The sequence below is a fragment of the Tachypleus tridentatus genome, chromosome 1 (genome assembly GCF_004210375.1).
Source record: "Tachypleus tridentatus isolate NWPU-2018 chromosome 1, ASM421037v1, whole genome shotgun sequence".
In the NCBI taxonomy this organism is placed as follows: Eukaryota; Metazoa; Arthropoda; class Merostomata; order Xiphosura; family Limulidae; genus Tachypleus; species Tachypleus tridentatus.
Genome location: NC_134825.1, coordinates 183888679 through 183939369, shown reverse-complemented (window position 1 = coordinate 183939369; position 50691 = coordinate 183888679). Strand labels below are relative to the sequence as shown.

At 35.4% G+C, this 50691-nt stretch overlaps 1 protein-coding gene across 1 annotated transcript; it reads right to left on the bottom strand.

Annotated features, from left to right (window-relative positions):
• Nucleotides 1–15678: 15678 nt before the first annotated feature.
• On the bottom strand, nucleotides 15679–32975 carry LOC143232045 (clotting factor G alpha subunit-like). Its single transcript, XM_076467060.1, is given in 5 exon segments — nucleotides 15679–16243; nucleotides 16245–17573; nucleotides 17575–17748; nucleotides 17750–17962; nucleotides 32860–32975. Coding segments are annotated over 5 exon segments (2022 nt in total). The 5' UTR covers nucleotides 32920–32975; the 3' UTR covers nucleotides 15679–15997.
• Between the last annotated feature and the right edge of the window lie 17716 nt (nucleotides 32976–50691).

Genomic DNA, 50691 nt, shown 5'->3' with positions numbered 1-50691 from the left:
TTTGAATTCTTTGAGTGGTTCTTTTTTGTTTTTGAATTTTGCACAAAGCTACACGCAGACTATCTGTGCAAGCTGTCCCTAATTTTGCAGTGTAAGACTAGAGGGAAGGCAGTTAGTTATCACCACTAACTGCCAACTTTTGGGCTACTCTTTTACCAACAAATAGTAGATTGACTATCACATTATAACGCCCCACAGCTGAAAAGGCAAGCATTTTTTGGTGCGACAGGAATTCAAACCCGCGACCCTCAGATTACGAGTCAAACTCCTTAAATCACCTGGCCATACCAGGCCCTGTTGTGAGAAAGAAACCACAATATGTTCAAATACTAAAATGTAACAATAAAGTTCGTTTTTCATCTTTTATCAACAAACTTCTTATCTCTAGTAACTCAGAAATATTAAATTAAATAATTGTACAAATCTTTCAGAAAACGAAAACTTAAAAATAATCTTTGCATAATTCTAATATAAGAGATTAATGTAGTTTGTAATATTTCAATGAATAACCTTCATACATTTACAGATGTGTACACAAAAAAATACAAACAGTCAAAAATATGTAAATATACAAGCTATAAAAGTTTATAGTTTATAAAGATTAGTTGTCAATAAATTAATAAAGCATGACACTAAAGTAATACCATTACATTTAGAATGTCAGAAAAAACACATTGGTTCAAAAAATCTTGATACAAAACTATAAAACCCAAAGACACTTTTAATGTAGATCTTTGGGCTATAGGGTTTTTTATCATTTTGTAATGTCATCACAAAAATTTTGTTGCCATTTCAATGCCACATATATATAAGAACAGTACCAGCCAAACACCTTTCCCATCTAATTTTTCATTCAGATACGTTTAACTGGTCTGTCGTTTGTTTTATTCAAAAGGTACAATTTATCTCATCAGTTTTGTGTCAGTTGTATTAGGCCTAATACAGCTGTAAGTGTTTTTATTATCTATATTAATAAGTTATTTTTAATTTTGTCAGATTTCAGTTATGCATTATTGCTAATATTACATCTTTATGTGATTTATCATTTATGTCCTACTACCGTTTTTTGAAATCATACTTATATATATATATATTTTTTTGTATATATACTTTAGATGGAAACCTTGTGTTACAAATATGAACTATGAATATGATTGATTCACACAGACTGCAAGAGCACGAGGAATTTATGAAATAACTAAAGTATAAACAGAAGTAATGACAGCACAACAAATAATAAACCACAAGTCATCACTGGTCACATCAGTTGGGTTATTGTAGTTTGTTTAACTACACAATAATTTCTGTATTCTGTATCATTTCCCACTAATACTTTGACTCAAAAGCAATTCACTGCAGAATGGTTGAAAAATGGTTTCCTACCTTTCACACACTTCTTAAACAGTTCACTATAAATATCCTGTGATTTGGTTGATGACCAGGTTCCCTACCTTTCACACACTTCATAATTAATTCACTATAAATATCCTGTGATTTGGTTGATAACCAAGTTCGCAACCTTTCACCACTTCATAATCAGTGCACAATAAATATCCTGTGATATGGTTCACAACAAAGTTCCCTACTTTTCACACACTTCTTAAACAGTTCACTATAAATATCCTGTGATTTGGTTGATGACCAGGTTCCTTACCTTTCACACACTTCATAATTAATTCACTATAAATATCCTGTGATTTGGACGATAACCAAGATCCCAACCTTTCACACACTTCATAATTAGTGCACAATAAATATGCTCTGATATGGTTGACAACAAAGTTCCCTACCTTCACACACTTCATAATTAGTGCATAATAAATATTCTGTGATATGGTTGATAACCAGATTTCCTATTTTTCACAGGTTATCACTAATTTGATAACCAGATTCCCTACCTTTCACATATTTCATAATTAGTGCACAAGATATATCCTGTGATATGGTTGATAATCAGGTTCCCTACCTTTCACACACTTCATAATTAGTGCACAATAACTATCCTGTAATATGGTCGATAACCAAGTTCCCTACCTTCACACATTTCATAATTAGTGCACTGTAAATATCCTGTGATATGATTGATAACCAGATTCCCTACCTTTCACACACTTTGTAATTAGTTCACTATAAATATCCTATGATATTACTGATAACCAGGTTCCCTATTTTCACACACTTCATAATCAGTTCACTATAAATATCCTGTGATTTGGTTGATGACCAGGTTCCCTACCTTTCACACACTTCATAATTAGTGCACAATAAATATCCTGTGATATGGTTGATAACCAGGTTACCTACCTTTCACACATTTGATAATTAGTTCACAATAAATATCCTGTGATATTACTGATAACCAGGTTCCCTACCTTCTCACACTTCATAATTAGTTCACTATAAATATCCTGTGATATGGTTGATAACCAGATTCCCTATTTTTCACACACTTCATGATTAGTTCACTATAAATATCCTGTGATGTGGTTGATAACCAGGTTCCCTACTTTTCACATACTTCATAATTAGTTTGCTATAAATATCCTGTGATATGGTTGATAACCAGGTTCCCTACCTTTCACACATTTTATAATTTGTGCACAATAAATATCCTGTGATTTGGTTGATGACCAGATTCCCTACCTTTCACACATTTCATAATTAGTGCCCAATAAATATCCTGTGATATGATTGATAACCAGATTCCCTATTTTTCACACACTTCACAATTAGTTCACTATAAATATCTTGTGATGTGGTTGATAACCAGATTCCCTACCTTTCACACATTTCATAATTAATACACAAAAATATATCCTCTAATATGGTTCATAACCAGGATACCTACCTTTCACACATTTCATTATTAGTGCACAATAAATATCTTGTGATATGGTTGATAACCAGATTTCCTGTTTTTCACAGGTTATCACTAATTTGATAACCAGATTCCCTACCTTTCACATATTTCATAATTAGTGCACAAGATATATCCTGTGATATGGTTGATAATCAGGTTCCCTACCTTTCACACACTTCATAATTAGTGCACAATAAATATCCTGTAATATGGTCGATAACCAAGTTCCCTACCTTCACACATTTCATAATTAGTTCACTATAAATATCCTGTGATATTACTGATAACCAGGTTCCCTACCTTTCACACACTTTGTAATTAGTTCACTATAAATATCCTGTGATATTACTGACAACCAGGTTCCCTATTTTCACACACTTCATAATTAGTTCACTATAGATATCCTGTGATATGGTTGATAACCAGATTCCCTACCTTTGACACATTTCATAATTAGTGCCCAATAAATATCCTGAGATATGATTGATAACCAGATTCCCTATTTTTCACACACTTTTATAATTAGTTCACTGTAAATATCCTATGATATGGTTGATAACCAGATTCACTACCTTTCACACATTTCATAATTAATACACAAAAATATATCCTGTAATATGGTTGATAACCAGGATACCTACCTTTCACACATTTCAGTATTAGTGCACAATAAATATCTTGTGATATGGTTGATAATCAGGTTCCCTACTTTCACATATTTCATAACTAGTGCACAATACATATCCTGTGATATGGTTGATAACCAGATTCCCTGTTTTTCACACACTTCATAATTAGTTCACTGTAAATATCCTGTGATATGGTTGATAACCAGATTCCCTATTTTTCACACACTTCATAATTAGTTTACTGTAAATATCCTGTGATATGGTTGATAACCAGATTCCCTATTTTTCACACACTTCATAATCAGTTCACTGTAAATATCCTGTCACATGGTTAATAAACAAATTCCCTATTTTTCATACACTTCATAACTAGTTCACTGTAAATATCCTGTGATATGGTTGATAACCAGATTCCCTATTTTTCACACACTTCATAATTAGTTCACTGTAAATATCCTGTGATGTGGTTGATAACCAGATTCCCTACCTTTCACACATTTCATAATTAATACACAAAAATATATCCTCTAATATGGTTCATAACCAGGATACCTACCTTTCACGCATTTCATTATTAGTGCACAATAAATATCTTGTGATATGGTTGATAACCAGATTTCCTATTTTTCACAGGTTATCACTAATTTGATAACCAGATTCCCTACCTTTCACACACTTTGTAATTAGTTCACTATAAATATCCTGTGATATTACTTATAACCAGGTTCCCTATTTTCACACACTTCATAATTAGTTCACTATAAATATCCTGTGATATGGTTGATAACCAGGTTACCTACCTTTCACACATTTGATAATTAGTGCACAATAAATATCCTGTGATATTACTGATAACCAGGTTCCTTACCTTTCACGCATTTCATAATTAGTTCACTATAAATATCCTGTGATATTACTGATAACCAGATTCCCTACCTTTCACACATTTCATAATTAGTGCACAATAAATATCCTGTGATATGGTTGATAACCAGGTTACCTACCTTTCACACATTTGATAATTAGTGCACAATAAATATCCTGTGATATTACTGATAACCAGGTTCCTTACCTTTCACGCATTTCATAATTAGTTCACTATAAATATCCTGTGATATTACTGATAACCAGATTCCCTACCTTTCACACATTTCATAATTAGTGCACAATAAATATCCTGTGATATGGTTGATAACCAGGTTACCTACCTTTCACACATTTGATAATTAGTGCACAATAAATATCCTGTGATATTACTGATAACCAGGTTCCTTACCTTTCACGCATTTCATAATTAGTTCACTATAAATATCCTGTGATATTACTGATAACCAGATTCCCTACCTTTCACACATTTCATAATTAGTGCACAATAAATATCCTGTGATATGGTTGATAACCAGGTTACCTACCTTTCACACATTTGATAATTAGTGCACAATAAATATCCTGTGATATTACTGATAACCAGGTTCCTTACCTTTCACGCATTTCATAATTAGTTCACTATAAATATCCTGTGATATTACTGATAACCAGATTCCCTACCTTTCACACATTTCATAATTAGTGCACAATAAATATCCTGTGATATGATTGATAACCAGATTCCCTATTTTTCACACACTTCATAATTAGTTTGCTATAAATATCCTGTGATATGGTTGATAACCAGGTTCCCTACCTTTCACACGTTTCATAATTAGTTCACTATAAATATCCTGTGATGTGGTTAATAATCAGGTTCCCTACCTTCACACACTTCATAATTAATTGACTATAAATACTCTGTGATATGGTTGATAACAATGTAAACAATGTACACAATTTACTATATTTCTATAACTACTTTGGATCAGTTGACCCTTTTAATTTGTCACGAGTTAATACCAACTACAGTCAGTTTCTCATTTTGATAGTTATCTTGCTGAAACTCTTACTAGTAGTTATTGGCAATAACATTTACAACTAAGAACAGTAAAAAATTGTAAAAACATGATGTTTATTTGTTTATTTATTCTCAGTCATGCCAACTGTTCTGTCTTACTGATAACATGATTCATAATGTCAATTATTTAAACATGTACATATCATACTTACATTACTGAGCATCCACCAATGGTACAGTGGTCTGTCTGTGGACTTGTGATGCTAGAAACTAGGTTTCAATACTTATGATGGCCACAGCACAGATAGTCCATTGTTTTGCACTGTGCTTAACTCTAAACAACAAACAGTTGCTAGGCATGAACTGATTTGATCAGATAAAAGACAAACTTTACAATACAAGATATAAACTAAAATAAATAATACATGAATATTTGAGTATCAAAAATATCAAAAAAACAAAAATTGCCAGATAATTCAGGTACAGTATTACTGTTCATATCTTTCATGTGTTCATGAAAATTCTATAAACATGAAACACAACCAATCCAGCATGCTCTGAAGGAGAAACATGTTAAAAACATTAGCTGTGTTAAAGTGTGACAAAGAGATTCCTTGAAAAACAATAATGTGGGAACTCAGGCTACTTAAAGTGCAGAAAACTAAGAAATCAAACAGATATGATGCTCTGTGAATGTGAGTAATTTGGATGGGTTGTGTCACCCATCATCTCCAGCATCAGTGGTGAGAGTCTTGCTATCAGTTCTGATGTGAAAAGTACTTTTCATGAAACACATACAGCCCATGTTTGGCTCTAAAAGAAACACCCTCAGCATTCTGGAATGGTATGTTCAGATACCAGCTAAGGTAGGTGATAGTAATATGAAAGTTTGGGCTTGGTTGGCCTATCAGTTGTCCTCAAGTGGCCTAGCTTTAGAAATATTGGTGATGACTAACTGCACCAGATGCCCATTTGTGTATTACTGAGAACTAGTCTTACAGAATAAAACCAATGATTTAGGTAAAATGTCACAACACACAACGTATGGACAATTACTACTGGCGCACATATCTTCTACATCAGATAGTAACGTATGGACAATTACTACTGGCGCACATATCTTCTACATCAGATAGTTTTGACAGATCAAGCACATCTCACAGTTCATTAGACTAAAACTGAATTTTACAGGAACCACACAACTTAATTACATGTACATTCTCTACAAGATGCTCTTTAACTTATGAACAGCTCCAAAGTTCTCTAACATTACTTCAAGAACGTTCTAAAAATTAAATAATTACCACCAGGTTTGCTATATGCATTACTGATAAAGTACTTAGATAATCTATGGCTTTGATAAACTGATTTTACATGACAGATGCTAGGACACAAAAATATAAATTTATTAGAAACTGTATTTGGATGATGTACGCGAGAGTCAGAATACTATGGTGAACGTTCTTATGTTTTAGGTTTACAAATAACATATATACTCATATAGCATACGTTCTTTTAAATCCACGCACGTGATTACACTACATCAGCTTGTCACACCCTGGATTATAAATATCATCGTATGTATATACATGTGATATGTGTACATTCACTCTATCCTATATAATAGCACTAGAATGGAAGATAAAAGTACAACTTAAATAATGTTTAGATACCTGTTAAATTGGAAATGTTGAATTATGAAATATGTACTACTTTATCTATTGTATACACTCATCTCGTCAAAAATGTTTATTGTCTTAACATTTCATTGTTACCACTTTATCGGTGACAGGTGGACACCCTAACATACGAGCATTATTTATTAAACTGCCGAGTATACTGTGACTACTATAATAACATAAATAGCAAAATTATTGCAAACTTATTTAGTTTTCTGTTTTAAAATCATGTAATAGCTTTACTAGCACCAACATCTGAATGTTTATTAGATTATGTCCTATCACCCTGTTATTAATAAAATCGTTCGTTTTTTAAACATAAAGCTACAATAGAATTATTAATGACGAGAAACCCACTTGAAATAAGAATATGTTTCAGAACGTCTGGTGTGGGCATTAACACTTCTACTAATAAAGCAGAGTTAACAAACTCTTCAGGTTAACAAACAGATATACAATACAATAGAATACCCCTGCTATGTCCACCATAAGTACTGTATACAATACAATAGAATACCTCTGCTATGTCCACCATAAGTACTGTATACAATACAATAGAATACCTCTGCTATGTCCACCATAAGTACTGTATACAATACAATAGAATACCTCTGCTATGTCCACCATAAGTACTGTATACAATACAATAGAATACCTCTGCTATGTCCACCATAAGTACTGTATACAATACAATAGAATACCTCTGCTATGTCCACCATAAGTACTGTATACAATACAATAGAATACCTCTGCTATGTCCACCATAAGTACTGTATACAATACAATAGAATACCCCTGCTATGTCCACCATAAGTACTGTATACAATACAATAGAATACCTCTGCTATATCCACCATAAGTACTGTATACAATACAATAGAATACCTCTGCTATGTCCACCATAAGTAATGTATACAATACAATAGAATACCTCTGCTATGTCCACCTTAAGTACTGTATACAATACAATAGAATACCCTGCCATGTCCACCATAAGTACTGTATACAATACAATAGAATACCTCTGTTATGTCCACCTTAAGTACTGACACCGTTTATAGTATTATAAGCCTCCAGATTTACCGTTCAGCGTTGGTAATAAGTTAAAATATTTAACATCATGCGTACTTCCATATAAAATTCCATTTTAAAGATAATTTGCCCAAAACTAAAAAAAATCTACCTCCGATACTAAATAAATAATTTTAACCCCCTTAAACGTAATGGGCCTGGGAGGGCAAGCATGTTCAGCGCGACCGGGATTGCGAACCCGCGACCCTCAGATTAGGAGTCGCACGCCTTCACACGCTTGGCCATAGCCCTCGAGTAGCTTTGTGTGAAATTCAAAAACAAACAAACATTAAACGTTATGATCGATTAAAATCCATTTTTACGGAGCTTCCTATCGTTTCTTTCAGATATGGTTCCCCGCCAGTACAGCGATAAGTCTAGGGATTTACAACGCTAAAATCAGGGGTTCGATTCTCCTCGGTGGGCTCAGCAGATAGTCTGATGTAGCTTTGCTATAAGTAAACACACAGGCTTTCAGAAATAATAAAACTTTGCATTTACACTTAATTCACGCTAAAGTAAAATATAAACAGACACCAGGTGGAAGTCAACCTTGCATTCCAATCGATGTCAAACCTGTAAGTTCATGCTGAAAGCTGATAAATGTTCCGATAACGACAACCAAAAGTAGTTCAAAACCACTAATTCCATAAACTACTCTACAAAAATGTTATCTACTTAATTCAATGTCGAAAATGCAATTTTCAATTCGTAGGTCAAACCAAAACAACTATACGGGAACGTTTTAACAATCATAAATCAACAATAAACACAAACAACGAACTTCCGGTCGCATAACACTTTAACATGCCTCGACACTGTCTTGAAGACAGTAAAGTTAAAGGTATAGAGACAAATTTTACATTTAATAGAAACAGGGAAATTAAAGAACTAACTTTTCATTATTAGTATTATTTTTTGTTAAATATCTTAACATTGGTTTGATTTCCTGCATATTATTATTTTCTCTGTTTCTCAACGCCTTTTGCCGTTACTTAATTTTATTTCTGTTGTTTATTTTGATTTTATATTTATAGCAAGTAGTTAACGAATATTATGGCACAAAAGTAACCCTGACACAACTCTAGGTTACGATTGGCTAGTTCTCAAATCTAACTCATATTGAACATCCGGTTTACGTGACATCGACGTATTTCATCACACACAATTAAACATAACCCTTTATTGTCTTGAAGAAGAATACTCAACTATTCGAAAGAGCTCAAGCTTTGGGTCTCCTTTTGAAAATATTATAAAATAAAATATCCATGATAACTTCAATATAAATTACATATAAATCAACAGTCTTCTTTGTTGAGACCAGCTTACTTTAGAACTTGTAGTTAACAGTTTTAGATGTTCTGTGTCACAAATTATCATAACAAAATATTTTCCTTTCTCTTTCAGGTGGTTAAGGCACTTGACTCGTAATACGAGGGTCACGGGTTCAAATCCCCGTCACATCAAACATGCTCGTCCTCTCAGCCGTTGGGGCGTTATAATGTTAGAGTCAATCTCACTATTCGTTGGTAAAAGAGTAGCCCAAGAGTTGGCGGTGTATGGTGATGACTAGCTGCCTTCCCTCTAGTCTTACACTGCTTAATTATGAACGACTAGCGCAGATAGCCCTCGTGTAGCTTTGCGCGAAATTAAAAAACAAATACTGAAGGTTACTCAGTAACAAGAAATAATAATAAGTAAACGGTTTAAATATGAATAAATAATATTGTGTTATTAATCCTCGCCCTAGCCATAGATTAATCGTATCAAATTGATAGAAATTATACCTGATAGTTATGACCTCTTAAACAAATAAGATTAACTGCTATATTTACAAGACCATTGGCATTGAGTGTTTGCAGATGTAAGGTACCATATCACGGCTCGAACCCTGCTTCTAGTGAAATAACAACATGATTATTTTTTGCTTTTTCTGGGTTTGTATCTGGCCTAATCAAGTAGCTGATGTGAAGTAGATAATAAATGAAATGAAACAGTGGATTTCAACACGTGTAGTGGGTACAGTACAGATAGTCCTTTGTGTAGGTAACAACAAACAAACAAAGTGTTTGTCTAGTGGCAGGATAACTGAATTTAACAACAAACAAACAAAGTGTTTCTCTAGTGGCAGGATAACTGAATTTAACAACAAACAAACCAAGTGTTTGTCTCGTGGCAGGATAACTGAATTTAACAGCAAACAAACAAAGTGTTTGTCTCGTAGCAGGATAACTGAATTCAATCCTTACTCTTCTAAACGGTCTGTGGCCCAAAGTTCGGAGAACATTTTTGTGATCATAAATCCTCGAATCCAATTGGCAGATGGGGCACGATAAATACCAGTCGAACAGTTATATCACTTTGATTGAGCATACAACTGCACAGTAAGCTATACTACATGACCACAAGTATGTAGACACCCGACCATCACACCCATATGTGCTTGTTGAATGTCTCATGCCGAAACCATGGGAATTATATATGAAATTGGTCCCACCTTTACTACTATAAGAACCTGCACTCTTCTGGGAAGGTTTTCTCTAAATTTTGGAACATGATTGAGGGGTTCGCTCCTATTCAGCCACAAGAGCATTAGTGAGGTCGGACACTGATGTCGGGCGAGAAGGCCTGGCTCGCAGACGGCGTTCCAATTCATCCCAAAAGTGTTCGATGGGGTTGAGGTCAGGGCTCTGTGCAGGCCAGTCAAGTTCTTCCACACCAACCTTGGCAAACCATGTCTTTATAGGCCTCGCTTTCTACAAATAAGAATTGTTATGCTGAAACAAAAAAGGGCCTTCCCCAAACTGTTCCCACAAAGTTGGAAGCACATGATTCTCTAGAATGTCATTGTATGCTGTAGCATTAAGATTTTCCTTCACTGGAACTAAAAAGCTAAGCCTAAACCATGAAAAATAGCCCCCTACCATTATTCCTCCTCCACGCAACTTTACAGTTACCTGCATTCGGGCAGGTAGCGTTCTCCTGGCGTCCACCAAACTGCCAGAAAGTGAAGTGTAACTCATCACTCCAGAGAACACGTTTCTATTGCTCCAGAGTCCATGATTGTGGGCTTTACACCGCTCCATTTCACACTTGGCATTGTGCATGATCTTAGGCTTATGTGCTGCTGCTTGGCCATAGAAATCCATTTCATGAAGCTCCCGACCAACAGTTCTTGTGCTGACGTTGTTTCCAGAGGCAGTTTGGAACTCCTTCGTGAGTGTTGCAACGGTGGACAGACGATTTTTACGCGCTTAAGCACTCGGAGGTCCCCTTCTGTAAGATTATATGGCCTACCGCTTCGTGGCTGAGCTGTTGCTGCTTCTAGACATTTTCACTTCACAATAACAGCACTTACAGTTGACCAGAGCAGAAATTTGACGAACTGACTTGTTGGAAATGTGCCATCCGATGACAGTGCCACGTTGAAAGTCACTGAGCTCTTCAGTACGACCCATTCTAATGCCATTGTTTGTCTACAGAGATGGTATGGTTGTATGCTTTATTTTATGCGCCTGTTAGCAATGGATGTGGCTGAAATAGCCGAACCCACTAATGAGAAGGGATGTCCACCTAATTTTGGCTATGTAATGAATCTGTACTATGTCCACTGCACGGATTAAACCATATTGTTTAGTGTAATAAATCTTTAATCGCATCAATGAGCCACCAGAGTTTAATAATAACGGGAGTATAAAACTTATTAAAGTTTTCGTTAAGCTACATGACACTCGTATTTCAAGAAATTATTAAATATATTAATAATAACGGGAGTATAAAACTTATTAAAGTTTTCGTTAAGCTACGTGACACTCGTATTTCAAGAAATTATTAAATATATTAATAATAACGGGAGTATAAAACTTATTAAAGTTTTCGTTAAGCTACATGACACTCGTATTTCAAGAAATTATTAAATATATTAATAATAACGGGAGTATAAAACTTATTAAAGTTTTCGTTAAGCTACGTGACACTCGTATTTCAAGAAATTATTAAATATATTAATAATAACGGGAGTATAAAACTTATTAAAGTTTTCGTTAAGCTACATGACACTCGTATTTCAAGAAATTATTAAATATATTAATAATAACGGGAGTATAAAACTTATTAAAGTTTTCGTTAAGCTACGTGACACTCGTATTTCAAGAAATTATTAAATATATTAATAATAACGGGAGTATAAAACTTATTAAAGTTTTCGTTAAGCTACGTGACACTCGTATTTCAAGAAATTATTAAATATATTAATAATAACGGGAGTATAAAACTTATTAAAGTTTTCGTTAAGCTACGTGACACTCGTATTTCAAGAAATTATTAAATATATTAATAATAACGGAGTATAAAACTTATTAAAGTTTTCGTTAAGCTACATGACACTCGTATTTCAAGAAATTATTAAATATATTAATAATAACGGGAGTATAAACTTATTAAAGTTTTCGTTATACGTGACACTCGTATTTCAAGAAATTATTAAATATATTCATACAATATTTCGTTGACACGAGATGGTGGTGGCAAAACATTTATCTAAATTTGTGTATATTTATTTGAATAATAATGAACTTTAATATAAGAAACTGAAATTAAAACTAGTTAACTCTTTTCTACAATTCTTTATTTGAGAATTAAGTTCATAACATCCAGGAATGTTTCCTAATTAGCATATTTGGAAGATTTGAAATGTGATGGCCATTAAATTAGAAGTTTTTCTTATTTTTTAAAATTTTAGAGATTTTTATGATATATTCTTTATACAATTTTTCTTTGTATTAATTTAAGAAAGATTACGTATATATACGAAAACCAGTTGGTAACGCTCCGACCATATCGCTTAGAAACAAAACTATATGTTTATTAGATTCAAATTTACAGAAGCAAAACTATCTTTCAATGAGTAGATCACGCCTACTTACAAGAACAAAACCATTTTAACCGTATAGTGTACATCAGCTTACAGGGGCAAAAATTATTTTAACTGTATAAGTTACATCAGCTTTGTGAAGTTATAACGTCTTCAACTCACCACAGAGCCACCTGAATAAGAGAACAATCATAAGACGAATAAATCACGTATATTTCCATAGTTTCTGTTGGCATATTATAAGACAAAATTGGTGTGATAATGTTATGTTGTACTATTACCGCCTACGGCTGTTTGTTAAAACAACGGATAATTCGTCTAATTTATATAAAAATCAGTTTGTGTGTGTGACGTTCATATTATGAGTTAATTTGAATTTCAGTAGCACCATCCTTACTAAAAGTTATTTTCATTTTCTCAGTGTGAATGTTTTTTATTTTATTATAAAAGGGAGAGTTTGTAAACAAAAAGGGTGTTTGTAAAACACCAATCCAATATGGCCCGGCATGGCCTAGCGCGTAAGGCGTGCGACTCGTAATCCGAGGGTCGCGGGTTCGCGCCCGCATCGCGCTAAACATGCTCGCCCTCCCAGCCGTGGGGGCGTTATAATGTGACGGTCAATCCCACTATTCGTTGGTAAAAGAGTAGCCCAAGAGTTGGCGGTGGGTGGTGATGACTAGCTGCCTTCCCTCTAGTCTTACACTGCTAAATTAGGGACGGCTAGCACAGATAGCCCTCGAGTAGCTTTGTGCGAAATTCCAAAACAAACCAATCCAATATTTTGTACGAGTCTGACGAACCACAAACTTTACACGATTTAAATTTTGTCTCGTTTATTTCTCAGTGTAAACATTTATCTTCCTTAAACCAATTAGATTTTATAACATTTTTGTTACTCATAATTTTTCCATGTGTTTTAATATTTATATTTTCGATACAAAACATGGATGTACGTGTGACCATTCTTAACAAAACTATTCACTGACATAAAAAATTCTAGAAGTTATTTGAATTAAGTTTATGAAAATTATACTATATATTTTGGTAAGAATAAATTAATATAGTAATAATATTAATTAAAGTAACATTTCTACTCGAAATGTATTTGTTAAATTTTGCTGTTCTATTAAGGGCCATCTATCGGTAGTTATAAATAAATACATTGTGTAATTTCAAAGGTATCTCTCTCTCTCGTTGTTTGGGTATATATGTGTATACCCAGGAGGGTCAGGTGCACTTGACCTCTAAAGGTCAGTTACATTTTTGGATTGTTTCGAATTTCGCGCAAAGCTATACGTATCTGTGCTAGCCTTCCCTAATTTAACAGGAGGGAAGACAGCTAGTCATCACCAACCATAGTGGCATTGACCGAAGTTATCACTCCCCCACTGCTGCAAGGGCGAGCATGTTTGATGTGACAGGAATTCGAACCTGTGACCCTCAGACTGCGAGTCTTAACCACCTGGTCATGCCAGCCTGAACCGAATGTGATCAACGCAGCATGACTTGGGCATGCACTAAATGCCTCTCCAGTTATTTTAAACAAATTTTTTAATGTAAGAATGCGGTCATTTTTTTCACATTTCAGGCACGCCACAATTGTTCATGGTCGTAATTTCTCTGATCAGTTACAAACTTCTTTCCTTTTTCTCAGAATCATTCCCTACCAAGAATAAAAAGAATTGTTTCCAATTTTATCCTGGTCTAGTTTCTGCAACTGTGGGAAAAACACTACTGCTGCTTAGTACAGCTTTAGATAAGAAAATAAAAATTGCTATCACAGACAGTTTTTGGAAGATTTGAAATACTATCAATCACCAACTCTTGGACTTCTCTTTTAGAATGAATAATGGAACTGACCATCACATTAGAATGCTTTCCTAGATGCAAAAGCAAGCCTGTTTGATGATAGGTTTCGTTTGTTTTGAATTTTGCGCAAAGCCACACAAGGGCAATCTGCGCTAGCCATCCCTAATTTAGCAATGCAAGACTAGAGGGAAGGCAGCTAGTCATTACCACCCACCGCCACCTCTTGGGCTACTCTTTTACCAACGAATAGGGGGAATTGACCGACACCTTATAATGCCCCTACGGTTGAAAGGATGAGCATGTTTGGTGTGACGGGGATTCGAACCAACGACTCTCGGATTACGAGTCGAGTGCCTTAACCCACCTGGCCATGCTGGACACTTGATGATACAATAGGAGCTCACAATTCTTAAATTGCTATATAACCTACCAGCTCACGCCATACTTCAGGTGCTGTTACAGAAACAATAAAAATCAAGACTGTGTAAAACAGTTATTTAAGGTGGATTAATATTGGAACAAATATCTTATAATCTACAGAGGATATTATAATTCATTATCCAAGAGGTTTTAGCAGAGCCAAGCTAAACTTCAAAGAAACAGGGATTCAAAACCAATTAAGACCCAACAAAATTATTAGTGCTTATATACTAGGAACTTCTGATAGTTTTTTAATATAAAAAAACTGTTTAAAACATTATTATTTGATAATATTATTAATTTTAATTGCAATTATTCAATTTTTGTTGTTGAACCGTTTTTGCTGAGCCAACCAAAGTGAAGGTATCAAGACCAGACCTTTTGCGTAAAAAGTCCTCAGGTTACCTCTGAGCCTTTGAGGCAACCATAATAAATAACTAACAAAAACATTATCCCACACAATCAAACTTTATTTATTGTAAACAAAACAACTCTTAAAGACATTAATTTATTAGAAATACAGATTAAAAAGAGAAACACCATGCCTGAATTGAAAAGTTAGTTGATAATTTGTTTTTTAAAAATTAAAGATATAACAAACACATTAGCACTTATAATCTCCTCATTTATTAGTTCAAAACCATCAGCAATGCGTACATCTGGAAAGGTGATAGATTCTATAACAGTTGGATAAATTCTCAATGAACAAAGATTATGGTCAACAGCTGTTGTTTCTTCAAAATAATACAATTGGTTTGCTCTTGTATCCTACACTTTTGTAATTCTAATCCAATTGATATTCCAACTGGCTTTTTGAACATAAATTCCCAAGTTATATGTACCTAAATCCACATTCACTATATGAGAAATGGTGGTCCACTTCTGCAATCCTCCTGTTGAAGGAATATCCAGCATGCCAAGCACTATAGAGCCTGCATTCAAATCTAGGGACAGCTTTCCTCCTGCACGTTCACTTGCCACTCTGTATTCTACTCGATAACTTCCTGAACTGGGGGAAATCAATATCCTTGTAAGCCATCCAGGCCCCTTCTTTATCACATTTAACATTCTTTCCACCTCCTACATCTAAGGTATCTTCCAGTTGTACTTCTGAGTAACTAAAATAACTTTCTGCCTGAATTAATTTAGAATTACGACGCCCTTGATTCAAATTTGACTGTTCAGGTATTTTTGTAATCTTTATCCAGTTGATATTCCAGCTGGCTCGTTGAACATAGATCCCCAAGTTATATGTACCTGAATCCACATTCACTGTATGGGAAATGGTGGTCCACTTCTGCCATCCTCCTGTTGAAGGAACATCCAGCATGCCAAGAACTATAGAGCCTGCATTCAAATCCAGAGACAGCTTTCCTCCTGCACGTTCACTTGCTACTCTGTATTCTATTCGATAATTACCTGAACTGGGGAAATCAATATCCTTATAAGCCATCCAGGCTCCTTCATTATCACATTTAACATTCTTCCCACCTCCTACATCTGAGGTATCTTCCAATTGTACTTTTGAGGAATCAAAATAACTTTCTGCCTGAATTAATTTAGAATAACTTTTACTTTTAATAAGTTTCCACTGTCCAGATAATTGGTTGTTATCAGACCATTGTTGTATCTTCCCTCCTGCATCTTTACTAAAATCTGCTACTTCCACTAACTTTCCACTGCCGCGTGGAATAATCTTATAATAACCATCACCAACACTTTGTACAGTAAACTGCTGATTGCGAGCCCCTCCATATGACCACTGTTGGATTCTAACACCATTCTCAGTCCCAAAATTATAAACATCCAAAGATTTTCCACTTTTTTTATTAGTAATTTTATAAACATTATTTTCGAGATGCTCAAAATCAAACTGTTGGTTCTCATTACCACTATAAGACCACTGTTGCAGAAATGCTCCATCTTCGTTACTGGCATCAGTGACATCAAGATACAATTCACTGTGCCTGTTTTGGACAAAATAGTAACCATCTAAAGAGGTATCCCCAACAGGAGAAGATGTACTGGCATCCTGGTATACACGGACATAATCAATGTACATTTTAGCAGGGAAAGCCTCGTCAGCAACATCGAATCCTGGCCAGTTTCCACCAATCGCCATGTTTAAAATAACGAAAACTTTGTTACGAAATGCACTTTTCCCATTTACTCCTCCCTGAATTTTCACTTCAAAGTATTGATTTCCATTAACAAACCATTTAACAATGGAAGAATTCCACTCTACAGAATAAATGTGATAATCAATCCCATTTGTATTACTTTCTCTGTTATGATGCGCATGAGCACCGTCAGGAGTGGACCAGTGAATAGTTCCTCTGACTTTTTTCATTGTTAGTGTTTCTATGTTCAATAAAGTCAATTTCACCAGAAGATGGCCATCTAACATAATTAGTGTTGTCTCCTGACATCCAGAACATCACCCAGACTCCCCGAAATGATGGAATCGCCATTTTGGCTTCAATTTTACCATACTTCCAAGATTTATCAAACTGGGTTTTTCAGCCTAGCAGAAGTGTATTTGAAGCCATCATAGTCTTCTCTTTTAGCAGTAATTACCAGTTTCCCTCCCTCAACTTGGGCATTTTCACGACGATAATATTGCAGTTCGTTATTACCCCAACCATTGAGGCCATTGCCCATTTCAAATTCCCAATCAGAACTTATTCCATTGGTAAATTCATCCGACCAGACGAGCTGCCACTTTGGTTCGTGCTATACCGAAAATAGAAAATACAGCTATGTTTAAAGTGGATAATAATATTTCATACACGGTAGTTTTAATTATTAGATTGTGCAAAAAATAATAGAATGCTATTGTTATTAATATTTAAATATTTATATGGTTCATACCATGAGAAGTGAAATGTTATTTTATTACAGTGAGAAATGATTTACCTAAAATTTTCAGATCACTTAAGCTTTTAAATCACCATTATATATTCTGTTCTATTTAAATACGAAAATAAAATAAAAAATATTGTAATGAATAAACAAGGCACTCTATAATTAGGTTTTGCAAAATTTGTGCTAACATCAATATTCCCTATGAGCAGAAGGACCAATTAATAAATAAAAGTGATATAATTGTGTCTTTTATATCAAAGCTACATCAGGCTATCTGCTATGTGCAGTGAGGGGGAATCGAGCTCCAAATTTTAGTATTTTAAATCCAAAGAGTTACTGGCTTCCCACTGTTGTAACCATATTAATTATCAAAAATGACAGGATACTGTGAAGAGGCGGATATTCAGAGAATCGTCTAATATAATCAACTGATTATTAATAAAAAATCAGTATCTGTATACTTCTAAATAAAACTAAAGAGATGTGTGTGTGTGTGTGTGTGTGTGTGTGTGTGTGTGTAATAAAAGTAATACAATATTTATTATTTAAAAACTAAAAATATTCTTGTAAGTTACACTTTAGTGTGCGAGTTGTTTGTAAACGAGAGAGCATCTACAAATTCTAAGTTTACATTAATTTCCTTGCACCTTCAGAATTAGACTAAAAATATGTGAGGATTCTAGTCATTTAAATATAGATTTTCAAGATAGAGCTGAAGTAGTTAGTGTATTTTCGTGAAGTATTTGTGTTAGTTATCGTTCCTGTCGAGTTATTTTGTTCTGGTACTTGATTTGTTTTACGTTAGTTAACGTGTTTGGTAACATAGGCCTACAATAATTTACAACGGTGTACAGGCGTTCAAAGCTTACTGGGGTATTTAAAAAAAGACGAGAGAAAAATAATACATCTATTTTTACAATAATAAGATTTGTTTAAATGATATATTACTTTTATTAAATCAAATACCACAAGATACACCAATTGAAGTTTTGAAAACTAGAACTATCTAAACTATTTTAGATAAATGGTTTCAGGTAATTTTTATTTAAGGTGGCACTCAACAATACGCAGGTCATCTACAGTTCGGTCATTACAAAACGAATTCTAACAAATATTTTTTCGTAACATGCAAGTATAATAAGAACAAAACAACCACTATATTCTGAACCTTTGGTAACAGCTACAGTAAGGAGATTTGTAGATAAAAAACCTTTTTTCTTCAGCTATAACATCAATAAAACAAAACCTACAAATCACACCAGATCTAAATACACATCGTATTTAAAACATTTGAATCAACTCTGCCAGCTATTATTACTCTACATATTAGGAACATAATGTTTTGATGGTGGACACCAACATTTCACTGGTTTTGCTATGAGTAAAATTACTTAAAACTGACAGGATATTTTAATAACATCTTAAATGAACAGGCGCAAGCTTTCATTCCATCAAACTGAAAAAGGGATACCCATTAAAAAGTTATTGTTTAGCACAAAAGATTTCAGGTGAAAGAAAACTTGCTAGTCTTTACTTTTAAGCGAAACGAAAAAATGTTTTTTGTTTTTTTTATAATCGTAATATCATAGACGAAAATTTAAAATCTTTGGAGAGAGGTTGGATTCAGTTCCGGTGGGGGTTTATTTATTAATACAAATAAATCACATTCAATTATACCCTGAATTTCTATTTTTCGTTCCTAATATATAATATCAATAAAGAAGCAGTGATTTGTCACATACAGGTTGAGGTGTTGCGATACATCAGTTCATTATCTGTCGGTATATCGATTATCAATCAGAAGAATGCTTCAACAAAGTGTAACTAACAGTTTTATGACAGATAACAGACCTGAACGAGGATGGTTACTACCAGATGAGGCCAACCAACATATCAACAAACTATCATAGATATAAATAACACTAGAGTGGATGTCGCGTGATTTTCGTCATGCAAATGGCCGCCATTAATGTGTTGGACTTCCAACGACCGATAGTTCAACTGACAATGGCGAGGCGACCTCACTGTTTTACATCTAAACTAAATGTTTATGCAATCTTATTTGATTTTACTAAACTTGTCACGCTACAGTGATCTAAACCAGACTTTTAACTGGTCCACAAAACACGCATATCTCACATGCAGAATTCATTTAGTTCTAACCTAGAAAGAAATACTAAGATGAAAACCTTAACACTGAAAAACATCACAAATATTTTCGTCAACAAACAAGAGGTGGCGCGTCATGTCCTTTTCTTGCGGGTGTAGAAGAATGTTAATTACGTATCTAACGGCCAAACATTCACCATTCTTAATCGAAGTAGGCGGAAATAAGTAATTCGGATTTACATGATAATTTATGACAAAAAGTGATGCACGTATACATGCACACACACAATATGAAGTCCAAAATAAATAACAAAATCATTACCCTTACTACATCAATGATGCATTACATGTATTGTATTAGACCTAAAACATTAAATTTAGCATATTTATAAACAATTTTCCTTCTTGTATCGAGCTTTGACAGTATGGTCAGGTCCTTCCATCTCTCTTATCTGCTATTAGATATTTTGAGATATGAGCCCCTACCTCAAAATTGTCTTTTTCTGTCACTTTTGTTTGTTTGTTTGTTTTTTGAATTTCGCACAAAGCTACTCGAAGGTTATCTGTGCTAGCCGTCCCTAATATAGCAGTGTAAGACTAAAGGGAAGGTAGCTAGTTATCACCACCCACCGCCAACTCTTGAGCTACTCTTTTACCAACGAATAATGGGATTGACTCCCACATTATAACGCCCCCACGGCTGAAAGGGCGAGCATGTTTGGCGCGACGGGGATGCGAACCCGCGACCCTCGGATTACGAGTCGCACGCCTTAACACGCTTGGCCATGCCGGGCACCCGTCACTTTTAGCCTAGTTGAGCATCCGAGTTGGTACATTTTTTTTTCTTCTGCTATGATGTTTCCCCAGCTGACCAGTTTGATCTCAGTTCCACCGGTAATATTCGATAAATTACCCCTTGACTTCTCCCCACGACAAAATTAGTCTTCATCGACAAATATGAACTTGGGATAACCATTGACCATACAAAAGCCAGGATCCTTCAATGAAAGGGTTGTTTATCCATCCCTCAACCCGGACTGTAAACCCTGGAGTGCTGATATTATCGTCACATGTTCTACCACTAAAAGCTCATCTATACCATTCACCCGTCTAACTCTCCAGATGATATCCGGATATCTCTTGAAGAAGCCATTGGATCCAAACTTCACGCCATACATTGGATATGGTCCACAGTTACAGATCTCACTACCAAGTTCATCATGGTTGTAACCATATCTAAATCAGCAACTAATTATATCTTATCTCTTCCACTTTAGAACCGAACGCAGAACATCAACACAGTTTAGCAAGACCAACAAGCATGCCTCACACCCACATTCAACACTGCTCACAGTTACACCAGAAACTAATATAGCTCAACCCTTCCCACAGGTCAAGAACTCCTCCACCCAGACACCCCAAGTCAAGAACATCAAATATTCGTGGCAGGAGTTTAATTTTTAAATGAAAGTGATTTCCTTCAACTGGAGTAGTCAAGGATATTGAATATCCCCACTTCACAATATAATTTCAATTGTTGTGTTCGTGAATTGGTTAGATTTAACTGTGGGGTTGGCTTCACTTTAAACCATTGGTGTTTTGAAGGAGTGAGTGTAACAAAAAAAGACCGGTAGGTTCCAAGGCAGAGGGAAGATGATCACGTCCGATGACGTCACACTGAAGATGAAGAGAAGAAACAGAGAAAGATGTTACATAAATCATCCAACAAAAAATGTTCCATGATCAGGGTCACAGTATAGCTGGTATCCATAAATACAAGTGCCTTAGAATTTGCTGTGGAGGGAAAAAGAGAACAATCAGAGAAAACCCACTTTCCCGAGACAAGTGTCATATATTCTACCTGTCCTGTGCCAAGTGCCGAAATGAAACCACGAGTAATGATTAGTATATTAAATTTAAATTTCTGTCAAATGTTTTTGTTTCAAGGTGTTTGGGAGGTTATGTGTATATCATATGGAAATATTGTTTTATGTGGAATGCTAGTTTGGCAGTTAAAGTTTCTTGTGTCTGATGCTTGGTAGTAAATTGTGAGCTAATGTTATTAGTCTGTCTTTGAGTAATGGGATGTTGTAAGCTTTGTGCATACAGATGACAGTGGTAAAGTTTGGTAGATTTTAAATATGGTGTTAGACGTTCATCTTTCGTAGTTTCCTTTTATTAGTTCCAGGTGATAACTTCTGTTGCTGGTTGATTTATGTTTTTAAGATGTTGTGCTCCGGGAAAGTCGTGTGTCGAATGTTATTACTAAAACACTCGCATGGGAGCGTAGCTTCATTTTATCGTTACCTGCTTCAAGATTCACTTTTCTCAAGGTTTCTGCAATGCTTGTTTAACCCGTGTCTCAATGCGATACCAACTGAGAACTCTCCAGTCATTACACCAATTAAAGATAACATTTAGTGACTTTTGTCTGTTACTTACTATTAGTGGGTTGTTCTTGTTTGTCAGGTCTCGGAAGAGTATATTGTTTACAAATAAGATATAAAGTAGGGGTGACAGAACGGACCCTTGAGATACTCCTGTGTTGAAATTAAATGTCTTTGAGTGTGGTTTATTTTAACTGTCCAATTTTGATTGGTTAAAAAGTCGGAAACAATGTGGAAATTAACATTCAAGGAGTATAGTAGATGTGTAATATGAAATACAGAGTCACAATCTGGTTATTAACATTTAAGAATACTGAAACTGTGACCTGACTGTTATCACGTGATTTCTACATAGGTTCTGTGAGTCTGGCTGGATGGTCTGTCGTCCTTTACGCGAAGAATTTTCTAACAAGATATTGTTTTGACAGAAGTTACCTTCTTGAAATGATTATTTTCATTAATTTGCCTATGCAGCTCAATAAACTTATGGGTCTAAATTCGTCAGGGTTGGAGTTACCTGAAGTAATTTTAGGGATAATTGCAAATCCGACTTTTTTTTCTTCAGACATTTATTTGTTATGAAGCTACACAATGGACTATCTGTGCTCTGTCCACCACGGGTATCGATTACACTATATAACAAAATGTTTACTGTCTGCTCTGTCCACCACGAGTATCGATTACACAATACAACAAAGTGTTTACTGTCTGTGCTCTGTCCACCACGGGTATCGATTACACTATGTAACAAAGTGTTTACTGTCTGTGCTCTGTCCACCACGGGTATCGATTACACTATGTAACAAAGTGTTTACTGTCTGTGCTCTGTCCACCACGGGTATCGATTACACTATGTAACAAAGTGTTTACTGTCTGTGCTCTGTCCACCACGGGTATCGATTACACTATGTAACAAAATGTTTACTGTCTGTGCTCTGTCCACCACGGGTATCGATTACACTATGTAACAAAATGTTTACTGTCTGTGCTCTGTCCACCACGGGTATCGATTACACTATGTAACAAAGTGTTTACTGTCTGTGCTCTGTCCACCACGGGTATCGATTACACTATGTAACAAAATGTTTACTGTCTGTGCTCTGTCCACCACGGGTATCGATTACACTATATAACAAAATGTTTACTGTCTGTGCTCTGTCCACCACGGGTATCGATTACACTATGTAACAAAGTGTTTACTGTCTGTGCTCTGTCCACCACGGGTATCGATTACACTATGTAACAAAATGTTTACTGTCTGTGCTCTGTCCACCACGGGTATCGATTACACTATGTAACAAAATGTTTACTGTCTGTGCTCTGTCCACCACGGGTATCGATTACACTATGTAACAAAATGTTTACTGTCTGTGCTCTGTCCACCACGGGTATCGATTACACTATATAACAAAATGTTTACTGTCTGTGCTCTGTCCACCATGGGTATCGATTACACTATATAACAAAATGTTTACTGTCTGTCTGTCTCTGTCCACCACGGGTATCGATTACACTATGTAACAAAATGTTTACTGTCTGCTCTGTCCACCACGGGTATCGTTTACTTACCACGGGTATCGATAACAAAATGTTTACTGTCTGTGCTCTGTCCACCACGGGTATCGATTACACTATATAAGAAAATGTTTACTGTCTGTGCTCTATCCACCACGGGTATCGATTACACCATGTAACAAAATGTTTACTTTTTCTTGTTCCTGGACAGAAAGTGTTATTTCCCAATTGCTTAAGCCTAAAGTAAATGGAAAAGACCTATTTTTCTCTTCAAACTTTGCTTTTGTGAGCTGGGTAATGAAATTTTCAAGTTTATCCATTTTCCAGAACATTCCAGGTAGATTCAGTGCCGAGTAGCTGAGAGAGAATTTTCTCGAGGAGGAACCTCTTATGGTTGTGAGGTTTATCCTCACTTCTCCCATTTTAATGCCTACCGAAGAAGCCTATGTACGTTGAAGTTGAATGGTTGGTAATATTAGTTGGAAATTGTGGGCTGTATGGGTCAAATGTAGATAAAACATGGTTGTCGTTATTCTGTTGTAAAAATTGATTAAAAATGATGGCAAGTTAACAAAGAAGGCAGTAGTTTAATAGTCAGCAAGCAAGTTCACTTTGTCGACGTCAGCTTATGTTGTCCTACCTTATGCGTTGAGTTCACTTTGTAAACGTCAGCTTGTGTTGTCCAATCTTTTGTGTTTTGAAACAGTTTATTCATTTCTTTTCCTGCGAATGATTGAAATTTCTTCCAGAATTCGCTGGGTTGGCCATTACTATTGTCTAATGTACGACAGAATTTCGTCCAATGTTCTCTCCTTAAAATGTTTAACTACGTCGAATTAGTGCTCGTGTTCCATTTACTTGTGGTTTTAAAGATTGGTCTCACGTCATCACGCCCGAGTCTTTCATGAGTTTGTGTATGTCAGATGTCAATGTCCAGTGTTGTAAAGAAATGTGTTTGTTAGATGAAGGAATGAATGTTTTTGTGGCTTTTGAGCTAGCAATTGTGACGTCATTAACGTATTTGTTTGAAATAACAAGTCCATATTAGCTATTCCATAAACTAAGACATACAGAGCCATCTCACGGTGGAGCATGGCTCAACAGCCACACTCTAAGACATACAGAGCCATCTCACGGTGGAGCATGGCTCAACAGCCACACTCTTAGAAACGAGTCGGAGAACTCTTACACCTCTTTCGAAAACTCATGAATGACACCGAGTTTCTCCGACAACCATGCCCAGTTTCTTACAACTGCACCTACGTGAACGACACCCCAGAATTTCAGGAACATTTCTGCAGTAACTTTCCGCTAATGTAGCCACAAGTGAACTTATAACATTTTGTTTGTATAAACCGGTTTCTTTCCTTCCTTACAGCTATATCCGGGCATGATCAGGGAATACTGTTTGGTGCCCTGGCCGTGAAAGTGGGTTTTCTCGGGATATTCACTTACCAGATATTAAAGATATACAATTAAATAAAATAAAACAAAGCTATGTAGATACAAACTGTAATAAAACTAGGCTCGCTCTGTTATAAGCTCTATTTTATGTATGTGATAGTTACAATAATTTATTTTTTGTTGTTGAAACAACCCAAGATATTTTAGGCCATTTGTATCGCATACTGATTATCATAATGAAACTGATAGCTTAAGGAACGTCGACTAGATGAGGCCACCTACAAAAATTCAATCTCCTTACGAAATTCTGAGAAAGATTCTATTGGAAGTTCGAAATTCAAACGAAAGTAAAGACGGCCGCAAGCGCACATGCCCCACAAATGATAAAAAGTGATGGCTGGCCAATCTAGTGTTATTTGTTTCGAATTAAAAACAAAGCTACACAATGGGATATCTGTGCTCTGCCCACCACGGGTATCGAAACCCGGTTTCTGGCGGTGTCAATCCGCACACACGCGGCTGTGCCACTAAGGGGCCTAGTGTATATCTGTGTAAAATATATCTTGTTGACAAAACAGACAATTTCGTTGTACACAATAAACCTAAAAGAACCTGGTAATTGTCAAACCGAGACCAAGTAATGGATTGGAAAATTCGATAATAGTGTTTTTCAACAGTTTTTCTCAAAATTGTAAACGTTCAGATTTTAAATCCTGAAGAAATAAATGTCAGCTTCATCAACAACAGTAACATTATCAATCACTCGAACATTGAACCTTAGAGTATGCATAATTCAGATATAATTTTGGATTGACAAAAAGAAACAGTGGCACACATTCCAAATATAACACACAAACACAGTGTAGTGATATATCCCAGTGAAGTTGGGCTACAAATTCAGTGAAGAAATTTACTTTAAGGTTATATATCTTATTTATTCCCAGAATTTCTTATTCATCACATCCATAAAATTCTATTCATAGCAGCATTTGGAAAACTGCCATTTTGTTTTCCATCTTATGCAAAGTTTGAGGTTTGAACTGTAAACTGTTTGCAGTGCTGTTTATAAGTAGTGGGTTTTCAGTACATAGGAACAGCATTTCCTTTCATTTCAACTTTGTCCCTTTTGTACATGATGCAAGTTTCCAATTTAGGCTTCCCGTTTTATAACAAACACAAGGCCCAGCAGAAGAAAAATAATATACCATTTTAATGTTAGTTTTTATTCTCTGTTCATCAGAAAATTTTACTGGTATGACTCCTTGTTATCAATTTATATCTATTATAGTTTAGTTGGTTCCCACACACGAAGATTATTTGCACAGGATGAACAGAGTTCCAGTACATTTCAAATTCACAAATCTAGTATGCTCAAGTTCCACTACAACAGCTTTTCCACTTTACTTTAACAAACAGGTACATAACACACTATCTTTTCTCTTTTACCACAGGGAATTAAACCTCAAATTTTAGCATTATAACACCATAAACTTAACAATGAACCACTCAAAGCCCTTCTGACCTTAACCTTATAATTAAATGGTTAGTATTCTTCGCTCTACAACTAGAGAATCAAGGTTAAAGCTGTGACATGTCATGGAACCATCTTCCCAGTGAGGTTTGGTAGAGGTATTATAACTATGACATTTAATAAATCATTAAAATCAATGCTTTGTATTTACATTAGTTTCATTTGTTTGAAGCTATCAATGGTTTCCAGTTTAAAAACACACCAAGTTTTCTTGTACATCACCTTCAGGATTATTTGTCAGACACAAATTATATTTTTTCTTATGTCATGCAGTGCAATATCATGACACAGTAAAAAGTAAAGATTCTTGTCTTGTAACTCGAGGACAAAATAGAGAATTGCAAGACATGCAGAATGTGATTTGAAAGTGAAAGCCATTGATTGATTTTAATTATTTATTAAATTATATACAACACCCAGTTATGATCAGTCATATCAAGTAGCCACAGGTCAACTAAATAAAGGACTATATGAATTTTAGAGGTCACTGATAGCCCATGTGCCCCATTAGATATTATACAAGTTGAAAATAACAAATCGTGGATGCAACTTTTATAATTTGTGCTGTTTCACTTCACATTAAATTGTATATTTAGAAATATGTGACAAACTATTACTAATGTTTAATATCAGAATTCATCACTGATCCATTTGTACAAGGAAAATGAGACAAAGGAAGAAAGACAATGGATTACGGTTATAATTTTTAATGTAGTTTAAGACAGTAACAATATGTAATTTATTAATATTATAAGCTTTATAAAAACTTTACAATTAATCACAAGAAACTGTAGATTTAGCAATTGTGATTAAATAAAACTAACATTGTAAACATTTAGTATTAGCTCTTCCATGTCAGGCTTAGTGATCTGTATTAATATTTGTCTTATAATCAATGTATCTGTAAAGACACTTTAAACTTACATCAGCAACAGAACACTGTCTCAACCATTTTATCACCTATTTACTATTATGGCAAAACATTTTCTTTCTGAAGTCATATTGGTGAGTGGGGTTTTATCTACTTAAATAAACCAATCCAAATTATGATAACCCAAGTGATCAAGGTATTTCTACACTATTTCAACATCCTTGGTATAGCTATAAATACCAGTATCAGCAAACTACAATACTTTTCCCCTTATCATTTTAATGAATAGGGTGAACATGTGGTTTACCATTATTTACAGCTTCAGGCCAAACATGGTTCAGTTTTTCCCTTGCAGTAAATCACCCATGTCCTCTTATAAACAAAACCTACCACTATTATACAACTTATAACCTGAGATGTTTAAAATATTTACTACTATCAGTATTCTAAAATTAAACAAAGTTTCAGTTTTTACAACTCAGAACTCATCTGTTTTGTTCCAAACATTAGGGTAGTTGTAACTCAGTTTATTATTGATTTAATACTCAAATCTGAAAGATGCATCTTTGAAAAATATTACTTAACTTCTGAGGCCATAATCCCCTCAGCACCTTAGCTATTCCATCACTGTGTTTATTCTCAACTTTAGGCTAAACTATTTCCAATGGATTCCTTTTAGCTTTCCAAGATATCCTACAACCTAGCCTACATCCATCTCAAGCATATAAATCATCCTTACCAAGAAAAGCATCCCATGGATCTGCCCAGCCCACCCATTGCCTGAAGGATAATCTTTCCTTCAAGTCTTAAATTCCTCCAAGTTATTCATTTCTACAACAAACCACATGTAAAGGCCATATACCTGTTTCCATCTATAATACTTACACTTTTTAAGTAACATTTCCTATTTGAAATTATGCATTATGAAAAGAGCAAGTTGTGTGATACCAGCATCTAAACATTCAACACAAGGTTCTGTACTAAAAAAATGATTCTAGTTTCCCTCTTTCATGGTCCCCACTACAAGAACTTAATGACAGAGTCCTCTGACTATGCAAGTGTACATCTGTTATCAACTTGTTCCTCATTGTGAGCAGCCAAAGAATCAAATCCAATAAAAACTGGTACCTCAAAGATTGTATTTAGACATTTTTTGTTAATACCAAAGTACGAATGAAATTCTAATATTATTTTTTTTGCATATTAATGCTAAAATTTCTGAAATATGTACAATGTCAAATACTTTATTTGATGTCACAAGTAACAGGACGAGAGAAAAATATTTAACCGAAATTCATAAATCGAACAATGGGCAAATATTTTATGTGAAATCAAAATGTTATAAAACAACATAAAATTATCACGATCTTTAAACACAACTAAAAGGTTTGTTATTTATATTATCAAAATACTACCTTGAGGATAAAATTATAGTTATAGTATACTCAGTACATAAACAACGTTTAACGTCTTCAGTAGCAGAAAATATGAAATATTCAGTTGTTTATCCACTTACTTGATAAAGTAATTGTAACAAATTTCTACATGCTTTCTAGTGGCAGAGTATTACACCTGTGGACTTGTAAAGTTAAAAACCAGATTTATATACCTGTACAGACAACCAAATGTGTAGCTTCCTCCTCAAGTACAACCAAACAAAAATTCCTACATCTTTCTATAAGGATTATATTAAATTTGAATGTTATTAGCTTCGTGACAATAGCTTTATCTCAGATTGGCTAGGTGAACAAACAACATATGTAGATTAGACACAAAATACCTAGGTTGCAAGTCATTTACTAATTGTACAAATACTCCAAGTGAATAAACAGTGGATTTATAGAATAACTATCTACGAAATGTATGCACTTCTTTAAATGTATCTATGTTTGTACACATTACATTACAAAGTGCACGTTCAGAAAAATGTTTTCTCTGATATGTTATAGTTTAAGTGGTAATGGAGATTCAGGTTTGAAAGTTAGTAATCACTTAGGTATGGACATCTGTTGGATCTTCAGTTTAGTTTTAATGCCACTTAGGTATGGACATCTGTTGGATGTACAGTTTAGTTTTAGTGTCACAAAAGATATGGACATCTGTTGGATCTACAGTTTAGTTTTAGTGTCACTTAGGTATGGACATCTGTTGGATGTACAGTTTAGTTTTAGTGTCACTTAGGTATGGACATCTGTTGGATGTACAGTTTAGTTTTAGTGTCACTGAGGTATGGACATCTGTTGGATGTACAGTTTAGTTTTAATGTCACAAAAGATATGGACATCTGTTGGATGTACAGTTTAGTTTTAATGTCACAAAAGATATAGACATCTGTTGGATGTACAGTTTAGTTTTAATGTCACAAAAGATATGGACATCTGTTGGATGTACAGTTTAGTTTTAGTGTCACTTAGGTATGGACATCTGTTGGATGTACAGTTTAGTTTTAGTGTCACTTAGGTATGGACATCTGTTGGATGTACAGTTTAGTTTTAATGTCACAAAAGATATGGACATCTGTTGGATGTACAGTTTAGTTTTAATGTCACAAAAGATATGGACATCTGTTGGATGTACAGTTTAGTTTTAATATCACAAAAGATATGGACATCTGTTGGATGTACAGTTTAGTTTTAGTGTCACTGAGGTATGGACATCTGTTGGATCTACAGTTTAGTTTTAGTGTCACTTAGGTATGGACATCTGTTGGATGTACAGTTTAGTTTTAGTGTCACTGAGGTATGGACATCTGTTGGATCTACAGTTTAGTTTTAGTGTCACTTAGGTATGGACATCTGTTGGATCTACAGTTTAGTTTTAGTGTCACTTAGGTATGGACATCTGTTGGATCTTCAGTTTAGTTTTAGTGTCACTTAGGTATGGACATCTGTTGGATCTTCAGTTTAGTTTTAATGCCACTTAGGTATGGACATCTGTTGGATCTACAGTTTAGTTTTAATGCCACTTAGGTATGGACATCTGTTGGATCTACAGTTTAGTTTTAATGTCACAAAAGGTATGGACTTCTATTGGATGTACAGTTTATTTTTAATGTCACAAAAGGTATGGACTTCTATTGGATGTACAGTTTAGTTTTAGTGTCACTGAGGTATGGACTTCTATTGGATGTACAGTTTAGTTTTAGTGTCACTGAGGTATGGACATCTACTACATTAGGCTCTGTTTACATTGAACATACTGGAAACTTTACATTTAAGTTTCATGAACATTTTATAATTGTTACATTAACAAAGAAAGTATGATCAAACACACCATTTTTATATTTTAGACTGATGTCTGTGTATATAAAGGGTTTTGTTCCATACAGCATTAAACGTTGTTCACATGATCTAAAACAACCTCTACCATAAACATGATTGTTGTGGTATTGTGGTTCTCAAATTAAATAAAGTTTCAGTTTTTACAGAGTTACAAGTACACAAAATAGACTGATGAACAACAGTGAAGGTCTGTTTTACTCAGTGTTCTAACCAACAATATACTACTGTACTGTTGTATCCACGATAATAAAATTTATTATACTGGAAAATTACTGTTTGTTATCAATTTATCATAAAGCTATACCAGGGCTATCTGCACTAACTGTCCTCAATTTAGCAGTAAAAAACTAGACAGAAGGTAGATAGTCAATGTGACACACCACAAACTATTGGGATATTCTTTTACCAGTGAAAGGTGGGACTGACTGGTGGCACAGGGATTCGAACCCATGGTCCTTACATTGTAATTCAAATACCCTAATCACCTGGCCATCCTGGGCCCCATATTGGAAAGTTACTATTTCTTCTATAAATGTACATTTGGCTACATGTACTTATAATCTACTGCATTTAGCTCTGTTTAGATTGAACATTCTGGAAACTTTACATTTAAGTTTCATGAACATTTTATAATTGTTACATTAACAAAGAAAGTATGATCAAACACACCATTTTTATATTTTAGACTGATGTCTGTGTATATAAAAGGGTTTTGTTCCATACAGCATTAATAATTAAGCCATTTAACTCAACTACATGTACCCTGAGGAGGAATTCTGACTAATACTGAATTTACAAAACTTATTTATACAAGATGTGATAAATGTACAGTAAAATGAACAATTATGTTGTGTTACGAAAACATTTATACTCAAGGTACGTCTGTGAACTGACATCAGTTTAATTCACACAGACAGAAGTTTGAAGTGACATTCACAAAAACAGTAAACTTATTTTTGTTCATCATCCAGTTCGTATATTTCATAAGAGCTAGATTTCCCAGAACGTACATCTGATGTTTTTTCAGTGTCCCTGTACAACGTAAATGGTATTTACTACAAACTATCAATCAAATCAGCAATGAGAGGTAAAATGAACAGTAGATAATTCAGACGTAATACCACACTGAATGGAAGTTATTAAAATGTCATGAGCACGGACATATGGTTTAACAAACTAAACACTTTGAAAACGGTCAAAGAGCAAAAGGTGTGAGCACACAGAATTACGTCACTATAATTTTTACAAACATATACATGCAAAGAAACGTTGATATCCAGATAATGGCTACACCTTCACTAAGTGTAAATTAATACTGGTTATCCACAATTAATCTGTCTAAATGTCAAACTTGTGTGTTTTAATATTCCATCACTATTCCAATAAGAAAAGTCTGAATCAACCATAAAAAATAATAATAATTAATTTGTAAATCATTTATGTAGCATATTTTTCAAGCTGGTCTATCTATCGTCATTGTGAAATAAACAATTTTTTTCCTTTCCGATCCCTTCTCATTAGTTTACAACTTCGTACTGATAAATGAATGATATGGTGTAACTGGAATTAACCTTTAAAGCCTGCAGGTTTACGAGTACAAACTGTTTTCATTTTTAAAAGTATAGACTGAGGGAACAAGTTTTCACAACACACAAAACAATACTTACGCTACAGCAAATTCTTGCAACACCAAAATGCAAAACAACACAACACAGCAACACCAACATTGCAATTAACAAGTTTAAACAGTTAACGTATTTACTATCTCAACTAAACCCCCCACCTTGCCATCGTGTTGTGAAATCTTATTTTCTGTCTAAATCTGGTAGTAGGTATGCGCCTGCGTGTGACGTAGCGAGACTTCTGTCCAATTATATTCGTACACACTTATCCTAAATTGTGTGCTTTAAACATTATATTACAGGTAATATTGATGCTATTTTTTCTTTATCATAGAATATGAGATTCGATTATTTCTTTTTTGTTTGTGTATTTGTCTTAATTCGTAAGCACTATTGGTTCTGTTGTTCAGTATCAATTAACAAACGAGCACCATGCTTCTTACTGAAAATTTCAGTTAACGTCGACAACTGTACCCTGGGTCGTGCTCTGGCTCATGGAAGTGTTGGAAGTCGCTTTTGAAATGTTTGGACAAAAATATGCCCTTTTTTTGTGCCTTCAGACTTTTGTATTATAGTGCAAGTATTTCCAGCCAATTTAGATGTAACTATGTAAAATAAAAAGTCATTTCTTTTGTCTAAACATACATTAAAACAAACTCAAGCTATATCCGACTTAGTTTTTGTTTTACCCCTCTACGCAAGTCGCTAAAGTACAGAAAATATTTGATTATTGTGGGGATGTTTTTCATATTTAGTTGCCTGAAGATTGAAATCGCCCCTGGTTATATTTCAGTCCATTGGAGAGTAAAATGTATTTTAACCGAAATTCCCAACACTTGTAACAGAAGTTCGATTTTTCTCACACAGCTGTCGATTGTTACTTTGAGACTTGTAGTAATGGTGAGCATAACGAGCTAGAAATTTGGCCAGTTATATGTATCAAACTATCGGTCAAAACACTAAATCAGTTACTGACGTTACATCTTCATGACGAGAAATCCATTTGAAGTAAAAATATATCTCAAGACGGCTGGTATGGATATTAAAACTTTTATTAAAATAGAGAACAACGTTTGGACCTGCTTAGGTCATCTTGAGGTTAACAAAATGATTGCAACTGACCGTTGCAAAGCATATGTCTTCAGGACGAGAGTGTAAACGGGTACGGGATTGTAGGGGGCGTTGCAGTATATGTTAGGTTATTAATTAGTGTATATATAAAGGTGTTTCTTTATATTGGTTTGATTTGTTGTGGCCCAGCATGGCCAGATGGTTAAGGCACTCGACTCATAATCCGAGGGTCGCGTGTTCGAATCCCCGTCGCACCAAATATGCTCCACCTTTCAGCCATGGGGTATTATAATGTGACGGTCAATCCCACTATTCGTTGGTAAAAGAGTAGTCCAAGAGTTGGCGATGACTAACTGCCTTCCCTCTAGTCTTACACTGCTAAATTAGGGATGACTAGCACAGATAGCCCTCGTGTAGCTTTGCAAGAAATTCAAAAACAAAACAAACCAAAACCCAGTAGTAGCTCAACTCAGCTAAACGTCATGATTTCCAACTCAGTTTGATGCACCTATTCCAAACCACGCTTCAAGAACTTGTACACATCTCGGAACGGCTGGTATGGATTTAATATCACTTTTACCAATAAAGCAGAGAACAACGTTTTGACCTTCTTAGGTCATCTGCAGGTTAACAAACAGAGTTTGCAATTGATCATTGCTGGGTACATGTCTTAGGGACGAGAGTGTAAACGGGTACAGGATTCTAGGGGGCGTTGCAGTTATATGTTAGGTTATTAATTAGCATTGGTATAAAGGTGTTTCTTTATAGTGGTTCAAGTTGTTGTGTAAGTAGGGCTTCCTTGATTTTGATTGTTTATATTTGTTTCCGTACTTGGTATCTGGGTGTTTTCTATTGTTATCTTGCGTTTATTTGATTTTCAGTGTGAAGGTGTATTTTTCTGTGTTATTTAAATCTGGTTTCCATTTTCCTGTTTGTTTCTCCAATATAGAAGTCGTGACAGTTATTCCATTGTATTTTTTATAAATAATGTTGGTGTTATGTTTGCCAGTATAGTTTTTTACATAGTATGGTATTTTGTTTTGTACCTGGTTTTTGAATAAATTTGGTGCTTACTGGAATGTTGTGTTTTGTTATAATTTTTCTCTAAATATTGGTTATTTTTTCGCTTATATCAGGAATATATGGTATGCCGCAGTGTGAAGTTTCGTTGTTTGTTGGGATTTATTATTATTTGTTTGCTGTTGATCTAGGTATGTGTGTATAATTTTTTTCACCAGTTTTTAGAGGAAATTTGTCCATGTTGATGTTGTGTATTTTTATTTTGTTGGTTTTATCAGGTAAACATAGTTTTGTGGCTGTGTTTATTTGGTTTTTTTAATATGTCGAGTTTTTGTTTTGTTTCATGTGCTAAGTCCCAGGGAAAGTATAGTCCAGTATGGGTGATTTTTCTGTGGATTTATGTTTTGAATTATGTATCGATTCTTGTGATTTTGATGTTAAGAAATCTTATTTGGTTAGTTTATTCCTGTTCACAGGTGAACTTAATGTTGGGATGTATCGAGTTAACGTGCCTGAAAAAAACTAAATGTGTGTTCTGTAGATGTGAATCCAGCAACTGTATCATCAACATATCTGTACCAGTATAGTGGTGGATGTAAGGTATTGTCAACATATCTGTACCAGTATAGTGGTGGGTGTAATGTATTGTCAACATACCTGTACCAGTATAGTGGTGGGTGTAATGTATCATCAACATATCTGTACCAGTATAGTGGTGGATGTAATGTATTGTCAACATACCTGTACCAGTATAGTGGTGGGTGTAATGTATCATCAACATACCTGTACCAGTATAGTGGTGGGTGTAATGTATCATCAACATACCTGTACCAGTATAGTGGTGGGTGTAAAGTATTGTCAACATATCTGTACCAGTATAGTGGTGGGTGTAAGGTATTGTCAACATACCTGTACCAGTATAGTGGTGGATGTAAGGTATTGTCAACATACCTGTACCAGTAGTGGTGGATGTAAGGTATTGTCAACATATCTGTACCAGTATAGTGGTGGGTGTAAGGTATTGTCAACATATCTGTACCAGTATAGTGGTGGATGTAAGATATTGTCAACATATCTGTACCAGTGTAGTGGTGGGTGTAAGGTATTGTCAACATACCTGTACCAGTATAGTGGTGGGTGTAAAGTATTGTCAACATATCTGTACCAGTATAGTGGTGGGTGTAAGGTATTGTCAACATACCTGTACCAGTATAGTGGTGGATGTAAGGTATTGTCAACATACCTGTACCAGTAGTGGTGGATGTAAGGTATTGTCAACATATCTGTACCAGTATAGTGGTGGGTGTAAGGTATTGTCAACATATCTGTACCAGTATAGTGGTGGATGTAAGATATTGTCAACATATCTGTACCAGTGTAGTGGTGGGTGTAAGGTATTGTCAACATATCTGTACCAGTGTAGTGGTGGATGTAAGATATTGTCAACATATCTGTACCAGTGTAGTGGTGGGTGTAAGGTATTGTCAACATATCTGTACCAGTATAGTGGTGGATGTAAGGTATTGTCAACATATCTGTACCAGTGTAGTGGTGGGTGTAAGGTATTGTCAACATATCTGTACCAGTGTAGTAGCGGGTGTAAAGTATTGTCAACATACCTGTACCAGTATAGTAGCGGGTGTAATGTATTGTCAACATATCTGTACCAGTATAGTGGTGGGTGTAAGGTATTGTCAACATATCTGTACCAGTATAGTGGTGGATGTAAGGTATTGTCAACATATCTGTACCAGTGTAGTGGTGGGTGTAAGGTATTGTCAACATATCTGTACCAGTGTAGTGGTGGGTGTAAGGTATTGTCAACATATCTGTACCAGTATAGTGGTGGATGTAAGGTATTGTCAACATACCTGTACCAGTATAGTGGTGGGTGTAATGTATCATCAACATATCTGTACCAGTATAGTGGTGGATGTAAAGTATTGTCAACATATCTGTACCAGTATAGTGGTGGGTGTAAGGTATTGTCAACATATCTGTACCAGTGTAGTAGCGGGTGTAATGTATCATCAACATACCTGTACCAGTATAGTAGCGGGTGTAATGTATCATCAACATATCTGTACCAGTATAGTGGTGGATGTAATGTATTGTCAACATACCTGTACCAGTATAGTGGTGGGTGTAATGTATCATCAACATATCTGTACCAGTATAGTGGTGGATGTAAAGTATTGTCAACATATCTGTACCAGTATAGTGGTGGGTGTAATGTATCATCAACATACCTGTACCAGTATAGTAGCGGGTGTAAGGTATTGTCAACATACCTGTACCAGTATAGTAGCGGGTGTAATGTATTGTCAACATATCTGTACCAGTATAGTGGTGGGTGTAAGGTATCATCAACATACCTGTACCAGTATAGTGGTGGATGTAAGGTATTGTCAACATACCTGTACCAGTAGTGGTGGATGTAAGGTATTGTCAACATATCTGTACCAGTATAGTGGTGGGTGTAATGTATCATCAACATACCTGTACCAGTATAGTAGCGGGTGTAATGTATTGTCAACATATCTGTACCAGTATAGTGGTGGGTGTAAGGTATTGTCAACATACCTGTACCAGCATACTGGTGGGTGTAATGTATCATCAACATATCTGTACCAGTATAGTGGTGGGTGTAAGGCTGAATGGATCCCCTGTGATTCAATATGTGTAATAAAAATGTTGGCTAGAACTGGTGACACGGGATTCCCCACACTTAGGCCATTTATTTGTAGGTAGTTTTGATTATTGAACATAAAGTTAGTTTTGGTGGTAGTAAATTCTACAAGGGTTGCTAATTTGAAAATGGTTATCAATGGGTTAGGGTTTTGGATATAAAGTTCTAAAGCTATCTTGCAGGCTTCAGTCGTCAGTACTTCTGTGAAGAGGGAGATTACATGAAAACTGGCCATTAAGGCTTTATGATTTAGTTCATTAAGAATATGTTTAAAGTCTTTGATAAAGGAGCCAGCTGATGTTACATGTTTAGAAAATGTTTGATAAAGGAGCCAGCCGATGTTACATGTTTAGAAAATGCCCACACTATATATCTACCGAGGTTGTAGTTGAATGATTCGTAGGTCGACATTATGGGTCGTAATGAACAATCAGGTTTGTGAGATTTGGGGGTGCCGTATAGTTGTGCGTGAGTCGGTCTTTCGTAGGTAAGAATAAATGTTTTATGAGATTGTGTTGGTTTCTTCATTTGTGGTAGTATTTTGTTTAATTGGTTTTCATGTGTATTTGTTGGATTTGTGTTTATTAGTTCAAATTTATTTGTATCTGATAAAATGTTCTTCATTTTTTGAATGTATTCATTATAACCACAACATTGCCTTTATATGCTTTTAGAATTTTGATGTTGTTGTCTTGTTTTAAGTTGTTTATAGAATTAATATATTTTTGTGTGAGGTTGTTTCTTAGTTTTCTTTACTGTGACAGTATGTTGATAGTTTTGTGTGAAAGTTCTTTGAAACATTTGTTTAAGATACTGTTTTGAGGTGTTTCAAAGAAATAGATGTTTTTAGTTCTACCTGGAAATATAGGTTGTTGGTAGTCGGTGGAATTGTTGTCGAAGTTGTCGTCTTTCTGGTGGTTGTTTTCCATTGTTTTGTTGGTGTTTTCAGTTTGTGTCGAATGGATCACCAGTCTTCCAGACAGTCTATAAGAGGATCTACAGAACCCCTGCCACCCTGAAGGTCCCTAAATCCAATATCGGCCGTTGAACTTTGAGATTGTCGCCAGTTTTTACGATATGCAGGCATAACGTCGTAAGATGGCATGGAGTATGGTAAATTAAAAGTGAGTTTACTGAAATGATATGAACTTAAGAAAGATGTTTCCATTGGAAGTTCAGAGAAGTCTAATATGGATACTGAATAATCTTTATTTCAGTCTGTGGTGATAGTTTACCAGATGGACTTACATGGCCCAATGTGAAAGTTATTTTGATGAGCTGGCAGATCTACCAATGAATGAACAGTTCACGATCACGTGCACAATATCCACGACATTAGTTCTAAAGGAGAGAGCACACGAAAAGACATGGAGGTGATAATGAAGCTGGCAGAACAATATATGGTAGCCCATAGAAGGAATATAACTGTCAAGTACAAGAATATCTAAAGTCGAAACTAGTTGTGGCTGACCACAAAGGTAACAGAAGACAAATGGGAGAAGAGATGTTTGTTATAAAATGGGACACATTGGAGTACCACTACCAACAAAAAATAGTAGAAATCTCAACATAAACCAGCTGGAGCTAATTACAAGGGCGATGATGTCAATAAATAAGATTGACATTAACCATGACTGCTACTCCAAGAAACAAATTATAGATAATTAATAAGATGTCCTACAAGAAGGAAACTCTGCCTTCATGATTAATCAGTGCACCATTTATGGTCTGCAAGTATCTCATGATCAGGAAAACTACATCTGTGTGGACTAATTAATGGGCTAATTTTTGTTTTTTTATTTCACACAAAGCTCCTCGAGAGCTATTTGCGCTGGCCATCCATAATATGGCAGTGTAAGACGAGAGGGAGGTTAGCAAGTCAGTACCACCCACCGCTATCTCTTGGGCTACTCTTTTACCAACTAATAGTGGAATTAACAGTTACATTATAATGCTCCCGCAAATAAAAGAGCGAGCATCGGATTCGAACCCGCGACTTTCAGATTACAAGTCGAGTGCCTTAACCACGTCAATAAGTTTGACATTTCAATAAACATCCTCATAGAGCGATTTCAATATACATGGTCAGGAAACTTATTGACCAACGAATTATTGTTTTATAGCGACTGTATAAATAATAGCCATGTAGATCAAATTCCCGTTCATGACGTCATGGCAGCCTAGCAACAAGTCCGTAGCAACGTGCTATCGGTGGACACTTTGTACAACTATATCTGCACTTCAGGAGACATACAGAACCAATTTATAAATCATTTAACAACAACAGTATATCTAGATGTCAATAAGGCTTTTAATTCTCTTTGGAATCAGATACGGTTTATATTTCATAAAGATCAACCACAGAATAAACAATTTTCTAAGCAACCAAACAGCAACAACAAAACTAAATAACACATTTTCTAAAACTTTCAATATTACAGCAGGTATACTGCAAATATTCGTTTTGTCCCCATTACTTTACATGTCAAAAACATACTTTCTGTCTGTTAACAACATACCTTTACCAGATCTTACTTACTGTCTGTTAACAACCTACTTTCCCAGGTTTGACTTTCTGTCTGTTAACAACATACCTTTACCAGATCTTACTTACTGTCTGTTAACAACCTACTTTCCCAGGTTTGACTTTCTGTCTGTTAACAACATACTTTCCAAGGTCTGACTTACTGTCTGTTAACAACATACCTTTACCAGATCTTACTTACTGTTTGTTAACAACCTACTTTCCCAGGTTTGTCTTTCTGTCTGTTAACAACATACCTTTACCAGATCTTACTTACTGTTTGTTAATAACATACCTTTCCAAAACCTGACTTACTGTTTGTTAACAACATACCTTTCCCAGGTTTGACTTACTGTTTGTTAAGAACCTACCTTTCCAAAACCTGACTTACTGTTTGGTAACAACATACCTTTCTCATACCTGACTTACTGTTTGTTAACAGCATATCTTTCCCAGACTTGGCTTGCTTTTCCCAGTACACCAACGACATTTCCTTGTGGAGTGTATCACATAGTCCACTGATATCAAGCAACAGAGGTGAGAAACCCTTAGATACAATCATTAAATGATTGGCAGGTACTCTCTGAACTTCATAAAAACCATGAGTATGTGCTCCAAAACAACGTCAAGACACTAAATCTCCGAAAATACGGTCCTAAGATTGCCAAAATGTACCTCCATTACTTGTATCAGTTATATCCAGTAATATATACAACATACAGCTTGCCTTCAAAGCATGTTAGACATTTAAAACAAATGCTGTTCAAAACGGAATTCACTACATATGTTTTATAGTTTTACTCACCACTGAATACAAGACAAGTAGAATATTTTAAACCTGTCTTACGAATACACACACACAACGAATTCTACAGCACTTGGAGTTACAGATATGAGCCACCAGGTGGTTCTGATCTCGGGAAATTTGTTATCGTGTATTTTGTTGAACGCTTGTCCCCTTGCTTCTCGCATCAACGACGTCATTGACCGTGGTCTCTTTGTTACAGTGCCCTCGGGGTCAGTTTTATTTTTATAAAACTTCAGATCAGCCTCTTTAACTAAATTTGAAAACTCCATGAGCATAATAAATACGTTACCGAGGGGTAATGATGCCCTGAACTCCCAGTTTGGGAATGTTTCTTTAGAATCTAAATCCCTGTTACGAAATGTTTCGTTGTTGTTGTTTTGTAAAAGGTCAAGCCGTCTCTGTGGTTCAGCGATACTCTGACCAGTTGTTGTTTTGTAAAAGGTAAAGCTGTCTCTGTGGTTCAGCGATACTCTGACCAGTTGTTGTTTTGTAAAAGGTCAAGCTGTCTCTGTGGTTCAGCGATACTCTGACCAGTTGTCCTATCCAGTGAACCATTCTGTAAAATTATGTGCCACTGTCATTATACTCTTTGTTATCGTCAGCTTTGAGAAATTGTGAGTAGAACTGAACTATTGTACTGATTCAGTTCAAATTTAATAATTTGAAATTTGGAAATCATTTTGAATGATACCGCTCAATTGGTGTTACAGTTATCGGTGTAATTACTTGACAGTACATCAAAAAATGAGTTTCCTTGTAACATCCGTAGCAAGTAATCGTTTCACAATGATAACAATATTCAACAGAAGGGGACACAGATTGTTTGTTTGTTTGTTGTTTTTGAATTTCGCGCAAAGCTACTCGAAGGCTATCTGCGCTAGCCGTCCCTAATGTAACAGTGTAAGACTAGAGGGAAGACAGCTAGTCATCACCACCCACTGCCAACTCTTAGGCTACTCTTTTACCAACGAATAGTGGGATTGACTCTCACATTATAACGCCCCCACGGCTGAAAGGGCGAGCATGTTTGGTGCGACGGGGATTCGAACCTGCGACCCTGAGATTACGAGTCTAACGCCACCTGGCCATAGAGGACACAGATAAACGTTTTGGAATTCTACAGGATCCATCTTCAGTATCTAAAGCAAAATATACGAATTAGATCATTTCTAAGTTAATAAGTAAAACACATTACAATATAAACAAAACTACAAACTTAGAACGTGAATGAGTGACAAACAAAAATACAGTACATAAAAAATTGGAAGTTAACAGAAGATACCATGTCGTTCAGGTCTTACAGATACAAACAACTTTCACCAATACTTTAAAACGTTCCAACAAAACAGCCCTACTGCGAACGAAAACCGTAGGGTACAAAGATATCTTTACTCAGCTGTTACTAAAATTATCTCAGATTTATGTGACCTCTGTGTTCCATACTATATATATATATTTGTGTATGATATATGTATATACATGTTTGTGTACGATATATATATATATACATGTTTGTGTACGATATATATATATACATGTTTGTGCACGATATATATATACACACGTTTGTGTACGATATATATATACACACGTTTGTGCACGATATATATATATACACACGTTTGTGCACGATATATATATATATATACATGTTTGTGTACGATATATATATACACACACATGTTTATGTACGATATATATATATATACATGTTTGTGTACGATATATATATACACATGTTTGTGTACGATATATATATACATCGTTTGTTCGTTTGTGCACGATATATATATACATATCATCGTTTGTGCACGATATATATATATATACACACATTTTCTGCACGATATATATATATACACATGTTTTTGTTACGATAATATATATATACATGTTTGTGTACGATATATATATATACATGTTTGTGTACGATATATATATACATGTTTGTGCACGATATATATATCTCCACATGTTTGTGTACGATATATATATACACGTTTCTGTACGATATATATATACACATGTTTGTGTATGATATATATATATACATGTTTGTGTACGATATATATATATATACATGTTTGTGTGCAATAATATATATATACACATGTTTGTGTTTGTGTACGATATATATATGCACACGTTTGTTATTTATTACGATATATATATATACACGTTTGTGCACGATATATATATATACACACGTTTGTGCACGATATATATATATATACACACATGTTTGTGTACGATATATATATAGACACATGTTTATGTATTGATATATATATATAGATCACATGTTTGTGTTGCGATATATATATATATATATACACATAATTTGCTATGTGCGATATATATATACACGCATGTTTGTGCACGATATATATATATACATCGTTTGTGCACGATATATATATATATATATACATATGTTTGTGTACGATATATATATATATACATGTTTGTGTACGATATATATATATACACACGTTTGTGCACGATATATATATATATACATGTTTGTGTACGATATATATATATATACACATGTTTGTGTACGATATATATATATGTACATGTTTGTGCACGATATATATATATATACACATGTTTGTGCACGATATACATATATATATACACATGTTTGTGCACGATATATGTATATATACACACGTTTGTGTACGATATATATATATATATATACACATGTTTGTCTAGGTTCTTCATCGCCATTAACACTCCGATAACAAGACTTTTACGGAAGGTCAGAATTTGTATCCAACCCTTAACTCCCAACGTCTCTCTGTATTTCTTAGGTCCGTCCACCAGACGAATTCTTCTGAAAATACGTACAAACTACACTCGAGTATTCGCGTTCATCGTCTAAACACCAGAAACCCCGACAACTACGTCAAGATTATAACAGCTTTCAAACCCACATCTTCTCACTCACGGCTTTTTCTACTTATTTCTCACCTTTAGGGCAGAAAAAAACAATACGACACCCTCAACCTTTTGTGAGATAATTTTCCAGCCGAATCTCTACAGCATGCAGTAAACCACTAAGGACAACCGCAGAAACACCAGCCGCCGCCGTTCAAGCTACATCTGCCAAGAAGCAGCTTGTTCCAATACACAAATCCACCCACACCCCAACTGCAAAGAAGTATACACTGAAAATCCAAATCCACACAGACTTAAACGAAATCTTCCAGTTCATGTGATCCCGATATCTGACGTAAAACACAGTCTTAGAAGAAAACTACCACGTTTCCACCCTCGCTATAGACCTTCCAACAGCACAGATGTTCTGTTCTACCTAATGTGTATTAACCCTCATGTGTGTGCGTTGTTCTACCTAATGTGTATTAACCCTCATGTGTGTTGTACCAACTAATGTGTATTAACCCTTATGTGTGTTGTACTAACTAATGTGTATTAACCCTCATGTGTGTGTTTTGTTTTTTGTTTTTTTACTTTCAGCTTCCATCTGGCGCGACTGGAGAATTTTTTTCCGGAGCTTCGGCCGTGAAAATGGTTTTCTGGGGTTCTCCCCCCAACAGCATCCTATGAACCCCATCCTGACAAGGTTCTTTAATCATCTTCAGTTTTCGAGAATAAAAGTTTCTTAAACGGATCTCAAGCAAATTAAGTAAATCTCGGAAATTTTATCCTGATTTCATGTCAGTTTTATTTATATTACACTACCTTTATTTACCAAAATATCAGTTCGTGACGTAGTATCAGTTTGAGGTAAGTCATTGGTCAGAAACTTGATACTTTTCTCAGAGTTCTAGTCCTTTCCGTTGGTTTTCGTTACATATTTCACAATCTCTTTCCTGCTATGCAACTTCCTGTATTCAGCTTCCGCTATTTACGTTTCCGGATGTATTCAGGCTCTTCATTGCACATAACCGCCACACCTGTTTATCTACAGTCCATGTGCCAGCAACATTCACAACTTTATAGTTTCGGTCACTAGCAGAAAACATACCAAATTCAATTATTCAATGATCCTTACTTCCGCGTGGCTCTGCATGACCAGTTGGTTAGGGCGCTTGACTCGTAATCTGAGGGTCGCGGGTTTGAAACCCCGTTACACCAAACATTCTTGCCCTTTCAGCCATGAGGGTGTTATAATTCGATGATCAATCCCACTATTCGTTGGCTTTGTTTGTTTGTTTTGTAATTTTGCGCAAAACTACACGACGGCTACCTGCGCTAGCGTCCCTAATTTAGCAGTGTAAGACTAGAGGGAAGGCAGTAATTATCACCACCCACCGCCAACTCTTGGGCTACTTTTTTACCAATGAATAGTGGGATTGACCGTCACATTATAACGCCCCCACGGCTAAAAGGGGGAGCACGTTTGGTGCGACAAGGCTTCGAACCTGCGACCCTTAGATTACGAGTCGAGCGCCTTAACCACCTGGCCTTGCCGGGCCTATTCGTTAGTAACGAGGCCCAATATTTGACTAAATTAGAGATGGTTAGCGCAGATACACCTTGTGTAGCTTTGTGAAGATTCTAAACAAACAAACGTTACTTTCGCGAGCGAGACGAAGAGAAACAACTCTTTCTTGATCATCTCTCAGTCCTGTAATATGACTGAAAGATTTTAAATCAAAATCACTGTCAAGATATTCGATTGGCAAAGGATTTCTAGATTATTCGACGTCAGCCAATGAAAGTGGGTCTCTTCACATCCAAATATAGGCATCGAATCTACAGATCCCCCGCTACCCTGATGGACCGTAAGGTTAATGACCTGATGTAAGTAGTTTAGGGTCAAACGTTTAAGTCGAAATTACTATCATGACTTTTGTTTTGCATTCTGGCAGGAGATTGTCGAAAATTTGTATATTTATTTGTAATTAAGCCCAAAGCTGTACAATACGCTCTATGTGCTTTGATCACCGAGGAGAACGAAACCTGATTTCCAGCGTTATAAGTTCCTAGACATACCACTGTGCTACTGGGTAACGTTCATTTGTAAAGACAAATTGTAATCCAGGCCCATCGAAGGTATTAAAACACTCCCATGTTTCTACTACAAACTAGAAAACTACAATAGTGAAAAGACGTAAACCACAATTATATATCTTAAGGGTAAAATAGATTCCCGTCTTTGGTGGTTTGTTCCCTTCGTTGAAAACAACGTTGGTGAAAGAGTAGCCCAAGAGTTGGCGGTGGGTGGTGATGACTAAAATATGGTTAATACATTGAATGTTATGTGAGGCCACACAATGATACCTGCACTAGTCATCTCAATTTTAAAAGTGGAACTACAGGAAAGGCGGCTAGTCAACACCGCCCATTGCCAATACTTGGAATACTGTTTTCGAACGAATAATAGAATTCACCACCACAATGCTTCCCTGGCTGAACGAGCAAGCCTGTTCAATAATAGGATCTGAACCCGCGACGCCAACCCAACCCAACATGCCATGCAAGGTCTCAGGTGTTATAACAAGACAATAAGAATCAAATACATGTAAAGCAACTTTTTTATTAGATGTGGATTAATGTTGGAACAATACTCCTGAAACCTACAAAGAACATTATAACTTATAAATAAATCAGTGGATAACAAGGGGATTGCGGAGAACCAAGCTGAACTTTACATAACGTTTTGGGACAACATGGAACTGGATGGAACCTCTTGGTCCATCTTGGCTGTTCCACACTCTAAAGTAAGTAAAACAAAACAAACCCCTTAAAGCCAGCCCTTATCATTCATGTATTTATCAAACGTTTTCTTCAACTGCCTTAAATTTACTGTGTGTGTGTGTTTTCTTCTTATAGCAAAGCCACATTGGGCGTTCTGCTGAGTCCACCGAGGGGAATCGAAACCCTGATTTTAGCGTTGTAAATCCGTATACTTACCGCTGTACCAGCGAGGGACTAGATTAACTGTCTCTACAACATCTGAAGGTAACCCATTCCAAATGCCAACCACCCTTTTAGGGAAATAAATTTATCTTAGCTGAAAATGACTCCTACCTCACCAACATTCATACTTGTCCTACTATTAAATACGTAAAGATGATACGTCAACATCTTACGCCTTTAACATCTTAATCAAATCTTCTCTCACTTCTTCTTCCAAGTATCCAGTCAGTTTAAATATTTTAAATTTATGATGTTTTCTTTAATTTTATCTGTTATACTTTTTGTGAACCAACCTGATTTTTTTTTTACTTCCAACTGCCCTTTTCTTTCTATAAATAATATGTTTCACATGAATATTTAAAAACATTCCACATCTGATCAGTGTCTCCAAACAACTCAGCTGCTCAATTCACAACAAATAATTCTTGTTGCATCAGATTCAAAGTTTGTAACCAAAATATCATTATTTCTTATCTCTATATGCATTAAAACATCGAACCTAGTGGAACAAGGATCACTTGCATCCAAATGTTCCTCAATTTCTACTCTTTCAATCATTTCTATATTTGAAGTTAAAATGAACCTAAAATAACATTGTCTCTAGTGGGTTCCTTGACTAATTTGTAAATAAAACCATCTTAAACAGTTCCAAAAACCCTTTTCTCTCTCATGATTTGACTCTAGTATTTCCCAGTCTCTATATCTGAAATTAAAATCACCCATAATTGTGACTTCACTAAGAGCTGAAATCTGAATATCAGTGTAAAGTTTCTCACTACTTTCATCAATGTCATTTGGTAGTCTGTAACAAATTACCACTGAAAACCTCATTTGTTAGTCTGTAACAAATTACCACTGAAAACCTTTACACTTTATATTCACCAATAAAAACCAAAATGGATTCAATATCCTCGCTGTTATCTTTGATATCCTCAACTTCAACAGGATATAACTCACATTTTCCATATAAAACCACTCCTTCTCCTCTTTAATACTCTATCACTGTTAAATACATGAATTTAATGGTAGAAGTTTCTTTGAAATACAGGCTACGTTTAACCACATCTCAGTTACTACCATTATATCAAACTCCTCCATTCCCACAAGTACTTTAAAGTCATCTATTTTATATCTTATGCATCTAGTATTACAACAGTAATGATTACGCCTATCCTTATAACTACTTCGGTGTTCATTTTCTATGATAAACTTTTCTTTGCCTCTTATTATTTTTGCATGTAGTTTTTCCTGTCACTCACCATTGTATAACCTTATATTATGTTACTCTACAGCTGAGTAAATAGGCTTAGCAAACAATCCAGTCTTACCCTATTTATACATCAACCATCCATTCCACAAAGCTCCTCTCTGCTCCACTGACCTACTCTTCCTTACATGAACCACAAAATCCGCATCTCTGCTAGCTCCCTTTATTATACCTTCTGTTCTGTCAGTTATATCCTCCACCTGTACCCTTCAGTAGCATAATATTATTCTTTTCTCCCTATTAACCCCACAAACTATTCTATCCACATGTCTTGTAAAGGAATCACCGAGAGTTATAACCTACACATCATCCACATGTCTTGTAAAGGAATCACCGATAGTTATAACCTACACATCATCCATGTCTTGTAAAGGAATCACCGATAGTTATAATCTACACATCATCCACATGTTTTGTAAAGGAATCACCGATAGTTATAATCTACACATCATCCACACGTCTTGTAAAGGAATCACCGATAGTTATAACCTACACATCATCCACACGTCTTGTAAAGGAATCACCGATAGTTATAATCTACACATCATCCACACGTCTTTTAAAGGAATCACCGATAGTTATAACCTACACATCATCCACACGTCTTTTAAAGGAATCACCGATAGTTATAACCTACACATCATCCACATGTCTTGTAAAGGAATCACCGATAGTTATAACCTACACATCATCCACATGTCTTGTAAAGGAATCACCGATAGTTATAACCTACATATCATCCACATGTCTTGTAAAGGAATCACCGATAGTTATAACCTACACATCATCCACACGTCTTGTAAAGGAATCACCGATAGTTATAACCTACACATCATCCACACGTCTTGTAATGGAATCACCGATAGTTATAACCTACACATCATCCACACGTCTTGTAATGGAATCACCGATAGTTATAACCTACACATCATCCACACGTCTTGTAATGGAATCACCGATAGTTATAACCTACACATCATCCACACGTCTTGTAAAGGAATCACCGATAGTTATAACCTACACATCATCCACATGTCTTGTAAAGGAATCACCGATAGTTATAACCTACACATCATCCACACGTCTTTTAAAGGAATCACCGATAGTTATAACCTACACATCATCCACATGTCTTGTAAAGGAATCACCGATAGTTATAACCTACACATCATCCACATGTCTTGTAAAGGAATCACCGATAGTTATAACCTACACATCATCCACATGTCTTGTAAAGGAATCACCGATAGTTATAACCTACACATCATCCACATGTCTTGTAAAGGAATCACCGATAGTTATAACCTACACATCATCCACATGTCTTGTAAAGGAATCACCGATAGTTATAACCTACACATCATCCATGTCTTGTAAAGGAATCACCGATAGTTATAATCTACACATCCACATGTTTTGTAAAGGAATCACCGATAGTTATAACCTACACATCATCCACATGTCTTGTAAAGGAATCACCGATAGTTATAACCTACACATCATCCACACGTCTTGTAAAGGAATCACCGATAGTTATAATCTACACATCATCCACACGTCTTGTAAAGGAATCACCGATAGTTATAACCTACACATCATCCACACGTCTTGTAAAGGAATCACCGATAGTTATAACCTACACATCATCCACACGTCTTGTAAAGGAATCACCGATAGTTATAACCTACACATCATCCACACGTCTTGTAAAGGAATCACCGATAGTTATAACCTACACATCATCCACACGTCTTGTAAAGGAATCACCGATAGTTATAACCTACACATCATCCACATGTCTTGTAAAGGAATCACCGATAGTTATAACCTACACATCATCCACATGTCTTGTAAAGGAATCACCGATAGTTATAACCTACACATCATCCACATGTCTTGTAAAGGAATCACCGATAGTTATAACCTACACATCATCCACACGTCTTGTAAAGGAATCACCGATAGTTATAACCTACACATCATCCACACGTCTTGTAAAGGAATCACCGATAGTTATAACCTACACATCATCCACATGTCTTGTAAAGGAATCACCGATAGTTATAACCTACACATCATCCACATGTCTTGTAAAGGAATCACCGATAGTTATAACCTACACATCATCCACATGTCTTGTAAAGGAATCACCGATAGTTATAACCTACACATCATCCACACGTCTTGTAAAGGAATCACCGATAGTTATAACCTACACATCATCCACACGTCTTGTAAAGGAATCACCGATAGTTATAACCTACACATCATCCACACGTCTTGTAAAGGAATCACCGATAGTTATAACCTACACATCATCCACATGTCTTGTAAAGGAATCACCGATAGTTATAACCTACACATCATCCACATGTCTTGGAATCACCGATAGTTATAACCTACACATCATCCACATGTCTTGTAAAGGAATCACCGATAGTTATAACCTACACATCATCCACACGTCTTTTAAAGGAATCACCGATAGTTATAACCTACACATCATCCACATGTCTTGTAAAGGAATCACCGATAGTTATAACCTACACATCATCCACATGTCTTGTAAAGGAATCACCGATAGTTATAACCTACACATCATC